Source organism: Anarhichas minor, unplaced genomic scaffold (genome assembly GCF_050575085.1).
Source record: "Anarhichas minor isolate MPS153535 unplaced genomic scaffold, ASM5057508v1 ptg000029l, whole genome shotgun sequence".
In the NCBI taxonomy this organism is placed as follows: domain Eukaryota; kingdom Metazoa; phylum Chordata; class Actinopteri; order Perciformes; family Anarhichadidae; genus Anarhichas; species Anarhichas minor.
The window spans coordinates 1212785-1284873 of record NW_027466475.1 but is presented as its reverse complement, the minus strand read 5'-3'; the positions used below and the strand labels follow the sequence as shown (position 1 = coordinate 1284873).

General features: G+C 40.8%; 3 protein-coding genes across 3 annotated transcripts; all 3 read left to right on the top strand.

The window, feature by feature from the left end:
• Window positions 1-24269: 24269 nt before the first annotated feature.
• Window positions 24270-32233, top strand: mcm8 (minichromosome maintenance 8 homologous recombination repair factor). The gene is made up of 21 exons (XM_076104159.1): window positions 24270-24277; window positions 24330-24481; window positions 24761-24826; window positions 24958-25040; window positions 25212-25361; window positions 25932-26029; window positions 26128-26326; window positions 26480-26565; window positions 26869-27014; window positions 27203-27277; window positions 27392-27527; window positions 27611-27641; window positions 27765-27902; window positions 28075-28135; window positions 28258-28338; window positions 28643-28838; window positions 28954-29167; window positions 29257-29466; window positions 29615-29691; window positions 30388-30577; window positions 30767-32233. Exons 1-21 carry the CDS (start codon window positions 24270-24272, stop codon window positions 30857-30859), a joined length of 2490 nt encoding a protein of 829 aa, XP_075960274.1. The 3' UTR covers window positions 30860-32233.
• Window positions 32234-32491: 258 nt separating this feature from the next.
• crls1 (cardiolipin synthase 1) lies at window positions 32492-36229 on the top strand. The gene is made up of 7 exons (XM_076104184.1): window positions 32492-33068; window positions 33893-34030; window positions 34137-34266; window positions 34376-34461; window positions 34576-34644; window positions 34990-35081; window positions 35702-36229. The coding sequence occupies exons 1-7, from the start codon at window positions 32631-32633 to the stop codon at window positions 35793-35795; spliced, it is 1047 nt and encodes a 348-aa protein (XP_075960299.1). The 5' UTR covers window positions 32492-32630; the 3' UTR covers window positions 35796-36229.
• An 8830-nt stretch (window positions 36230-45059) lies between these two features.
• On the top strand, window positions 45060-68691 carry LOC142964051 (1-phosphatidylinositol 4,5-bisphosphate phosphodiesterase beta-1-like). Its single transcript, XM_076104171.1, has 32 exons — window positions 45060-45158; window positions 47785-47862; window positions 48790-48858; window positions 49894-50034; window positions 50142-50221; window positions 51585-51638; window positions 52290-52365; window positions 52908-53008; window positions 53727-53890; window positions 54958-55104; window positions 55574-55731; window positions 56363-56445; window positions 56555-56639; window positions 57430-57595; window positions 59385-59440; window positions 60642-60738; window positions 61701-61785; window positions 62187-62311; window positions 63058-63212; window positions 63406-63573; window positions 63655-63754; window positions 64225-64329; window positions 64718-64830; window positions 64920-65070; window positions 65376-65429; window positions 65792-65969; window positions 66097-66229; window positions 66549-66625; window positions 67460-67549; window positions 67690-67747; window positions 67929-68015; window positions 68539-68691. Exons 1-32 carry the CDS (start codon window positions 45060-45062, stop codon window positions 68689-68691), a joined length of 3486 nt encoding a protein of 1161 aa, XP_075960286.1.
• Window positions 68692-72089: the final 3398 nt, after the last annotated feature.

Here is a 72089-nt window from a genome sequence, read left to right as displayed (position 1 = left end):
GCCAACAGGCCCTTTTCACAGCAGCCATTTTGACATGGCAGGGTGAACACAGGTGTGATTCAAAAAAGGAATTATGGCCCTGTTCCATTTAGCTGGGCTCGGGTCCTGGTATTGTGCATGCTGGCTCACTGTAATGGCTTTGACACTAAATAGAATGGGACCGTTATCAGTTTTATCAATTACATCTGTGTTTACCCTGCATGTCAAAATAGCTGGTGTGAAGGGCCTATTGCACTGCTCACTGCAGGTTCCTAGTACCGCTTCTACTGCAGGTTGATCGTTTTGGTTTACAGTCCGCATCTCTGTCTGTGTTGGTCCAAGTGTGACTGCACTGCACCAATAACTTCATCTGACTTCCGACCTTTTGATTTGGACTCGTTTTTGTTTTGCATTGGACACAACTTTGTTTGGTTTCTGCAGAGGCGTCAGCTTACTTGCTGTGGTCTCCCACCAATGCTGAATGAATGCAGTTGAAACCGACCCGCGCTACATAGTTCAACAGTTAAAAGGTTCGATGAGGTAGAACAAAGAGCTGGCAGGGTCTCAGGCCTCGGAAGTTGAAAGTTGGAATCCATTTACTGTTTGTCTGCCAACCGATTCTCCAGCCAAGATCTGACCTTTGATGCAAATTGTTTGATTGTGTTTGCTTTGTATTGCATTTTTTGCATTTCACTGGATCGCATGCAATAGATACACAGCCTGCGACATTGGAATGGGCAAAGGCCAAAAAACGACTGAGCTAAAACAGCAAACCATTTAATCGTGTTTCAGGAGCAGTATTTTGAAAGGAAACCAAAAACTATTGTTCATCTGACATCAATTTAAACAACACTACAAAATACCGGTTTTACAGATTGTTTCCCAGACTCCCTTATGTGTGTCGGCACCTCCTCTGCTCACAGTTGTTACACCCACTGACGAGGTTATGTTTGGTCCAATTTGTTTGTTTGTTATTTTGCAGGGTATTTGAAAAAAACACAGATTTCAGGTTTCAGGTCTGGTGGAAACTTGGGCCGCTTTCCAAAGAATAAATGATTAGTATTTTGTGTTGATCCGTGGTTTCTTAACACTGAGAGAGGGAGATTGTTTTGCTATTTTCTTAATGAACATTATGGCGTACCTGTCTGTACTTATGATCATGTATTAATATCTGTATTTTTATCCAGAGTTAAAAAAAAAAAAACGTCATACCTCGGATGATTTGTCTCTAGCGCATACAAATGTATGTGATCATAAATCACAGCACCGAGACAGTCAGGTTTGATGGGAGAGAGTATTATTTTACCATCACACAGAAAATCACAACAGCCTTTATTCATCCTACAATTTGTCCAGGTTTGGGTGTTTCCTCTACTTCTCTGTCAGGCAGCCAGAAAACATCATCACATATTCGTCTTGCCTCGGGGGCTCCTTGCATTGATTACAACAAGGCATTAAACACTCGACAATATATCACCGTTTGACTTCACCAACATAAATCTGCTCAAGCTTGAACTTGTTGTGGGACTACTTTTCATTCACCACACGTCAGGAGAAACAGCAGGAGGCAGGGCCGTCTCCTGCAGCGCCCCTCTTCCATCCTGAACCAGATTTATGCCGATACCAGAGTCCAGACTGAAGGCCGGTTTGTTCAAGTCAATTTCAAAGTCACTTTCTTTCCCTGCTGTTCCCCAGAAATAGACTTTGATTCACACAACTTGTTTTTTTTTGTCCCTGAAGAGGACACCGCAGTCTTACCCTGGAAATTCACCCTAACCAAAGAGTTAGTATTCAAATCAAGTGCTTGTCAGATCACCCAACAGCATCGGATTCAGCACCCCCAACATCAAAATGTGGGTGCTGCGTCTGACAACTTCTACAACTTTCCTAAACCTACAATCTGACGTGCACACACTCTCAATGTCACGCAGGTGTGCAGAGGTAAGAAATAACTTCAAACTCTTTTTCTAAGAGCTCTGTCTTTAAAGTAACTACAAGGAACTTCACTGGTGTTGATTTTGGTCAAAAGCGGTAGTGTTTCCGAGCACCAGCACCTGCGCTCAGTCCTGGTTCTGGTTCTTCCTCCCTTTACCTCAGCAAGCCCAGCAATACGGCCTGGGTCTCCAGCATCTTGGTGTCGGGGTTAGCTCTCAGCGGAGCAGCAAGAAAAAGCTTTGCTCCAGACCGGAGGAGAAGCCACTGCTGCTGGGCACTCAGTTCTCCACCTACCGTTGGAGCTCTGACTGCAGGTCCAAGGTGGCAGCGAAGCTGGATCTGGGTCTGTCCAGGCCATGCTGTAGTCTGAGCTGAAGGAGATTATGTTGAACCTGCACGTCGTAAATTGTTTCATCGAGTTTTGGAGGGAATTGGATCCGATGACATGCACGAAGAAGAACTATAGAAATAGACAATATTCTTGCTGATTGTCTTGTTTGCGTTTGTAGGTCATACAGAGGTGTTACTTTCATAACCAGTCATGTTCCTTGTTGTTTAAGAATATTTCAAAAGAGGTGTTAACGCATGGTCCATTCGGTAGCTGTTCTTGAGCTTTTTGATCATAGTCTTCGTCAGCAGATCTTTAATCTTAACTTGACGACATTGGCCACACGTTCAATTTAAACCTTTGATTCAGTTCACAACCTCTGCAGAGTGTTTTTTATTGTGTTGAGTGAAAGGTAAAAGGTTTCCAAACCATTTCAGTTTAGCATCAGTAGCTTTAAAACTAGGCAACTAAATGAGAAGCCTAACCTTTTTGTCTCCGACACCCAGAGCAATTTAAGGAAAAAATAGTCCCACTCCAGCCATGTAGGGACCATTTATCGGACCACAGCCCATTTTGTTTACTGACACATAGTATAAGAACCCTTTTAGCAGAGAATAGAAAATCCGCAGGACCTTGGACTGTGGGAGCACAACGTTGGCTGCAAACCAGGAGTGAAGGCTTCACTTGATGTCACTTTAATCTACACTTTAAATTCCTTACTCTGCTTTGTTCATCAGAGAAGCCGGCTCTTCAAAGTCTTACAGCTTTTGACCAGGCCTGCACAAACTTTATCCATTTGACTTTTATTTAAGTGCCAACAGATAACATCTGCAAGTATAAATCCACCAGTGAAGAGGGGAACAAAACTCAAGACGCCTTGCAGGGAGGATGCAGACAAAGACAGAACATTGTCTTCCAGTTTTAAGTGCATTAAAGAACCCATAATGATTTCCTCTGAATGCTGACATTTCATTATTCAGAGTAAAGAAAGATGTATAAAAGTTGGGGACACGCTTTTTGTTTTGTTTTTGTGAATCATTCACAAGGGAGGACTTGTTTGCTTACCTCCTTCATTTTTTCCTTACAGTATTGAATGATAATAGTAACGTTCATCATTCGATCAATATTTCATCTACATTTCAGTGTCTTGCGCAACAATTGTGTTTTGAACTGATGAAGAGTAATGATGACTTAAGCAAAAAACTTCAATCAAGACTGTAAAACAGAAATAAAACAAGAATAATGTTGGTAACACTAACAACATAATCTTATTTCAATTAGATATTTTGGAGCTTTAACCACATGTCACTGTCTTCTTCAGCAAAGTAGACTCACATGATCACAGGTTGTGACCACTGGCTTGGTTACAGGAAGGTCTTTGTTAGATCTAAACAGCTACTTTGATCGATGACTAGTCGATGTGGTGACCCACTTAGGTCACATGTTAAATGCTAAATTCACTCATCATTTCGTTGCAGACTAATTAGTCAACAATATTAATTATCAACTCATCTTTTCAGTTATTCATTCAGTAAAAATGTCAAACATTTCCTGGTTGGATTTTCTGCTTTGCTTTGTTTTTCTTGTTTTTTTAACTAAATATATCACCCTGTAACCGTTGCTTCATTCAGATTGACATGTCTGCATGTTAAAAACTGACTGAGCATCCATAGTGTACAACGTGGTGTCTCCAAACTTTGGCTTTTGTTGTGTGTCACCCCATTCTGCCATACACATGGTTCTATGGGATATATTAATATATGGTATAAGAACATACAAGTGTCCCCTTCAATTGAGAAAAGGATGCCAACAGTCTAATGTTACCACAAGGAACATTTAATCGGTATGCCTATGACTTACAGAAGTAAACAAAACCATCAGCGAGAAGATTTCTATGTAGTTATTCTTGAGCCCTGCAAAATCAGACTCTGGTGCTCGGAAACACAACCGTGTTTGTCCACAGGGACCGCCAAAATCAAAATGAAAGTTCCTCGTAGTAACTCTGAATAACAGCCTGGTTTATAGATGCTCAACATGGGGTAACCTTGCAGCGGGTTTCATCAGTGAACTCAGAAACAGTGCCACCGCTTGGTTTACTCTGCCCGACAGAGGATCCAGGTGTGCTTGCAGGGAGAGGCTTGGTTTTCAAATGCCTTTTGTCTGCTGTCACACATCAGTCAGATGTTATCAGGTGAACCAGAGCTCATTGTTCGGCTGCGTGTAAGCCTGCGATTCAGAGAGGTTTACCTTGAAATTCTCTGCACTCACTGCGTTCTTTGAGCTAAAACTAGTTTGAGGGATGTGCTACAGGAAAGATGTATGTAACTGAACAGAAAATGTAGAAAAATGATAGAAGTATCAGTTCTTTTTTTTTCCTAGATCAGGCAGACTGTCTTTGTTGCTATTTGAATATTTGTTTGGTAATTATATGCATATCGAGCAGGTTAAGTGGGGGACATGTACGCTTAATTATCTGATATAAAAACCTGCATCACGTTAGCATAAGACAGCACTTGTTCTGATATTTTGTCATGATATGTGGTGTGTGTGCATTCATTCTCCCTGCTTCTGACAGCTTCCTGTGAACAATAAGACAAGATCATGAATTTGCAGATTCATTTTTCTTCAGTGGAGAGGAAATGATTAACGCGTCAGTAAACAGCAAATTAAATATAATTGAGCACAATAAAATAAAAAAAGGAAGCAGTAGGTTGAGCTTCACAACTGTAAACTGAAGTTTATTCCAATTTCTGGTGCCTGTTGCTTTATTTAGGTATACTAACAGATGCATCTTCTGACCTCGCTTGCAGTGTGTGGTTTTGTTCCTCCATCGGTCTAACTTTAGCTTTCTGGTATGTGTAAAAATATTTAAAAGAAAAGTCTGAACCTACAGAGGTAAAAACCCTTCATGGCCGTACAGAAGAAGGAACGTAAACACTTTGCTGATCTTAACGCAGAGGCTGCCACTTCTGCAAATTGACTGCTGCGTGTCTATTGAAGCAGCACAAGGTCCAAAACATGACTGACTGTCAGCCGAGAGACACTTTCATATATTCTTACAAACTTTCTATTGTCAACTTTGAAATCAAACATTGCATCTTATAATAACGCTATCTTATAATCTTCAGATGTGACCTTTATTGTGCCACTAACCGGTGCTGTGCGGTCTGTGTATGTTTTGATAGTCTGTTTATTGGATTAAAACCAAAGTGAAAGAAAAATTACAAATATTTTTCTTTCGTCCTTGCCGCTGCCATGAGACTACTTCGCCAGGAAGAGTATGGAGCAGCTCTGGGAGACAGACCTCCAGATAGCGGAGCTATAACAATGTAGGGGGTCTGATCTCGGGGGGGATCGCCCCGACTCCCCTCCAGATCAGAAAACTCTCTGTTGCTGCCCTTACACAGGTTCGATCCAGCACTACCGCTGGCCACAACCCGCTGTCTCTCCCGACGCTGTCGTTAATGTTAACCACATCAACTTTATAGGGCCAAAATATGTCTTTGAGGCTGTTTGTCAGTTTGTAGTTCCTCTGCTGCTTATAAAGGCCAAAGAAATCAATGAAGAATAAAATAAAAGAGCGTCAGCCAGAAACATTCCAACTATTTTACAATATAATATGAACCAATGTGATTTGCGATATGTGATCAAATGTCTGACAATCTGGAAATATGTCTTCTTGGGTTTTTAACGTGCCAGCGTACCGGAACCATTGATTTCAAGCTTTGTTCCCTTCTCTGGTTGAAGGTGTGCTAATCAGAGAAATGAGCTGCTGCAATTATGCAGTTATTATTATTAATATGACAACAAGTCACATAGAGGACATAACTGCTTTGGAAAGCACATAACAGAAGAAACCTTTCTGTCAAAAACAGCCATGAAGAAACACTGCTCCTCCTTTCTGCAGGATTTGGCAAACATCCCGTGATTTTAGTCCCCGGTGATAATACAATTGAGGACGAAGCCGGGCTTCATCTCCTCCAGGAACCAAACAGAAGAGAGCGTAAGAGAAAGGCGAAAGAAAAACTCTGGGGCTTCCAGGAAAAAAGCCCATCGCCATCCCTGGTAAAAACCACGCCCGGAGCCCGGAAGTGTAGAAGCCTGCGAAGAGCTGCCCTGCAGCGCTGCTCTCCAAACGCCAGCTAGTAATGTGCCACCTGTTTAACGCTGCAAATTCAACATCCGCGACCGGAGCTCTCCGCTTCTACCGCTCCAGCCAAAGCCTTTCTCCACGGGACACCACTAGCTTAGTGGAAAAGACTGAGCGCCAAGGACGAGCTCTCAGGCCTCACTCACTGCAGAAACAGAATACGTTCCTCCTCTCCTTCTTTTGCGTCTCCTCACTGTTGCTGCATTTGTTTTATTTAGATCCAAGCACGGGCTAGTGCACAGCGGGTTGGTTGGGGTTTAAGGAATTACCCACGTCACTTTGCCAGGTGGAGTCCAGCTTGCTGAATGGCAAGCTGTTACATCTTTATCGCCTTCTTTCGTTTTTCTTTCTAAATCTCGCTGTCATTTTAACTTACGTCCTCTGTCTCTAATATCTCAGCTAATAACTCTGTTTTTTTTGTGTTTTGCTCCTTCACACACACACACACACACACACACACACACACACACACACACACACACACACACAAAGAGAATATAACACTCAAACTGTTGTAGTAGGTTCCCCTCCCCTGCTCTCCTCGCCTTCCCCTCTTCCTCTTTCTCTCCCCTCTGCGTCAAATTCAAATAAGCGTTATTGCGGTATGACTGCAACAAATAAACAAACACCAATCCAGCATAGTGAAATATTGAATGAAAACACTGTCACAGAACTTACTGCAGCATCATTCTCCTCTCGCCCTAATCTCTTTCCCTCGCTCCTCCCTGCCTCCCCTCGTCTCTCCTCCTTTGCCTCCTTCCCTTCCTCCTCTGCTCGCGGCAGGATGGCTATTGGCAAATCGAGTGAGGTAGGATTAATTGTAATTCAATGTTTATTACTGCCAGCGCTGTAGGTGAGGAGATGAGAGATAGAGGGAGGGAAACAAACAGAGGGAGGGAGGGAGAGGAGAGAAAGGGGAATGAGGGAGGTAGAGGTACAGATGATTGTCTCAGCACAATCTCAGGCCTCCTGCTGAACACCCCCTCCTCTTCCTCCTCCTCCTCCTCCTCACACTCAAAAAAAACCACATTCCCACAACAGCATGAGAGTTACACACCAAGGACGAAACATCCAAAACTTTGAGACGAGCATCATCTGCTTCTACCTTAAGTGTGTTGATTGATAGATGGATATACAGTGATATTATCATCATTATGTAAAATACTGCTCAAACCATATCAACACAAGGTTCACTTACTTGTCTGATCCGTAGCTTTTGACCGTGACTCACAGTCTTCATCAGAAGTTAAAATAGACTGTCAAACGGAGAGGTAGGGATGCGTAACGTTGGGATTTTATCAGTACTGGTACTGTAATGGGAAAATATGTCATAGTCTAATGTGAAGGTTTAAGGAATGTAAGTCCTAAAAGAGCAGACACCAAACTGTAGTTTCAGTAGATGACTTTAATTAGTTTAGTATCCAGGTGTCTTGTTATCTGTTATCTTGTGCACTGTTTGTTTACTCTTCGTAAGACAGAGACACAGAGAGGCCTTGATTAACAGAGATCCTCTGTTTTAAATACTTTTGAAGTCATTTGTGACGCGTTATCTGAAGTTGTAAAGGCGTAAACCTTTGCATGCAGATGGGATGGGTGAGGGTAAAGAATGTCTGTTCTGTCTCTGCAAATGGTCATTTTTATGTTGTCACAGTGACTTCAAAAGAAGCATCTGTTGTGAGTTTAAACTGATTAGGGTAAGGCAAACTGTGAACAAAAGGGATTTGTAAACAGGAGATAAAAGCATCTTCCTGACTGTCTTAAATGATATACTAAGGCTCGAAGGATGACCTGCCTTTTGTTGTGTTCTTTGTGTATTCTTGTTAGCTAAAGCAGATAACAGGAAGCTGTCTGAGTATAAATGTCCATGCATTCTGAGTGTAGGTAGAGCATTCTCCCAGATGACGGCGATGTGTCTGTGAGACTGTTCTCTTTGCTTGCAAGCAAATAAATTGACTTTATAAACCTTGATCGTTCATCAAAACTCTGTTTTACTTTATATTGATAGAAAACCTCAACTTTCTTCTCCCGACTAGTCATAAGAAATATTCCACAACAGTACTCTTATCGGTTGTTTTTGATTATATTGTGAGAAAAAAAGCCAATTTAGAAAATAATCGACATTGCTTCATTATGCTTGTAAACAGATAGTCTTTCTTGAGCCGCAACACAAGAAGTTTGGCATCCCAAATGAGAGGTCCTAAAAGTTCTCACAGTAATTAAAAGTTTGACCATGGCGCAAAATATCCTCACACGAAAGGTTTGTGTGATATCCTCCAAAAAGTTATTTTGTTGTTTTTAAATATTACCTAGAAAAATGACCAGGCTGGTCATTCGTAACTATACCTACGAAAAATAATGCGCCGTAGTTCGTAGATATCCCACAAGATCAATTTGTATGTTTTCCACGTAATCGCAAACAAGGAAGTATAGAGAGCGCAAAACAACACAGGATGGGAGGGAGGGGAAGTGGACGGATCCAACAACTAGTGATCTTTCAGCCAGGAGACTGCTGTTCGTTCCAAGTCAATGCTGGTTTGTGTAATGTAGTTATGGCACTTCGGTAGTTATTTTAACCCAAATGTCGATCTTTTCCTAAACCAAACTAAGATGTTTTGTTGCCTAAACCTAATTAAGTTGTTTCTTGTGAAGACAGAAGTTTATTTATTTTTCGTAGAATATCATACGAACCGTTGTATGAGGTTACACGACTAATAAGTAAATATCTTCTTACTAATACCGACGGTTGGTCAGTGCTCCTTTGGCATCTGACACGATTCACCAACTTTCAAAAATGTAAAACCAACCCGCGTCATTATAAAACAGCCAACATAGAGCCTGAGGGACGGGTGGTGGACAGGTCAAACAAACACTGGAGTTTCAACTATGAAACTGTCGTTCGAGCCCCAAAAAGTTGTTGAGTTATTTAGAAATTACACTAGTAATGTTTGTGACGTGTTTTCCTTATTCATGTTACTTTTTTTTACCTTTTACTTTTTAGTTTATCTACAAATTTCAACCCCAACCATGATTTTTGTCCTAAACCTAACTTAGTGGTTTCGTCGCCTAAACCTAACTGTGTCAGTTTAACGTTAACGACGTGGCGGCGACGAGAAGAGCCTAAAAAGCGGTATCATGACACATGGAATGTTCTGAGAATGTTGTGCTATATACATGCCTACCCGTGAGATCAGGTTGAATAAAAAGCCATTAATAAACAATTAACTAGAATTAAATACATTTTGAAAAATAGAAATTCAATTAAAGTCTAAATATCTTGAATATACAGTACGCTGTAAACTTATGTATTTAAGGAGGCTAGTAACCAACAACCTCCTGGTAACAATAATCATAAAGTTACTACATTTTACTGTCCACTATCAGTAATCCTTCTATCCAGCACATAAGTCTGGAGTTAAAAGCTGCTAGAATCTATGTGATAATACGTGTTACCTTTAGCAAGCACCTTCTGGCATCCACAGCTGATCTTGACAGATTCTCACTTCTGCTGCATCGAGGAAGGAGCTCGCAGTTTGTGGTGTCACCTGGCGCTATCAGGAGCGAAATGTTCACACCACAGAGTGCCGCTGAGTAATTACTGCTACCCAGGGAGGGACCCCCCACCACTGAACTCCCCTTAAGATTAATGTGGACATAAACTGCACCCAAAGCAATAAGAAAATAGGAAAACAGTTGGAAACAGAAAAGAAAATTGACTATTTGTGTGAAAGAAGGCAAAAAATAATTTAGAAGTTTCAAAAAGATAAAAAATGTAGATGCAAATAACTGAATGCTTTTTTGTTGGTCTTCGTATTAAGGCATGAATGTAACTAGATAGACAACTACTGCTAACCAGAGTGTCTGGGAGGACTCTAGCTGGCTGCATTACCTTTGGCATTTGAAGACGAGAAAAAAATGGATCAGAAAACAACCAAGGGCACAGCCTGAAGCATGAGGAAATGTTGGCACCTGCAGTAAGAGGGGGTGGAAGCCGAGCTCACACAAAACCACTGTGTCAACAAAAAGATACATCAACAAATATTGTAAAAAGTCAACGGGGTGATGGAGGAAGGAGGACTGGAGACAAGGGGGAAACAGCTTCTTCCTTTCAGGGCGACTGTGGAGCTTCAAGCTGTATAAACTGTGACTTTGTGTTGCTTTGCATCTGAAAACTGAAATAAAAAAGACATCTTCCATCATTAATTATGGAAAACTGTTTCTGCAGTACAACTGTATCAGTGTCAACTGCGAAAGATGCAGAGAAACTTGCTGTACAAAGAAAAGAAAATAGCAAAAGATATGATCGCTTATTTCCAAATTCAAGGATTAAACCTGAGCTGATAAATATATTTCAGAATACCACAGTTTATTTCATGACAACAGTTTGTCATGAAATAAGCTTTGCACTCTTGAGCTAAAGAGAAGATACCATTTCTCATGTCTGTGTAATGCCATGTAGCTAGCCGGAAGCTGATTAGCATAGCTTAGCATAAAGACTACATCGTATAGCACTCTTTTAAACCACTAAATGTTTGTGTTTGTGTATGAATATGACCATGTTAGTAAGTTAGCGTGTGTTGGTCAGTGTATTTCCTATATTTTGTAGAGAGCCAGAGTAGTTGTTTATACCTCTGCGTCCAGTCTTTATGCTAAGCTAGGCTAATTCCCTCCTGGCTGCAGCTCCTTCTTAAATATACAGAGAAAAAAGTCGTATCGATCTTGTCCTCCAACTCTCAGCGAGGAAATAAGCATATTTCACAAAATGTTGAACAATGTTATTTAGTTGGCTCATATGCTGGTTTATTTATAACAAGATGGTTCATCTCAAGAGGACCCTTGAATTCTGAAGTGTTTACTAGTGGGTCTCTACTTTGCACAGCAAGTGTATCACAGCTGGAAATACTGTAAAACATTATCATTTCTGACAGGACATGTCTTTTAAAAAATGCAAAGCACGTTGAGGATCCAGAAACTATTCCCTCGTGGAGCTATATGTGCGATATCATAAAATCTGATTTACATTTGATTACATTAGATGCATGTTTTGGAAACACTTGTAGCGCTGTTCATAAAGCGTGACTAAGCGTGATAAATTATGAGGAAAATAATGATTAGAAAACACAGGTATTGTTCCTCTCGAGGTAACTGTTTCAACTTGACTGACTGGACCGACAGAGAGAAACAAAGAAAACAACAAGAGGGTTGGGACGTCTGAAGAGCCGACAGAGGTGGAGATGGGGGGTCAAGGAAAGGAAGAGATGAAAAACAGAAAGAAACTGAGGATACTGGGGAAAGAAAGAGATAGTGGTGGGAAAGGAAAGGGACGGATCGAAAGACAGTAAGAGAGAAAGAGAGAGATGGAAAAATTAAGGTATAGTGGAGGCATTGCAGGCACGGCTGCCCAGGTCTGCGGTTTGTTAAATAGCTTTTTGATGGAATTGGTAAAGCAGTGAAGCCTGTGACACTGTTAGCTGGCACACCACAGAGAGAGAGAGAGCAATGGAGAGGTCAACAGAAATAAAGAAGGAAAGATGCAGGCCGAAGGTAGGGAGTTAAAAATCAGAGGGAGTGAAGGTGAAGGAGAAAAAGATTCAAATGTTGATTTTGGGATTTTTACTGCAGAGTCATTCTGCCCTCAAGAGGTGGTGAGTGTCATAACAGCTCTGCTGTATGAACCTCAATGTCTGTAACAGCACTGTGCGTGTGCGTGTGTGTGTGTGTGTGTGTTGAGCATTAGTTTCATTTCATTTCATTTATGAGATTTACTGCTTGTCTAAGTCTTGAGTGCAAAGTTCAGTAAAAGATCACTAGAATATTTTTTGATTGTATTATTTTTCCTAGAACAGCTGTCACTGTTTGCAGAGCAATGTAAAGGATGATTTCTGACCATGCACGACAGCAGACCACAGTCAGTGCACCAGTACATGTATATAAAGATGTCCTGTATCAGTCCTACAGCTACATTCATTTAAACGTTTTTGATGTGTCACCGAGCAGATGCTTCCTCATAAAGTAGTGTTTTGTGCAGCTGTAATCTCAAACAAGGGGCAACACTTACTTTCTCCACTAACTCTCAATTTAAGACATTTTAATCCGAATAAACATCCACCATCAATACATTGTACTTTCTGATACGCCTTTTGTAATAACCTTTCCATTTGCGGCTTTACAGAATATATTATACACACGGTAAATTATGTGTTTTACGAGCAGGTTTTGAAATAAACAGAGGAAGAACTGGCCTGTTGTCCTGGGCTGCAATAACCACTGAACCGCTCAACAGATATAGAAAAGAGTGTCATCTACATAGAGTCAAACAAACAAAGAAAACATAGTTGTAGACACGCTGTTAAAATTATATGCGATTTCTGGGAATTCTTAGGGGGGGAAATAAATCACCACGCAGCTGCTCGGAGCCACAGATGTTACAAAGTTCTGGTTTTACAGATGATCACAGATGTAGAGAGACCTTTGCAGCCACCGTGGATTTTTTGAGAACATACCACAGGGACGTGCAGAGGGTGTGTATGCATAATTACTGTGAAATTGAAATGCACAAAGGTTTCACATCTGTTTCATGTCAGCTGTCACTCGTGATGGCAGCTACAGGACTCATATTTCACAAATATAGTGAAACATAAATAAACCGAGAAAATGCTTTGTGTGACTGACAGCTTCTTAGCCTATTTTTTTGTTTTGTTTTGTGTGTAAAGCCCCAAACAAATGCACATCAAAGGGCTGACAGAAGCTTGGTGAACTTTGACTGCTTTACAGGAATTTATCTTGTGCATGAAAAAGCACCATAAGACAAAATGGAAACCGATGTTAATGAAGAAAAGTGGGAGAAAAAGATGATAATGCCCTCTCAGCCTGTTTCTATTATTTAAAATAAACTGAATAGATTTTCCGCTTTGTAAAAGGACCCTGAACGCAACGCTGCTCTTGCAGCTAATAGCTCCCTGCTGCTGCTTACCGATCATGATATACACACCAACATGACTCACACACATTAAAATTCATGAAACACATAAGTCTCTGCTGTTTTCTGCTCCGAAGGGTAAACTTTGATTTTCACCCTAAAAACGTTCCTGACAAAATAACACATCGCAGCATCAAAACGCTATGAAGAAAGTCTATTTTTGTGATTTTTTTGTTTTCCCCATTCCCCCTACTTCTCTGTTCCAGATCGATTTGTTTCTGTGAAGACGGATTGTGAGAAGAAAACAGAACTGCTCAATCCATCATTCTGTCTGCCCGAGGCCCCGCCATAAACAATACATTACTGGTGGTATCTGAAAGCGCCCGTAGGAGCCCGGCACGGTTCAAAGCTATAACCACAAACAAACAGAATGGAACCACACAACTTATTTTGGATAATTCATACTGCTATCCGCCTCCTGTGCGCGCTTCGTCTGCTTCACACCACTTAGGATCACACTGGAGTAGCATTTAGGCCATGCATTTATCTGACACTCTCAACGCGGAACAAGGGGAGACTTAGTCAGCATTCATGATGCACCATGCAGCAGAGACAAGCTGCTGCGCCTCTGCTCCATCACAGCAAGATCGAGGGAGGCCTGCAGAACAAAACCGGGACAGATGAAGGGTGGAGGATTACAGCTTCACAGATTTTAACGCTCTGATGTTTGAAGAGGGGAAACAGGAATCTAAGCGGCGAGATGGTTTTAGGATTTACAGATGCTGCGTGAGAATGAGTGTTCAAAATGTTATCAACATCTTTGAGGTATTAAAGGTTCTCTATGCGATATTCAGAGCGTTAACACAGCATCAAAGAGCTGTTTGCTATGTGAAGATATAGTGGAGTCATGTCTACCTGTGCAGAGAAGGAAGTCACTCTTCCTCTGTGTGAGTTGTATGCCAAGCTTCTCCGTGACATAGCCGGACCGGCCGCGTGCTTTTTGAGTGCATGTTAGTGCATGTGAGCGTGCCCCACTGGCTAGCTAGCTAGCTAGGGTTATGTAACCAAACCAATGAAAAGACTCTAACCTCCTGTGCATTAGTCATCTGTGGCTCTCCTCTGTTTCTAGTGAAGACGTAAATCTCACAAATATAAATGTTTTTTGATGGAAAATAGTTCCTGAAACAGCTGGGCGCTGTAGTCTTTTTAACAAATGCAACTCAAACAGGAGGAAATAGTGTATTAGCGGCGGATTAATCCACATTCGGTGCTCTCGTGAGTATTTTAAGCAGTGTATGTGGGATTGTCATAGTAGACTACAGTGTGTGTGTGTTCAAAGTAACGAAGGCACATGTCACCCAGTGTGGCTTATAGATGTGTTTTAATAGCTTTTAAACAACAACTGACAACAATTAAAGATTATTTTAGTGTTGGTCCCAGTTATTTTATGGGATATGTTGATAAGGAAATTAAATAGGAACTAGAATATCTCCAGATTTATCCTTGTTCATTCAGTGTACTTCAAAGCTTCAGTTTACTACATAAATATACGTATATATACACCCATACTCTCATTATTTAATTGTTTAATATTGTTATAATAATGTGAGTAAATCTGCAGGTTTTATTTAAATCATGTGTTCAGTTTAGCGCCTGCTTCATATTATAGATGTAGATTTCCTGATGTTGATTTTGAATGTAGAGATGCAGTTCCTTATTAGTACAATCTAGATGTTGTAATGGCACTCAGTCGCGTCCTCAAATCCCAGATGTCACGCAAAGTTCACTCTTGATATTTTCAAACTCAACTGCAAACTGAGTTTCAAAATCTCATCAGTGAGCTGGGAAGAATTGGTAGATTTAAAAGCGCCTCTGGGGTAAAATACAAAAGACACATAGTTATGATAAATCATAGCTGCTGTTTAGTCATTATTTTGATGGATTTGAGGATTCAATGTTACTTCAGGTGAAACTCAGGGGAGTTATTCCTTCTGCTAACAAAGTCTGAGGTATACAACATTATCATGAAGGATCAACTGAGAGTGGATGTGCTCTGCAGTTTATGAATATTCAGATTTGTCTTCAACACTACATTTCATTTGTTATTATGGCTGCAGTCGCTATGCAAATTATGTAATATGTTCGCACATTTTATTCTAATTTGTACACAGTTATTGCAATTGAAGTGCAAATTGTATTCCTTTTTTGTGCGAAAACCTCAAATTGTGTGCTTAAATGAGTCACCTGCCTCTCCCCTAATATCATCCTTACTGTACGGATATTTTTGAGTCCCTATTAATTGTTAAAGACCGTAAAAGTAGTGCTACTGGAAGCAAGAGTAACAAACCAAACCAAAGAAACATGGAACAGAGGTACAGAGAAATCAATTCCAAATATTTCTATTGCAACAGAATTCACAAAAACAATGGGTTGGGAAATATCTCTGCTCTTGGCCTTCAGCAATGTTTTTCAGCAAAGGCCACGTCCTGAAACAAATATGTCTCTGACTCACTGAAAAACACAATAAAACCTATTTTGTGTGTCTAAAGATTGCTGCAATGGAACAGCTGTCTGCCTCTTATTGAGGTGCAAGGTGGATGAAATTTTGTTATTCAGATTAGGAACTTCTGCTCGTGACTGCAACGTTAAGTCGTGCCAGGGGTATTTTTCTCTTATGCAAATATCAGGAGGAATCTGAACGAGACCTGTGTCCTCATTTTATATTCAAGGCTTGCTGCAACATCTGAAACTAAATGCATTTCAGTTATTTGCAGCAGCACTATTTTTTTAAAGTGAGTGGGAAAATATTGTTTTCTCAGTGAAACTGAAACTTGCCTTACTTTAAGGAAACTGTGACACCAAAGAAAATACATAATTTCTCTGCTACCTGCCAGAAGCAGCCAACCTCCTCAGCCTCACAAATGAAATAATTCTGAATCACTGCAAAACAGACGCGTTCAACAGTTAAGGTCGATGAAAACAAAAGGACTCCCTGGGTAAAGAATGGGGATCGGTGCCGGTCCACAGGCTCATTAACCACCATCTTTCCTATAAGCTCTAATGGAAAAGAGTGTTTTTAATGGAAACAAGAGTTAGTTGCATCAGATAGTCACGGAGTGTGACACTACTGGTGCTTTCCATTCCCTTAGACTTATCAAAAAATAATTCTGCTTCTCTGTCTTTGACAAAACAACAACAACAAAAAAATACCCAGCTGCTTTCAAGGCCCCGAGCAGAGAAATCTGCTATTTGTTCCTGATACAAAACACTCACGGTGTGTTTACCTTTAACGAACAGGCAGCATGGTTCCAGAGGCAGAAATAGTATGCAGTCGGTGTTTGTTTTAACAAAGGCTTTCATCGGCAAAGTGCAGGAGCTGACAAGTTTAGAGCGTCAAAGGGGAGGTAAGAGAGGGCCTCGAGAAATCACGACACAAACGCACACAAGGTGGATTCAGTCCCTCGTATAGACACACAAATAGCTCCGTGGGAAGGCAAGTACGTCAGGATTTGACAGCTTCCTCTCTCTCTCTCTCTCTCTCTCTCACTTAGACAGTACACAAACACTACATACACACACAGTACACAATGGTATGTCATGCATGCACACTCACATTAAGCCATAAGTTCAGACCCAAGGTGTGTGTGTGAATGTGCTGGATCGCTTTAAGGCACAATACAGGAGGAGGACTTATGGAAGGGTTTGAGAGAATTGATGATTTTTGATGATACTTTAAGAAAGGATACTGGATGCCTCGAGCAGCCACATGAATGATGTGTGTTGTCTGTCAGAAGCAAATGCGAAACTATTTTGACGTTGTTGTACAGCTAAAAACTCAACAACTTTGTATAACTTAAAGGTCCGACTGGCGTCAGCCTCTTCATCTTTTTGAGCGACTCTACTGCATTGACGTCAAAGGGGATGCCAAAGCAGACTCTTCCAGAAAATATATGTGCTAAACTTTTGCCAAACTGTATAACGCAACGTCATCTGATGAGGTGCTTTTATTACTGAACCCGATTACCATTTTTACCATTTCTGATTACAGTTTGTGATTATAATTCATCCAAGACTGCAGATTGTGACCTGAAATATGTCTGGTATTGTATTGTATTTCTAACTTGTGTAAAAGCTGCATTGTCGTCCAAGTCGCCCCTTTTCATAAATTACATTGATATCTATGTACACCGTCAGTGGGAAATCAGCATTCATTCATTCTAGTTTCAGGGGAAAATCATTTTAATCTTGTAAAGCTTGAAAAACAACTCTCATAAATTGAAAATTGCCTGAGCTCAATAATCCATCGCAGCAAACATGAAGCACTAATTTCTATTTGTCAAAGTTTCTGTTTCATCGTTATTTCATTGTGCTCTTGTTGAGCATTTTTATCATCGGTGTGGATAAAGTAACGCTCTGCTCAGTGCCACAGGGAGAAATGAAAGGAAACGATCCCACAGAGAGAGAGAGAGACAGAGACAGAGACAGACAGAGAGAGAGCATGAGCTTTATATTCCTGTATAACTTTGTATTTTAAGCTACAACCCACTACGTTTGGCTACTCAGATAAAAGTAGGTTGAGCTGAAGGATGTTTGCATTGTGACATTGAAACATGTTCTCCATGTTCTTCATCAAGCGGACATATTCTGGAGGACTACGTCCACTTCTTATATACAGACAATGAGGAGAACACACAAAACATGTGGTGTAACTTTTTGTAGGATATCATACGGACCGTTGTGTGAGGATGCGTTGATTGTTGTCACAGTGCGGTTGGGAGGTTTGGTTGCATCGTACCTGAACAGAAACCTAATCAGTCTATACCGGCCACCCATGCTGTAACAGGATTTATTTTTCCATTAATGTAGAATTAACATCTTAGTCAGTGAGCTTGACAGTTGTTGGTATTCTTAAATTGTTGTGAGAGATAGGCTAGCTGTCGTGTGTTCTCCCCTTTTTCCCAGTTTATGCTAAGCTAGGCTAATAGCCTCCATGCATAGCACTTAAACATGAAAGTTTTCTAGCTTTAAAACTGAAAAACTCATCCACATCTTTCCCCTCACCCTTTTATCCAACCTTGTCTAGTGAAGCTGTTTTCCAGACAAAGCATTCAATTAGAAGTGTAATCGTTAAAGAATATCAAACTCATTACCAGGCGTCAATTACCGAACGTAACATGTTTACATTTTCCTCTCCAATCTATACAATGCAATGCTAATTGAACATTTAATTCCAGCTTCTTCAATTGCAATCTGGGTATTGTAAAGTGTCACTCGTTGTTAGCTAATTATTGCCTCTTGGGAAATTATAAAAATCTAATAGAATGAGTTTAGCCTGAGCTCATTTCGCATATATTCAGTTAAAACCAATCTATCCTCACCGCTGGAAACTGGTGATTTGAGAGAAACTCTTTTCCTAAGTTGACACGCACACACACACACACACATTCATCCATCCACACACACACAGACACAAACTACGACAACTTTGTTCGTGTGTCTGTGTTTCATAATAGTCCATTTAGTGTGCAGTAAAATACAAATTAGCTGAGATGAAGAGACAGACCCACTGGGGTTCAGAGCTAAAATGCAGTCATAAAACTCACACACACGCACACACACACACACACACACACACACACACACACACACACAGTGTGTCAATGAAGACGTTTAACTGATATATCACTGAGTCTTTCCACAGCAATATTCAATTTTCTCCTATAAGCGCTTCTCTCTGACTGTGTGCGTGTGCGTGTGTGTGTGTGTGTGTGTGTGTGTGTGTGTGTGTGTGTGTGTGTGTGTGTGTGAAAGATGCTGAAAGTAAAAAAAAAATGCAAAATAAGTGAGGCGGAAACCATTTGACAGATGTTCTATGGTTTTTTGCATTGCCGAGAGACAGACAGGAGGTGGAGAGAGGAGAGAGGTCACAGAGGTAATTAATTGCTCATTTTCACTCCTCGGAGTAAAGAAAAAAAAAAGAAGAAGAGATGATTCCGCATCTCTCCTTTGAACACAGACATTGTGAGAAAAGCAAAGAAGTGTCATCAGAGTAATTCCGGGGTTTAAATTGCAGAGAGCTGGAGGGGAAGACTCCTGACATTCCCATCAGAGTGCCAGCTAAGAAAAGAGCTGCTGCTCGCAGGTTTCAGTTTCTGTGTTTCGAAGTCACTGCTGGTGTCTTCATGCATATGTTGCTCTCAGATAACAGCTGGAATGCCTCCATCTGTAATTGTAGTCTGGTGGCCTGCAGAGAGAAGACAGAAATGTCAGCAGGACTCGACGGCAAATTGCCAGAGCAGCTCTTTTTTCCAGCCTGTTCTTTTTTATTTGTGTGTGTGTGCTCATAGAGAGTGTGTTTGGGTTTATTCGCTGTTTATTTTCACATTTAATGACGTGTTTTTGTGTGTATTTGTTGTGTGAGAAAGCAGCAGGGAGTGGGCTTATTCCGTTGATTTGGGACAGTATCAAGGGGGACAGAATTGTTGCCCTAAATACGCTGGACGTTTTTTATAGGATGCGTCCAGAGCAGAGAGTATAAGTAAGCATTTAGTCTGCAACAGTCAGAGCAAGTGAGCTACTTTGTAATATCAACAAAGACGCCTTCTGGTGGGTGGGAGGGTATGGTGGATGGGTCCATCCAACCGGACTTTCAACCAGTAGACCGGCGTTTGACACCACGTTGTGGTTTTATGGTCGTGGTAAAAGTGTTAGTGGCAGTTTTCTACTAATCAATATCATTTTGTGACAATATCACGAACTGCCGTGGGACTGTGTTGCTTATTTACATGGGTTGTCTTGTTTATTTACATCGACGTAAAAGAAAACTAGAAGCGAGCGGTTAAAATCACTGTGTAGGATAATATTAGTAGCTTTGACTGTAAAGACACTTTGGCAGTCGTCATTGTTTTCAACCCTTTTTACTGAGATTGTAATACTTTCAACCAACAAATTATTTTTCCATCAGAATAATTTAAAAGATGTTTATATTTCTACACATAGCAGCTTTAAAACCTGCAATAAGCAGCAGACACAGAGCAACATCAGCATTTATTTCAGCTTGTGTTGCTGGCTAACTCTCCACCAACCCCTGATTGTCCGTCTGCTGTTTGGTGCTGAGCAGGTAGCGTACAATTGGTCTTTATTTTGTCCAAAACCTGCATCCTGCTGTGACTGGAAACCTCACGGTTGAACTAAAACTGTAAAGTTGCAGGCTGTAAAACCAAAATAATTAGTTAAAAGACGCTAAAGCAATGCTCTCGAATGTGTTGGTTAATAACCTGCTTGCTATAAATATGATTATGGACCCAGGATTAGTGCAGAAGTGTCCATCCAGGCATCATTATCATCTCAGACCTTCTAGCTCAGCAATGAACTTCCTTGTCTTTGACTATTTTTCTTCTCGAACAGATCAATAAAGAGTTGTCTGTGTAATTTCCAGGCCTTTATCCCAGCGATGTTAAAAACAGTGGCGCAATGGAGTTCGACGGCTCAATTTGTTTGCAGCAAACAGGTGACAACCGCCTGCCTGCACATACAGACCTACGCTGGTCTGCTGGAGCCACAATTGATCACTGGGCAATGCAGTGGGGAGCCATCTTGCCCACGCTGCTAATACTCCACATTTATTGCTTTAAGATAAACTGGACTTCTTAAATCGTGTAAAATAAATTATGTACACCACTTAATAATAATGATACATTTTATTTCTGTAGCACTTTAAAAGGTACTCAAAGGCACTTTATATGGTAGAGATAGAAACAATAAAAACAATAAAAATATAAACAAGGCAGAGAGAAGACATTATAAGAAACAAAACAAAAACATGCATAACTAGCATCGCAGGTTAAAAGCAGATTTAAATAGGTGAGCTTTAAGTGTTGATTGATTTTCTGAGGTTTTGAGGCAGCTATGGAGGAGGCCCTGTAAATGTACATGATCAGAAGATGCTAAAGAACAGGCCTACAGTATTTAATGTGTGGGAACAAATCCACGGTTACTTTGTGGGTTCACACTGTGACAAACTCCAGGTGAGAAACCGGTTGAATCATTGAGAGGAGAAAAGAAGCAGAGTGTCCAAAAGATAAAAAGGGTTGCTGCTGTGAAAATAACCCAGTTTGACTTTGCACCAACTCATCCCCTCCCTCCCTCACACACACACACACACACACACACACACACACACACACACACACACACACAAGTGTGTCACCCTGTCACCCAGACTCATTTAAAACATATCGATACTCTTGTCATGTCACAACCCAGCAGCCGTGACTCACCGCCTACTTAACTTTGGCGTCGCAAAACTCTGGCTGAAAAAAAAGCAAAACCGCATTTAAAAAAACCCGATCTCTCTTCTTTCGCCTTGAATTCACATCGATTTTTTTTTTCTTTCTTAGACGTTTGCTGTTTGACTGATCAAGGGGAGATTGAACGCCTCCCTGAGTGGCAAAGCCTCTCCGTTGTCTCCACTCCCATATCTCTCCTGTGGCTCTCCTCCTAGCCCTTCACTTTCTCCATCTCTCTCTCTCTCTCTCTCTCTCTCTCTCTCGCCACAAAACACCCGTTATCATCACAAAGATTAAATCTCTCAGATAGCGGAGGGTGATGAGATGGGACAGGACGCAAACACACACAGAGTGGAAAAGGCCTCATTTTGTGTCCCGGCACTATGAATGCAATGATGAGGGAGAATCAAGAGACATATCTCGCACTCTGTTTTTAGTTCTTGGTATGCTTTACCTCACAGAGCTGTTTTTTGACATTACCAACACACTGTGTGTGTGTGTGTGTGTGTGTGTGTGTGTGTGTGTGTTTGTGTATGTGTGTGCGTGTGCGTGCATCCATCCCTCTCATTCCTCTGCTATTACCACTAACTACTCGAGGCCACAGTAGTTCAGGTATTGATTTTTTCTCCTTGTTCATTCTGTCTCTCTGTCCCACTCCCTTCAAAGGGTGTGTGTGTGTGTGTGTGTGTGTGTGTGAGTGTGTGTGAGTGTGTGTTTGTGTGTGCATGCGCTCTCATACATTTTTTCTTTCACAGAAGTGGTTCTTTCTGAGGACCAATTTCAGTTTCAGAGGTGTTTTCTGTTCTCGTAAGCGGCCCCTACTCTGTGCAATCACAATAAAGTCAATCTTGAGTCCGTTTATGTCAATGAGGGTCCTCACAAGTGTAGGAATACAAAATGAGCGTGTGTGAATTTGTCCTTATCTCTGCATTGTGTTACTGTTGCACTGCCAACAACTGGTCACCAATCTCAATTAATCTCTCCTTAATGCGTGTATGCACTGGAGGAAAAAAAGGCCCCTTCACAAATAAGGAATACAAGGTGTTCCTGCTTGTAATAAGTAAAACTAATCAGTCAATGAAACACTTGGTAAGATTTCTTGAAATATGATGTAATATCAAGGCCTTTCAAGATAAAAACAGATCTTGAAATTAGCATTTTGAGTTATATTTCAATAGTATTGGAAGTGTCATTATAACTGTGATGCACAGCAGTATTTGTTCACTTAGCAAGATATTTAAGGTGCATTGTCTTGAAACAAGTCCCTAAATCTCACTGAAATGTTACTTGTTAAGTGATTGTGTCTTATATTTAGTGTTCAGAGATATATTGACAAGTGATTAGATCGATATACTTGGAAAGATTTAGCATTTTTGCAGTGTGAATGAAGTGGGTAAGATAGTGTAGACGTGATGTCAAGTCACCTTTATTTATAGCGCACATTTAAAAACAACCAAAGTGCTTCATGAAAAGATTAAATAAAAACACCGACATGAATAAGAGAATATAAGTAAATTTATAAAAGGATAGGATAACTGATGAAATCACAACACAAACACAGCATTGCACAAAAACAAATAAGTGTAGTCCGACGTGCCTTATTTTTCCAAATGCAATTACATAAAATGTCCATCGGATGGCGGCAGAGGGCTGCAGATACATTTCTTATTTCAGTGAAGGTCGTTGTCATTATATAAAACACAGCAAACACGCTTAAAATGTCCTTTAATGTTGGATTATATCTTTATTATCTTTAAGGCATATTAAGCTTTTAACAAAGTCCAACAAAGTCCTTCTCATCAAAGTCCTTTTACCTGACAGAATGATATTTTATTTTCCATTATTTATTTTAACTATTACTGCTGGTCCGTGAATTAACTGCCTTTTCCATAAAGCAAAACGCAAACAGCATATAATATGATTTTCAATTCAGGATATTTATTACAGTCTGTTATTAGTATATGTAGTACCGTGTCTGTCCTCAGGGGGGCAGTAAAGGGCGCGAGACCCTACTCTGTTGCACACTAAAACAGAAGAACAAGAAGAAGCTTCAACGGCTGTGGAGGGAAATTAGAACAGCCTGTTTAGTGTAAACATTCCTGAATGCGTAACGTTTTGAGTTAATGTAACACATTGTGGACGTTATTCAACCGTCACATTATTCCTCAAAGACAAACGAAAGGTTTGTATCACACTACTGTCGCTGTCATAGTGTTTTAAAGGAACATTTACGAACTAAGTACCTTTACTAACCGTTGAATTTATAGCGTAAAGCTAAATGCTTTACGCTAAATGCGCTTAGTAGCTAGCGTTAGATTCTTTGTATGCCGAATGTCCCAGTGGTTTGTATTTGTTGTAAGTTTCTCATTTAAGGCTGCAAAGTGAATTCTGTCTGCACGAGGTAGGTACATGTTGACTAGTTTAATGTAGTTTTTTAAATGGAGTTTGGAGCTTTCATTTAACGCTACAAAAGATGGACAAAGAAGACGTAATTTATTTCTTGGTATTCTTTCAATGCACTTGGAAGCTTGTCAAATGTTTGACTCACAGAAAAGAAAAGAAACTACCTTTGCTTTGTACTTTACTGTCACTCTCACTCTCACTTAGTCTTGCTCTTTCCTCCTTGCTTTGTTTTAGGAAAGTAATGAGTGGAGAGGAATCCGGAAGAGGCTCATGGAGGGGTGGGAGAGGAGGAGGCCGCGGTGGCAGGGGTAGTGATGGATGGAGAGGAAGAGGAGGAGGAGGTAGCGGTGGATGGAGAGGAGGAGGAGGAGGATGGAGGAGTCGACCATGGAGAGGTGGATCAGCAGGTGGAGGAGGGTGGAGAGGTGGAGGTGGTGCTGCTGGAGGAGGATCAGGAAACCACACCCTCAGCAGCCAGAGAGGTGAGTGTGATTTTCTTTTCCATTTCACAAATCCAGTAATCAACTTTTAAAGGACTAGTGTATTTTTTATGTAGATCTACGGTATTTATTTTTACTGACAGCTTCTTAAATAAGGAGGCGCTCTTGTTCGCTGCATAACAGGAGAAAATGTGAGAAAAACATAAAATGAGATGAGGACATATGGAATAATATCTTGTTCTTACAACGTTTTATTGAATGAACATGAGAAGCTGCAACAACATGTGTCATAATTTATCCTAACTGCGTGTTCCTCTTCAGTCCTTTGTCAGGCTACTCTAGACGTACTGTGTCCGTACAAAGGATGGACCCTGTACTTCACAGAAGGTAGGTGTCTGTGTACGGCTCTGTTTCACATGATGATAGTGCTTGATGCTGTGGACACATATAATGGTCGTGACCATGTGGCTCTTCTGTGTCTGGGATACGTCTTAATATTTTCTTTTTTTCATGTGCAGGCTTCATAGAGAGCTCACCCAGTGTGGAGAAGATCAAAGTGTTTGAGAAATATTTCTCTTCCAAGATTCAACTGTATGACAAAGTCAGTCTGCTACCGTAACTCTCTATTTAATAAACTGACCATTAAAGTTATTTTTTCTCAATGTAGTCTTTTTATTTTTGTAGTCTTTTTATTTTATTTTCACTTTTTGTCCTGCTTTATAAATGTTTCCCGTGTCAGTTAAAAGCTGAATTATTGTGTGTTTGACCACAGGATGAGATTGAGCGTCAAGGCAGTGTTCTGGTGGATTATGCAGACTTGACTGGAGACCAAAGCGTGCGTGGAGCACTTCCTGATCTGACCACAGAGCTGAAGGAACAGCCAGAGACGATACTCAACTGTTTGGGTTTGGCCATTCACCAGGTACACACACACACACACAGTTACTACACACATACATGTCATCTGCAAGTTACAACGTATACATACAATCTATGTGCATAGTATATTAAGTACTCTTGGCATCTTATCCTTCAAATTATCTGTCACATTAACATTGTTTAAAATGTAAAAGCTAGAGAACTGTGGTCGGTTGCACAGCACACGTTAAGTTACAATTGAGGTTTACTTAAAATAGAATCTGTTGCACACCCTTAGGTCTTCCCCCTAAGGTGTCCTTAAAATGTTCATGTAGGTATTTAAGGTTTTCTCTTATCTTGGTCTTGGACTTAGGAATCCCTTAAGGTTAGTTGAACCGCATCATGGTTTATAGACGGTTTACAGCGATAAACAAAGAATACGAACGCACCCTGAGAGGACTCTGAGAACTGAGGAACCCAACAGATACACGACAGAGAACGTAGTGCACTTCTTTAATGTTGCCGGCTTCCCAAAAGTGTGTGGGGTTAGAGGGCGAAACAACATCAATATGTACAATACCTCCAACACAGAGTGATCAAATACCTGACTGATTGTGTGTGTGTGTGTGTCCAGGTGTTGACTGTAGATTTGGAGAAGCAGGCTGCTGAGCTGCATGGTGAAGAGCTTCCTGTCGCTACACCGATCATCAACATCCCTCACATCAGCGCGAGGTAGTGCACTCACACACTCAGTCGTTTCCCTCGACTTGACACCCGCACAACCGCCGACCACGACTGAGCATGACTTCATTCGTGTAACTCGTCCACAGGCTGTATAACTATGAACCGCTGACTGCGCTGCGGACGTTGCGAGCCAGTGTGTTCGGGCGGCTGGTGTGTGTGAGGGGAACGGTGGTCAGACTGAGCAATATCAGACCTATGTGCACCAGGATGGCCTTCAGGTGTCTGGGCAGCTCGCACATGCAGTCTCTGCCTCTGCAGCAGGGGAAATACGCTACACCCACCAAGGTATGAGCACACACGCATTCAGCTCTCTTTTTCCTGCAACACCTCTTCTTTACTCTCAGGTTTCCATAGCATACACACATAACCGTCTTTGACACCATTACTTACATTCATTTTGTACTTCTAATGTGTGCATACGTGTCTTTTCTCAATAAGTGCCTCCAGCCTGATTGTCGCAGTCGTTCCTTCGCTCCGATCCGGAACTCCCCTCTTACTCACACTGTAGACTTCCAGATCATCAAGTAAGTACATCATGTGCCTTTAACTGATCAGCAGTGAAAAACTGTGGCAAGACTTCGCAGATTTAAATCTTTTATATTAAAATTAAGATCAGAAAGATCTCTGATCAGAAATATTAAGCAGGGCAGACATTGGTTGAAATACATCAGATATAAGTTTGACTCGCACAACGTACGTCATCACCAGTGTCACAAAATCTTTTCGTAGAATATTGCGAGAAACGCATTCTAATATAAAAAAAACAAACCTGAGTCACCATTTACATACTTCATTTTACATTACTTTGCCTTTGTGTGCTCCTCCAGGGTGCAGGAGTTAATGGGCGGAGAGCAGAGGGAGACTGGACGAATCCCGCGCTCCGTGGAGTGTCACCTGACCTCCGACCTCTGTGACAGCTGCGTCCCTGGAGACGCAGTCACTGTGACCGGCATAGTCAGAGTGACCAACGATGGTACAAAACACACTGACACACACACACACGTTCTTAAGTTTGAGGTTAAGTTTGGAGTAAGCTTTTGCCTTTTAGTAGTGGTTAGTTAAATGTAAAAATCTATTTCTGTATATACAGTATAAACTATAAACCTGTCACAGTGGCTACAAACAAGCCTCTCACATAACACTCTGATTTTCTGTATGGAGGAACGTCCCGGGGGAACAAGGATCAGTGTATGTTCCTCCTCTACATTGAAGCCACTTCAGTCAGCAACACCAAAGGTACTGACGCTTTCGTGTTAGCACTTTAGTTATACAGAGTTGTTAAATGTTAAATTTTTTATTTTTTTTTAACAGAGCAATACGGTGTTATTTCTTCTTCTTTTTCTTCTTAAGGTCACAGGTCCAAGTCAGGTCAGGGGTCAGGAGGGTGTCTTGAAGATCGTTCTGGAGGGGAGGAGTTCAGTCTGAAGGAGCTGTATGCCATCCAGGAGATCCAGTCACAGCCGGACCTGCTGAGACTTATAGTACAGTAAGATCTTTATTAACCACAATATGTTTACTGGTTTCCCATTCTTCATCTTAAATATCAACTTGTACTTTTATGTCTCTCAGGTCTTTGTGTCCCGTCATCTACGGCCACCAGGTGAGATGTGCGGTGCGCTGCACTTCTAACAAGATTAAGAACCACAACAGCATTTTCATCAGAGGTTACAAAGGGATATTTGTTGAGTTCAGGCTAACATCGTGTGTTCTTGTGTGTCCCAAGCTGGTGAAAGCTGCTTTGTCCTTGGTGTTGTTTGGAGGCAGACAGAAACACACAGACAAGAACAGCGTCCCAGTCAGAGGAGACCCTCACATCCTGATGGTGGGAGACCCGGGACTGGGGAAGAGTCAGATGTTGCAGGTAACGCAGAAAACCCACTAAACACTTTAAATGGAGCAGTTATACCTGGCAGAGATTAGTAAAAACAGAGGTAACAATGTTATTTTGTTACTCTTTAGGTGAGGTTGTAATGCCCGTTTCAGTGTGTACATGTAATCATAATACTTGTATATTCTTTGTGCCCTGTGTGTAGGCAGTGTGTAATGTGGCTCCCAGAGGAATCTATGTGTGTGGCAACAGCACAAGCACCACAGGTAAATAATCTTAAAGTGCTACTGTAAAGTTATGCAGGAGGTGATTACTCTCTGGACAGTTTTTCAGATCTGTTGCAACATAATCAAGTTTGGAATTACATTTTTAATGTTTGCTTTTATAGGACTAACCGTGAGTTTATCCCGAGAGTCAGGAACCGGGGATTTTGCTCTCGAGGCCGGAGCCTTGGTTCTGGCTGACCAAGGTAGGAAAGAGAGTGGAAGAATTGCTGGCGCACAATTTACTATTTTAATAATCGATAACAATTGGCCCCAGAAATCCAGTATCGGTCAGGCTCCTGTTTGAAGTCATCTCTCCCTAAATATTGTGCCCAACTTAAAAATAACCTTGAAGTGAAATCTGAGAAATCACCAGAATTGGAGATCCATGCTTTCTCTCACTCCAGCTTGTTTCTGTTTTTTTTTTTTTTTTTCTCTCTCTCTATCTCATTGTCTTCTTCTCTTGGCCTCATTCTCTTTTGGTCCTCTTCCTCTGTCTGTTCTCTTTAGGCCTGTGCTGCATTGATGAGTTTGATAAGCTGGGCCACCAACAGCAGGCTCTGCTAGAAGCCATGGAGCAGCAGACTGTGAGTCTGGCTAAGGCCGGAATCGTGTCCTCTCTGCCTGCCAGGACGTCCGTCGTAGCTGCTGCGAACCCCATTGGAGGACATTACAACAGAGGCAAGACAGTTTCTGAAAATCTGAAGTAAGTAAGCTCAACGGCCAGTAAGTTAATTGAGTGCTGGAGGATTTTACCGTATATATCTGTGTAAATATACAATAGTTTACTCGTATTTACAGTTGTGCATTATTGACTTTAGAATGGGCTCAGCGCTTCTCTCTCGATTCGATGTCGTCTTCCTCCTCCTGGACATCCCAGATGAGTCGCATGACCGCCACCTGTCAGAGTACATCATGGCGAACAGGGCAGGAAAAGGCAGAACCAGCAGTGCCGTAGTGACCAGGGCCAACAATGAATTAGAGACCTCCATCCTGCTGGATCACTCGGACATGCCGCTGTCTGAACGTCTGCAGGTGAAAACAAATGGGACATACTCAAAGTGTACAGTGATATCCGTCAAGAATAATTAGCATTCATGTAATGTACGTGTATCTGTGTCAAGGTCCCCGCAGGTGAAACCGTCGACCCCATCCCGGTGTCTTTGTTAAGGAAGTATATCAGCTACGCTCGTCAGTACGTCCACCCCTCGCTCTCTCCCGAAGCAGCAAAGACTCTTCAGACCTTCTACCTGTCACTGCGCTCTCAGGCTCACTCTGCTGATTCCACACCCATCACCACACGACAACTGGAGTCTTTAATCCGACTGACTGAGGTAGGTGTCTTTATGTGTTCACCCAACAACATGTCATGGATTAAGACACTCGACAACCCTTTTTCTGCCTTAGATTCAGGCTTGTTGAACAAAAGGAACCAGTTTCTCTTTTATTGTCACAGTACTACCTTTGTTGGTTTTTGTGCAGGCAAGAGCCAGACTGGAGCTCAGAGAGACGGCTACCAACAGTGATGCTGAAGATGTGGTGGAGATCATGAAACACAGGTGACACTACAGGAGTCTTTGTTTGCAACTAACACATTTACATTGTAGATTAATACTCTCATTATCTTTTTAGAACAAATCTAATATCGTTTGGTCTTCGTTTTAAAGACCTTTTACACACTATGGGGCGTATCATTTTTCTAAATTGTTGTTTTTGTCCCGAGTACTTTGCATTGAATCATGAATAATTGATATCGCTGCATCTCTTCTTCAAATAGCTTGTTTTGTCCGAACAGCCATCCAACACTTAAAGATATTCAGTTTACTATCACATAAGACAAACACGCATCAAGTCCTGTAGTTCCAGAAGCTCGAAGCAGGTAGTATTTGGGATATACGATTAATTAATTATCAAAATATTTCAGCTCTGGTGTGTGTGTGTCACTTACCTTAAATGGTAAATTTAAGAGATTTAGGGAGAGGAAACATGGATTTACAGCGGTAACAGTTGTACATCTAAATATGTCTGTCAAGTTCCATTATGTTCCCTGCAGCATGATAAATGGCTGTTGTTTTCTTAATTCTAGCACACTGCAATATACTCCTACAAAACCATTACAGATCTGATAACTGTGAACAGAACAGAAAATCAAGATCATATTCTGCCATTGAATTATCTGTTTTGGAATGAAAATTTCTCTCTCTCCCTGTGTGTGTGTGTGTGTGTGTGTGTGTGTGTGTGATTTTATTTTTCAGTCTGGCTGATACGTATTCAGATGGTCTGGGCAATCTGGACTTTGAGCGCTCTCAGCTCGGATCAGGCATGAGTCAGCGGAGCGCTGCAAAGCGACTGGTCAACGCACTGCACCTGCACGCTCAGAGGACCAATCAGACGCAGTTTGACCTACAGACGCTTCGATCTGTGGCCAACAAAATGAACATCAAGGTGAAAGCTCTTAGATGCACAGAAATGCTCACGCACTTGATAAAAACGGTCAAGTTAACGTGATTTACAAACATGAGAGCCACAAACGCATTCCATGTCATTTTTCTATACAATCTGTGAGAAATTAGCTAGTTATTGAATCGTATGCATGCTGGATGATCTATTCAGTCATTGGTTGACTCCTTCCAGGTGATGGATTTTGAAGGTCTTGTGAGTTCCCTGAATGAACAAGGTTTCCTGCTGAAGAAAGGAGCCAAGCTGTACCAGCTGCAGACCGTCTGATCGCTGACAACACACCACACACCTGCTCCTTCCTGCTGACAAGGATGAATGAACAGCGTCTCTTTTTATAGAAAAGGGGGAAGTCATAACCAGACCACTGTCACCAAACCACCAACCAGCCGAGTACTGTGTAACCTTTTTGAGGAGACTCTAACGACCACAACAACTCACAATGACGGGACGGATCAGCTGTCGACTCAAACCTCACAGGCGGCATCTCTCTACTGGACGTTTCCTAAATGAACACAAACTTCCTGCTGAAAAGAGGAACTGAGATCAACTGACTCCAGTACTCACACATCTCTGCTGAACTAGTCTGAATCTATTCTCACACAAAAAGCTTCAAATTCAACATGGTGTTATTTATCCTACTTGTGATTTGGTTGTACATGCATCAGTTAAGTGCGACTACAAATGTTACTCAAGCTACTTCAAGCAAATCTAATCTAGTGTCAAAGATACTAGTATCTTAGTAAAGATATATAAACTATCTGGTTTTAAACTAGTGTACTCAGTCAGGTACACCTTGCTTTCAGTGTACATGTATTACACAGTACATGGTTACTGATTGTAGCTGAATTTAGTTTTTCTAATATTTCAAAGTAAGGTCAGTCTTTGACAATGTGCTGAATGTCTGAGAGAAGACGAGATATATTTATATTCGATAAATGATAAATAGATTACTATAATATTAAAGTACATTTATGTTTTCCACACAGGTGACTTTGTTCTAGAAATACTTTTTGACTACAGTTCGAAATTACTGTATTTTAGGAGTAATTGTTTTAATGTACATAAAATGACGTGTTGATATAAGTATACATTCTCTGTGTTTAGTAGCCTGATAGAGGTAGGTGTTTGCACAGTTGCTTCCAGTGTGTCATCACTTTGTAGAGCTGTTTCTGTGTTATGCTGCTCTCAGCAATAGAAGTGGAACCACGCTGCTCGATGCATTCATCCACTGGGATTGTCTCTCAAACACGGAACAATTACAGAGCAAGTATCCAAAATCGTAGCCCATTTAAACATTTTATACCATCAATGCCTGAAGCAGGAAGCTTGTCCGAGATTAAGCTTTTGATGCTGCGTTCATATTACCTTCCCTACCTGTTATGCAGATCTGTTTTGATGCAGTATTAAGCTGTCATTATATTGTTACCACATTTTAAAATGTTCTCAAGAGTCCAGTATTGATCGCACTATAGTATGTTGATCTAAAAACCTGCAAATGTGCACTATTGGCTTCTCATTTTTGTCTTTAAGCTTTCTCAAATGCTCTTTATTGTCCCCAGTTTCTGTTTACTTTTTGTATGGTGTGCACTTTATTAGTAAATATTAAACATTTGGTTAATAAATTATTTTATTGTCCTGTTAAAATCAGCATTTTGTTGTTTTTACATTATTGACAGTGATTCAAATGCTTCTAGTTTTCAATTTAAATACCAGAATACATTAAATATTTACTTTTTTATTATCAGTCTAAGAATTATTAACTATGGTGTCATTTTATCAAAGTATTCTTATATGGTGCTTTTCTTTTGCTGGTATAAAAACTGATCTGTCTGAACTAAAAGATAATTTATTTTCAAAATAAGAGTCTTGGTGAGTTTACGACTTCCTGTGCGGTGTCACTTTACGGCAACATGGCAGCCTGCTGTCTCGAGCTATGATCCCGTCGGCTCTTTGACCGTTACAGGCTGAAACTTCGTCATGAAGACGGTAACGGACCGCACGAGACCAGACTGTCGTTAACGGAGGGCTCGTGAAGATAATGATGATGCGTTTTGGGAAGATTTCCGGGCCGTTGTGCCGCAACGCAGCTAATGTTCGCTGTCTGGTGTCTGCGCGCGGTGCGTCATGGCGGCACAGATACACACCTGTCACCGACTACACACCTATGAAACAGTCCCCGGTTTGCGACTCGTGGCTCTGCAGAGTCAAGGGTACGGACAACCGCGTCGCGTGCTGGAGTGGGATCCTCCTCCAGCAGCTTAACGCGACACCTTGGCACGCGCAAGGAACCGTGCTGCTGCCCCGGGGAGGTCACGAGAGGTCGGTGGCACGGTTCCGGTCTCTGCTGCTGTCCCCGAGTGCCCGTGGGCTTTGCAGCGGTAAGACCAAGGAGACACCGGAGAGCTCTCCAGTGGAGGAGCTCAATGAAGCCGGGGATTCGGTACCGGGAGAAGGGCTCTTCAAGTTCAAAGAGCTGGTGAGTACAGTAACTGTAAACATGTGAAGTGTGTTCAGTAATATAGATCTTCAGATCATTAGCAGTACAACAATGTAATACTACTAGTAAATGTACAAGTACGGCCTGTATTCAGAAATATAAGTATCTAAATGTACTCGGCATAATGTACTCCATGCGCTCATTGTGCAGAAGAATGTATTATCATTATAATATAACTATATTTAAGTACATCATAGGATTGTTACTGATGCATGCTTGTAGAGGCACAGCTTGACAGATTTATAACAATGCACTTGTGTGTAAAATATATACAAGAAGTAACAGGAAGCTGTCAAATAGATGAAGTACATTATTACATTTAGAAATGCGCTTCAGGAGAAGCATAAAGAAGGACAAATGGATCAAGTTCAGCAGTACAAAGGTGTACAGTATACAGAGCTAGTCTGATAGGATGGGCTGAGTAATCAGCTAGTCGCACATAGCAAGTCAGGAGAAATTACAGTACAGAAATGTGAAAGATATAAGAACACAAGAAGTGTATTTTTAGCCCCTAAATTGTAAAAGAAAATCATAAATGTGTTTGTTTTGTTGTTTTAGTAATTAGCTGATATGTCATTATCAGACTTTTGTAACACAAATATCAATATTGGCCTCAAAAACTTTTTTTTTGTTCTCATCTTTCTGCGTTTTGACTCATCGATCTTCATTTTAGTTGAAGATGAGGACGAACAGAAGCACTCTCTTTGTACCAAACTTTAGGTTTAGTCTGATTTACCTGCTGTGTTGATGTTACTAAATGTCTCTCCTAACAGCATCACATCTGTTGTTGTTTTTCTTTGCAGTATGAGAACCCGTGGACAATCCCCAACTTCTTGTGTGTGAGTCGGATTCTGCTGGCTCCATTCTTGGGTCACCTGATCATCCAACAGCACTTTCACCTCAGCCTGGCTCTGTTCACACTGGCCGGAGCGACCGACGTGGTAATGCAGATACACACACACACACACACACACACACAACGGTCTCCAAAATGATGTTGATTTACTAGTTTGTTAAAATGTCTCCATCTCGTTCTGTGTCTCTCAGTTGGACGGTTACATTGCCAGAACGTGGCCGACTCAAAAGTCTGCGCTGGGCAGCGCTCTCGACCCATTGGCTGACAAGATTCTCATCAGTTTTTTATATGTCAGTCTCACCTATGCTGAACTCATACCAGGTATTGTATTCTTAATGTCAGTATGGAAGAAAATGATGGAATAGAAGTGTTTTTCCATTTACTTGCAGTGTGTATTACGTGATTATTTATCGTGTTTCTTCTGTTTTAGCTCTGCTGACCGCTCTAGTGATTTCCAGAGACATCGGTTTGATAGCTGCGGTCTTCTGGGTCAGATACAAGACTGTACCTCCACCGGTGAGACACCTTACATTTCACTCTAAACACACTTTGACTGAAGTAAGGGTAATGTACTCTGGATTATAATGTTCGCTAGCTGAGGAATAATATGAATGTCTCTTTTTCCTCCAGGTGACCCTGAGCAAGTTTTTTAACCCCTGCTACACCACAGCACAGCTGAAGCCCACACTCTTCAGCAAGGTGAAGCACCCCCACCCCTTGAGTCCATAATACTTGGCCTGTTAAACTCTGTTATGCAAAAACTAACACATTAAAATTCACTGTCAAAATGTTCCTTTACGGCTCCACCATGAATTCTGCATGAATTATTGTGATACCTGGAGAGAATGGTGGCTGGCAGGAGCTTCTTAGCTGCCAAAAAGTGTTGTTTTGTTCTTGGAACCAGCCAAGAGACGTGTCACATGCACAACAGGTTTTCCCAAAAAATAATTTGCCAAACTTCATTTGTTAGAGAAGCAGGTAGTCTGTGTATGTGGGAGGGTTTTGTATATAATTATGATCTGACTTTGTGTATGTTCTTGTTAGGTGAACACGGCCATACAGCTCCTTCTGGTTGCATCCTCTCTGGCTGCTCCAGTCTTCCAGTATACAGACAGCGTCCTGCTGCAGTGCTTATGGTAAACCACACACACTACACTGTTTTACATATAGTAATATACTGTATTACTATACTATTATATCATCTATCATATACTATTACATATGCATTCAAATGCAGGTCTCATCCAGTTGACTTTAATATCTATAATGTCCGTTATTTTCAAGTGTCGTGGTTACAACAGAACAATGTTTAATCTCTGTGAAGCACATAAACGCTGTTTGTTCCAGCAGAGTGTTCAGGTTCGGAGCGTTAACTCATTTCTGTCTCCAGCTCAGAGAGATGTGGAGAGGAGCTCCGGCTCAGGACAAACATTTGATTGTGTCACAGTAACCTACATTTTTATACAAATTCAGCAGATTGTTGAAATAAAACAGGCATCAGTATTTTATTTTTTTATTTTTCATGGGAGGTTTACGACAAAACCATAAAGCCTCTGAAACCAACTTGTAGCGTGAGCATCTACTTAAACTATAGTGAGCTTCTACATACAAGTTAATAGGAAACTAAATATTATCATTATAAACTCAAATAATAAAAACTTGGTGAAAATGATGCTGTAGACATTTAAAATAAACTAAATTGACCAATAAGCTGACCAGGTGTCTGAATTACAGTTTGTGTTGTATTATATTGCAGGTATGTAACAGCGGTGACGACAGCAGCCTCAGGCTACAGCTACTGGCACTACGGCCGCAAAACTGTCAAGGTGCTAAACACCAGATCACCATAACAAGCGCACGAGAAAACACCCAGAAAGCATTGCAAAAAGCACCGAACGGTTCCGGTGGAGACACTGAGCGGCCGTGGCAAAAGTCGGACAGATGGACGATTCGCCAGGAGCTGTGAAACCAAGTAGTTGTGACAGTCATGGCAATGACACACGGTAACCAACCATGGCCGCAGATGGTCTACTGCAACACTACAGCAGCGCTGCCACTGGACCGGCTGTGGACTAGAGACACCTGCACACAGATAGAAACTGCAATCACAAATAGACCTTACACACACACACACACACACACTCTCAAACATACATGTCAAGTATATGTTAAGTAATCTGGCAAAAGCTTCTATTTTTTCTTAGTTTTTCAATCAAGAGGTTGCAACATCAACATGATTGTCATTTTTGTAAACCAATGATTTCTGATTAAAACAGAAAATCTGCTTCTGTGTGTGTTTGTGCATGTGACTGCAGACGCATGTTTAATCTCACGAGACACAAATCTGACGGTCTGTCCATCCGATCAGCGACCAGAGGATTAAAATATGGGAATAAAGATGTGATGACGCGCTACCAGCACGCCGTCTTGGTCCGGATCTAAAGCAAATTATCCTTATTTAGTAGAGCGGAATCAATTATACTATTAATATATTAATACATTAATAGAAGATTTACCCTTGTGTAAATTTTAAATAATTCAAAGTATTTTTCTCACAGAAAAAATCCTAAAATTGACTCCTTCAGTGTGAGAATTTGCTTCTTTTATCTGTTTAATATCACTGTAAATATCTAAAATCTTTGTTTTGGATTATTGGGAAACCGAGGATCGTTTTTTCATTATTTTCAGACATGAGACTAAACAGATTATTCAATGGTGAAATACTCTGATTACTCTGGGATTTAGATTGTGTTGCCTCCGTGCCGGTTGAGGCCGGAGGTGTTGTGTTTTCAGGTTGTCTTTACGTTTATGCATTTTGCCAAATCTCGTCAACACAATATCTCAGGTCTGGAGGGAATTTCTTAAACAATGGCAAAAAAATGTCCATTTGGATTTAAGGATGAACTGATGAGGTGGTTAAAGGTCACTGTGAGAGGATCAAGTGATGACATTTTGGACAGATGTGGAAGTAAACGGCATACAAGCGTGAGGCGGTAATTCCAGTTTATACAGTCAAACCTCTAAAGATATTCAATTTAAAATAATACATCACACCTGAGCTAGCTAGCCAGCTACAAATGTTTTAACATTAGTTTTAAATAAAAGACTTAAAACAAGTATGTCCATTTTCTCTCCTTGTTCCAGCACCGCTGCGTTCACTCAGGTGCAGCTCTCGTACCTGAATCCTCTGCTTGTTTCCCTGCTCACTGTTACGATAAGACAAAAGAACCACAAATGCCTCAACGCTCCTTTTCAAGTTCTTCCAGTCTGGAGATCAATGAGCCCGATAAGCCCGAGGTTATTTTAGAGGCACAAGCTACACCTGGAGTTCAGTCGCTGATTGTATCCGACTCCGCCGCTTGTTTTTCCCCCTCCAGAAGAAAAACTAGTGCGACGAGGGAAACCGTCGCTGCGTGACCTTTTTCAACTCTCCCACTTATTTCCTGCACCACTTGGTGTTTTGCGGTTTCATTGCTGACCGCGTGCCGATGACTGCCAGGCGTGTGCGAGTTGTTATGTCGTGGCCTTGTGTGGGATGGCTGCTCATTATCTCCTCGACGAATCATTTAAAAAGTCTCGTTCTAAAATGAGATATCCATCACTGGGAACAAATTGATACCTACGCTCATTAAATGAGTGCATAGAGAAGTTCTGATGCTTTTTATTAGCTTTCGTGAGATGGTTACTTCAGTCCATATTTTGAGAACACAGATTGGAAGTGTGTGTAATTTGGAAGCTCAGGATGATGCCCCACAGGCTTCTCAGGGAGTGTTTGGGGAAAGCGGTTAATTAGCGGTGCCTCGGAGATGAGAGCTTAAAATAAATCCAACCGCTCTTTTGTTTTGGAGCTCTTCGTGGTGAACTTGTGCTTTACCAGGCCGCATGGACGACAGGTATCGACAGCTTTTATTCCTTTTGTGATTTAGATTATATAAGATTGATGCATGAATTGAAGCTGGAACATATCAACTTTAGTCCAGAGCACAAGATGTGGTAATATTCAGTCTCATGGCTTTAGCAGAGACTTTTTAGTCAAAATAAATTGTTGAATTTAACATGCTTAGATTCGTGCAGATTTGATCCGTGACTTCATATTTGTTTTGGTCACTTCTGAAAGTCATGAGTCGTTCTTCAGAACTTCCTTCATATTCTAAAATCACATCAGCTCTTGTAATCATGAGTCCATCAGCCAAACACTGCTCTGTTGATGTACATGTTATTTTCCGGTCATGTTCAAGAAGAACTACTGCCCTCGTCTCAGGAAATGACTCTCACTCTCTCCTCATATTTCAGTAGATTGAATGTAAAATGGAAGGGTTTTGTTCCCTGATCTATTTTGGGGGTCCTGAGTCCTCTCACTTATGCTAAAGCTGCACATTATTATTATTATTATTTGGTAGAGCAGAAACAATTATGCCATTAATATGTGCAGCAATTTTACCAGCATGTCATTTTGAGATTCATACAAAGCATTTTTCTTGCAATAAATGCTTAAAATCGACTTGTTCCGGCTCCTTCAGTGCGATGTTTTTTTGTGATTGATATCACTATAAATATCTAATATCTTTGTGTTTTGACTGTCGGTGGGACATTTGAAGAACTCGCCGTGGGGTCTGAGAAACTGAGGACCGTTTTTTATTATTTTTAACAAGAAAATAAACATCAGCTGCAGCTCTGTTATTGATTAGTCTGGGATTTAGATGATCTTGCCTCCACACCGGTGATAGCTGCAGCTGGAGGCATTATGTCACGAGTCAGCAGAAGACCAAACCTACATTTCAGTGTTGCTCATATGCAGCATTTAACGTACAGTAAAATAACAATCGAACCTGCCGAGTTTCATTAAAACCACTTTAAAGTATCAATTAAATAAATAAATACTTAATACAACCACACACCAGAGGACGGAGATGCAACTAAAATGTATGTAGACATTTGTAGTGGACTTTATTTTGATTTAGCTAAATTATCAAAGCTCACTCGCGCTGAATGTGATTTAAGTCTTGTTCCTCGTCGGTGCCCTTTGACCCTGCTGAGAACAGGAAGCCACTGTGAGGCCTTTCTCAACCACTAGATGGAAGAACCACATAGAAACTCTTTAGATGGTTTCATATCGATTACCTCATCGCCGTTTATGTTGAATTTATTCATAAAACATTACCAGTATTAAGGTTTCTCTGTGGTCACAGCTTCATAATAATAATAACTTTATTTATAAAGTTCTTTCCATACAAGAAATGTAGCTCAAAGTGCGTTATAAAAGTCAAATGCAACACATTTAAACAAGGTAAATATACAAAAAACTAGGCATAAAATGTCAGTAAATTATAAAATATATAAGTGAAGTAATAAAAAAAACAGACCATCAAGGATAAAGCAAATAAGAGTTTGTTAAAAAAACTAATTATATATATATTGAATATAAACCAGATTAAATAAATATGTTTATTTAGCTGTGGTTTGTTCATAAAACAGTAATTAATACTTTACAACAAAATAATTCTTACTGTAGTTATTAATGTCTCTGCTGCTGCAGTGTTTTGTTAAACCAGTGTGACTGCATGAACCTCAAATGTATGTGGTTAAAAAGGAGCAGCTAACTTTTAAATAATCGTAGTTTTCTCATTGAGGTTTTTGTTGTTGTTCCAAACGCCATCAAGAGACTTTTTTCCCCCCCAAGACATCAATACAATTGATTTGCTTGTCATGAAAATGTTCATATTTAAAGGTATTGATTATGTGTGCAAACTATCAGCTTCTGGCGGTTTGAGAGAAACGGTTGTGGTGTCAGTGAATGTCCCGGAACGTGTTTTATTGACTTACTGAAATGCTTCAAAACTGCAATCTAGTGAGAGAAGCTGCAGGCAAGCGTGCCACAAAGAGCCTGCAGAGAGAAAACATGACATATGATCGTGCATTTCTGTCTATAACGTGCTTCGATGGCTTGTCTTGTGTTGTGTTGCTGACTCTTCGTTGGTCCTCTGTTATTGTGTAACTTGATTGTGCTTTAAAAAAAAAGATTTAGACCTCCAGACACCGTCCTCGTTTTGAGACCATGAGGCCAGTTTACAGTAACCCGGTGATACAGATGATTTAGTGATGGAGGCGAGAGCAGCCAAATGTGCCTTCACACTTCACAGCCCGGCTCTCCAGAACCCACAGACAGGCTGAATCACACTAACAAGGACAAACTCTGGATCTGTACGCTCCTGTCAGCACGGCCCTCCGGCTACCGTTCACTGCTGCAGTCCATCGTGCATCATGTGAGAGAATCCCGTCTCCTCCAGAGCTGAAGTAAGCTTGGCTCTGCTCAGCAGCGTCTCAGGGGAATTTCAAATGGAAATGCCAAAGCCGGCATATATACCTTTATTTCCATTTACAACTCAAAAAGCTGTCTCTACGTTTCTCCAATTCACTTGTTATACATTCGGAAACCCATTATCTTGTTGCTGAAACCAAAACAATCTGTACACTGTTGGTCGCTTTATTTTGTTACAACACTCTCCTCAAAAACATCTTACCTGATTAGAGAGCATAACTTTGAAATGGTTAATGGTTTTTGGTCCGACACATATGTGAACTCTGCTATAAAACCTTTCCGAGCGCAGTCAGTCTATTTCAGCCCTATGTTGATACACAGCAACACAGATTGGGGATCATCAAAATCCTTAGAGTCCGTCCTGTGGGGGACCATGAATGTTTTAGGAAAATTTCCTAAGAACCCATCCAGTGTTTGAGGAGATACTTCACTCTGGACCAAAGAGATCAGCAGCAACATGTCTTTTTAAGGTTTTATACGGACTGTAGCTTCAGGAGAAAGTAGGGAGCCCTTAAACTGTTTCCAAAAGACATCAGAACATTCAGGACAAGACTGCAATTAACAGAAGGATGCTGCTGCCACAACATCCGGGTGCACTTGACACGTCTGGTGTGCTACAACCAGTAAACATGTCGGCATTTCTCCAGTTGCTACGCAGCTCTGTGGGATCGCTGCCTTTTTTTAAACGTGTGCGCAGCTCCGGGGTGTGACTGACTCTCTGAGCCATACTTCATCTCAAACTTGACTGGTCACACACACACACACACACACACACAGCTGCACCAATACAAATCCATATGGGTCCTATAGCCATGCACACACACACACATGCACACTTGCGTCTTTTCTGGTCCTGAAATAGCTCTCAGCCTCCCACTCTCCCTTATATAAGCTCCCAGCACGGAGATCTGCTGGTGAAGACTGGGGTGTGTTCAAGTGTGTGTGTGTGTGTGTGTGTGTGTGTGTGTGTGTGTTAGTGCATGTGCCAGTTTATGTGTGTGCCTCTGTCTGTGTGAGTGCCAGTGTGTGGGCAGTAGGAGTGTCTTACATCTTGTGTGTGTGTGTTTCTGTCAGCAGGTTTCTGCTGGTTATGCAGTGTGCGGCAATTTGGAAAAACAAAAATGTTCGTTTTTATGCAACAATCTTATTTTTTGTAGATTTGGCCATCGTCATCCTCACCATGCCGCTGAGATTCTGTGACATCAGTCTGTCAGGGTGAGCAACACATTCAGTCAGACGGAGATTCAGGTTGTGGAACAAACCCGACCCGGACGATGTGGAGATATGATATCGATATATTAGCCAGTTATCTAAACCAAATAGTTAAGAATTGAAAATGAATGTTAGCCGTTAAATTTAAAAACTCAGCTCCAGTTATTCTGCTGGTCAAAATCAGAACTGCAGAGTTGAAGTGTAATTGTGCACATATTTATTTATTTATTTATTCTTTTAGAATAAATTGGACATTGGGATGATTTTTGCTTTTTATTAAAAGCTATTAAATACAAATGTTGAAAGCGTGAGGAAATAAAAAACTTATGAAAATCAGTTTTAAACAATCTGCACTTTTTTAAAATTAACTTTTGAAAAGAGTTATTCTTAATTACATGATTAAACTGGGATTTAATATACTGTTGTGCAACCTGTGTTGTCTAAACACTTGTTGCTTGTCCTAATTGACATAAGACCCACTCGTGATATTCAGTCTGAAGTCATGAATGGAGAAAAGGAATCCACAGGATGAATCTCTGTCCCCAAAAAGTGCCATAAATGGCGGTGTATGTTTTCTCCATTCTTTGGTCTTTCTGAATGCAAATTGAGCAGAAAGATCCTGAACTAATTCCATTTGAGACCAAACCTCCCGCCCCTTCTGTCGGAGCTCCTCATCCCACCGAGGTGCAGCACAGAGCACCTTAACTGCTCTTTTGTGCTGACAGCCGTAGAACTGTTGAATGCTTCCCCGGTGCTCACTGAGGCGAAGCGTCTGCTGGGTGTATGTGAACAAATCCTTACCTGGACCAAACAGCATTTGTACTGTTTTTATTTGGTAAAAGCAAAATCCCACTGTTGTCTAATCATGGTCTGATGACAGGTCATGCATTCATCTTTCGGTGTAGCGCCAGGTTTGTATTCAACAATTCATTTTCAGGATATTTGCCAATAACTTTGGCAGTGGCACTGAGTAACAGTGTCAGGTATGAACAGTATCATGGCAACATGAGTCTCTGCACGTGTCTCTTTATGCATTAAAGTGTGAGTGTGTAGGAGGCTGCAGGCTGGTAAAGTGGGCCTTGCAAGAGTGTACATCAAATACGCGATGTGTTGTGTTTGTATCGAAGGCCGTGTGTAGATTGCAGGGTCACACCGTGGCATCGGCAGAAGTGCTGCACGTTCTTGTGAAAGTGTATATGTGGAAATCAATATTCTCCTGCATAAGAGTGCGTGGGCTCGTGTGTCGAGGAGGACAGCTATGTGTTTGGTAAGTAGGGTTGTGTGTTTAAAGATAATCATTTAAAGCGTGGGTCCATTTTTATAAAATCATGTTTTTATATCACACTATATCTTACCAGTGGTGTTCCTTATGTATCCAAATAAATCCAGTTTCAAACTTGCTCAATCAACATTATGAGATAGCAAGTAAAACATTTTGACTTATTATCTCATAATCGTCATCCGTGTGATATCACTGAGGATGCTTCTGAGCATCTTATTGCATTTGCTGTTCTGCGAACACTTGACAACCTGTTTCACTGAGATTGATTTACAGACTCCACAGCTTCTTGTTAAACACAACACGCAGTGGCAGATATTACAGACGGTCGTGTCCTTAAATGTCCTCATTCCCTCTGAATCACCATACTCTCCTTCTAAACCATGTCCTCTTATTTACTGGACTCTTCGTGCACTAAAACTGCCAATTTCTGAATGAGTATTTAGAGGCAGAGACACATTGTTACTGCTTCCTGCCCGTTTGTCATTGACTGTTTTTAATACAATATTCTTCCAATACTCGGTTATTTAATCTCCACAGTCTCGCCCACTCTCCTCCGTCCTCTGTTATAATTAGTTGTGTAAACATAAAAACAATTCCAACCTGTGCAATACCGCAGAATTTGGTTTCGATCCAACACCAAGTCATACTAGAGCCAGAATCAAGATGATCAATACCAATCCCGATATGTTTTATCATTAGAATTATCTGTTTCATTAGGGAGGAGCCATTTATTATAATCTGGTCAATGCATCATTTATTTCTCTGAATATATTTTCATCACCACCAAATTGTAGCGCATTGCCTGTATGTGGCTGTGGGGCCAGCCGGAGTTTCATCCGACAGTGATAATGTTTGGGATCTTTAAAGGTCAATCCTTTGTTTGGTTACACGTACACTCACATGAACCCACTGAACCACCAGAACAAATACTGAGGCAAGAATCAGGGCAACAAAGCAAGCATTTCAGTGTAATGGAAGTACAACGTAAAGTTTCACAAAACAAAAGAAAATACTCTTTACAGGCAAGTACCAATATTCAAAAGCAAGTATCAATAATATTTGCCAAAAGAAATCACCACTTTTCAGCAGTAAACAATGAAAGAAATTCATTTTTTTTAAGTTCAGTTTCAAACCCTCTTTCCAAACAAATCAATTAAGGATCTCTATTAATATAAAAAATATACATAAACATAAATATTTACTGTTCCTGTAAATCACTTAATCAGATGTTGAAATACCAGGCAGTTTGTAGGAGAAAGAATGTTCTGAACTAACGTGGGCCGGATCTGTTTTAGTGGTTGAGAACCTGTTGACCCTAAAGACATTTTCTTTTTTAAAAGCTTTTCCTGGTGAAGAAGAACTTGGCCTGATCAGAGCTCTGACCTCAGCTCCACCGAACACCACCGCTGACTGTAAGCCCGGCCTTATCGTCCAAATATCGGTGCCAAATCTCACTAATGCTGGCCAAGAGCAAATCCCCGCAGCCAGCTTCCAAAATCTGATGGAAAGTCTGGAACCAGAAGAGCGGAGGCTGTTACAGCAGCACACTGATGCCCGAGGTTTAGGAATAGGAACCACGTATTGGGTGTAATGTTTGGTGTCCACATACTTTTGTTGATTTGGTGTACATTCAAAAGTGGCCTCATTCGACCGTAATGATTTGTATCACCCTCCATTAAACCGCCCACTCTCTTTCATTTTTCTCTCACCAGCTCTTCATCCTCTCTCCTCTTTTTTTTTTTTCCTCTTACTTCTCTTTTCATTTCTCTCCGTCTCTCCCACTATGTTCTTTCTTTCTCTCCCTGTCGCTCCTGCTCTCCCTCTCTTATCCCTCCCCCATCTGTGGGAAGCCGCGGTTATGCGCATGTCGCCGATGAGTCAATTTGTGGAGGCAGTGCACACACACGCGCACACACACACATGTCCTGTCTCCCACGAAGGCATCTGTTTCAGTCTGTCTCTCTGTGAGATGCAGCACCAACAGAGGAGAGAGGGGGAGACAAACGGAGGGAGGGAGGAAGAAGAGAAGAGGGAGGGTTGAGAAAACAGAGGAGAGAGGACAGAGACGCAGAGCAGAGAGGAAGAGGACAGAGAAGGACTGAAATCATTATTTTTTGAAAAAGAGTGAAGAGAAAGGGAAGACAAGTCCAAATAAGACGGGAGGAAATCTGAAGAGGATGCTGCTGCAGCCGAGCGTCTCTGCCTGACTTCTGGGGAGTTTGGGCTCGGACATGACAGAGATGCAGCATCCAAGTGTCTGAGCATCTTCCAGGTTGTGTGTGTGTGTGTGTGCGTGAAGCCATGGCGAGTGCTCAGCCGGGGGTCCATGCATTGAAACTCCAGCCTCCCTCCGTCTCTAACACGCTGAGGAATGGAAGCAACTTCATTAAATGGGACGAGGTAAGGAGACTGATTTTCATTCATTACAACAACAGAAGCGCAAGACAAAGATCTTTGGGTTCATTTGTATTATTCTTTTCTTATACAAACATATTGGTGCAATGTCAGAATGGCATCATCATGCCCACTTGAATCGAATCCAGTGGAATTGAATTGGAGTGAGAGAAGAGGAGGAAATGTGCCATGTTGTCAGATGTGTTTACTATTCATTTGTTGATTGAGCTTTGGCAGTAAGTACCTGTGGATTAGACGCCAGCAAGACAGACAGGAGAGTGACAGTGTGTGTGTGTGTGAGAGAGAGACGCCATTGTGGTTAGCTTCTTTATTGCCACCTGTTGGTGTGGAAGCCATTAGTATGCATTGACTGTGTGTGTGTGTGTGTGTGTGTGTGTGTGTGTGTGTGTGTGTGTGTGTGTGTGTGCACGCACTTAAATATATATAAAACACATACATGCAGAACTCTTCCAATGCTGTCACATGCACAGTCAAACACACAATTGAAGGTATTTGTGTGTGTGTGTGTGTGTGTGTGTGTGTTGGTATGCTGAAGTACGGAGCCCTGACAATGAGAAACATGCTGTCCGGTTGCCATGGTAACTGGGATGGCTACCACCACCTAAACAGATCTGATGTGTGTGAGAAAGAATTGAGTGTGTGTGTGTGTGTGTGTGTGTGTGTGTGTGTGTGTGTGTGTGTGAATCAATGCATTGAGCCATATGATATCATGAATCATACTTACGGAAGAAGTAATCCAATATACTGTTCAATCTAGTCACCGTGTGTGTGTGCGTGGATATTTGAACATGTCGAGCTCGGCTTTATGAAAAATAGAATCGGTTTCTATGCCAACAAGTGACAACCAGGGATCCTGTGAACCGTCTTCTGAGCTTCTTCTTCTAGTTCGTACTCTTTTGAATGCGCGACGCACTATTTATGAGGAAACAGAACTTCACCAGCACCGACATCTTTACGAATATTTCAGCAGGCTGTTCCCCCACAAGAGATCCTGCCTAAAAGCGGCGCTCTCTCATGTGCCTTTTTTTTCACAGTTATTCTTCTAATTTCTATTCAATCTCAGAGTTAATTTGAAAAACTCCTTTTTCTGCACACAGTAAAAACTGTGAGATCTTCCTTAAAGCTCAAATCTGTAATGCTTATGTGTTCCAGCAGCTTAACACATTAAAACATGTTTATATTCACAGCCAAAACAGAAAGTAGAGTTTTATTGCACCATGAAAAACAGAGGTGAGGAGGTCCAAAGAGACTTTGTCAACATTGTTTTCTGTTAATCATGACAACACTATTGCCATAACCTTAACAAAGTAGTAGGATTACCTTCAGTGATATTCATTTGTCATGAGAATAACCTCTCCCTAACCTCAGTCCGTTACTTTAATAATTAATAGGACTCAACCATAAGCTCAGAGGATCAGAAAGATGTTCTAGAAATGACCTATTTAGATATTTATTTTGTTGATATTGTATATGCACTGTAATTGTAAAACAAAAATGCATGCAAGATATGGAACAAGCTACCTTTAGATATTAGAGGAGCCAGCTCACTAAATATTGTTTTGACTCTCATAAGGCCTGGAACTCTTTGTATGCACTTGCTTTGTACTTGTGCATCGCTTGTTTGCTTCGTTCTGTTTTGAGCACAGATCAGCTCCTTCCTGGATGGATCCTCTTCTGTAGCCCTGAATCTAATAAACACAATGTTTGTTTTGATTGATTCTATGCAGCTTAAGTTGATCATTTGGAGGTATAATTGTCACATATTGTCCTATCACACGAAGCCTTGTTAACTTTAATCTTTGAAGTTATTTAACTCTAAAGTTTTGAGTCCAAAGAGTTTCCACCCGTCTCTCTAAAGTTAAGTAACTTCTATCCAACCTCTGGCTTTAAGTAAAGCTGTCTAAACCATCACAACAAAACACTTCAAGCTGAACACAGTGGACTTTTCACTAAACTTCACAAAAAGATGCGTCTTTGCTCCATCGTGTGTTTATTTATTTGTTGTTTAAAGTAACTTAATTCTAAGTCTTAATTCTTGCCTTTTTGTCATTATTTAATTCCAACTTCAATTTGGCTGCAAGCGTAAAGGCAGAATGAGTCGGATTTGTCGGTTGCAGTTTGTGAACACAACATATTTGAAGTTGTCCCCCTTCTCATCGAGGGTTTGGTGCCAACGGGTGAAAGTCAAACCACAGGTTCAGTCTCGTTTAGAAACGAGCTTCTGTGTCCGTGGCTGCACATCGACTGAGCAAAGTATATTGTTTCCCCCTGAAGGCTACGCTTCATATAAAATGCAAAAGCTTTTCTGCACTGACCGATTCCACCTGGAACCAATTACATGTCATGTAACTGTCATGGCGGGTTACTATGGCCACAGGGACAATAGAACTTTAGTTTGGTTAAAAATCCCTCAATGTTCCCCGTTTAATGAGCACATTTAAAAGTTGAGAGAGCCCATCCATTGTGAGAGGACAGAGTAGTACTTTCTATGGGCACTAATGTTTTTTTATATATATTGTGTGAATTTTAAGTGCAGGAAATGTTTTCCATTTGAAAGCTGCTTGCTGTTGTGGTGATGTTTTCATCACTGGTTCCCTGTGTTTCTCTTTAGGATCTGTCCACCGTGACCCCAGTGACTCTACACGTGGATCCACATGGGTTTTACCTCTACTGGACCGACCAAAACAAGGTGCAGCACACAGACACTGAACTGTCTTAAACTGCCTTCACCTGGAGGCCGATATTCTCAACTAGCCAGATGATAAAAAAACGACATTTAGTGAAGTGATTAAGTCCAAATTTGACTCGTGAAAATTCAGGTCTGAGTAGTCAAGTGTTTAAATTTGGTCTTCTGTCTGACACAGTTCTGAGTCAAAGACTAATTACAGTTTAGTTGAAATATACCTTTAATCTTACCCTTTTATTTTATGCACTCCTCCACAAAAATAATTGACACTTGAAGAGTGCAGGTTGCTACTTCAGTCTGACAAATATCCTCTGAATAGTTTTCCATTTTAATATTTAAACTAATTAAATATTAGTTGAAATGGCTTTTAATTTCCTTTGTGGCCAAAGGTACTCATGTCAACACTTGCTTACATTAAGCTAACGCTAACTCTTACCGGTGAAAAAGATTTAATTATTAAACTGACTACAAACCAACTTTAAAAATGGATGTGAACACAGATTCTCTTTTATTCCCGTTATAAGTGTGGAAACAAAATGCGCTGATATAATCAAATGTGAAAACGGGACAATCTCAATATCATTTTGTTTAATTAAACTATAAAACTTACTAGCAGATAAGTTTATAGCTTGTGCATAAATAATGTAATAGAGGTTTGTACTATGAATGTAAATGTGCCATAGATAAACATATACAGGAACTGTTCAGATATACCACAGTGAAAAGCTGCAGCAACAAGTTTATATTGCAAAGAGCAAAACCATATCAACAGCATCTGATCATTGATTGTCACAAACACTCCTACACACACACACACACACACACACACACACACACACACACCTCCAGGTGGGCTTAAATCCTTAACAGGAAACAGGATGAGGCATTTAGCTCCAGCTGACTGTGTGTTTGTTTGTGTGTTTTCATTAGGAGACAGAGTTGTTGGATCTGACCATCGTAAAAGATGTCAGAACGGGGAGAAGCACCAAAACACCCAAGGTACCGTCACCTGATCACCTGCTGTTTGAATCTGTCACTTCTTGTGTACCTCGTAGTATTCATATCATATTATATACTATCATATGTGTTATTGAATGATCTCTTTAGGTGTGTTGTTTGAAAAGGACTCTATAGAAAACAAAGAATAGGATATATATTGTTCAGTGGCAGCCATACTAACACCACTATCCAGCTGACTGCTGTTTTAAAACGATTCTCAATCATGATCACAGTGGCTGCCGCTCAAATTTCCAATTATCGTCTCCCACTGTTCCTTTCACTACCTCCGCATTCATTTTGTCATCCAGAAATTGATGTTCATGTGGTGACGTCGCAGAAGAAAAGCTCCTCAAAAGCTGGAGGATTCCTCCTCACTCAGACTTGTCAGTTTGGGCAGAGGAGGGTATTAAGCGTGCTGTGATCACACCCACATTCTGAAAGAAAGATAAGATAAAACACTGCCGTGGATTATATGGTGTGTATATGTTGTCTTAATTCCAGTACAGAACGAAAACAAGTCAAAGTAGTTGGAATTATTTCCACAAATACAAAGGCAGGCTTACAGTAACACATCATTGACATTGATATTCATGGAATTATATATATTTTATGATATATCGTTGGATAAAAGGTGCCTGAGATTGTTTTGTACATTCATAACTAAATAAATGTTGTGTATTGAGCATAATGGATAGTGCAGGGCCAACACTATGTGTGCACATTGGCAGTTTTCCACATGTAATGGCACATGCCAACTTAAACTGACAGCCTCTTCAGCCAAGAAGCAAAATACCACGTGTAGCATTAGCATCGTAAGACAACATATTCATCACATATGTTTCAGATGCCTTTTCAAGACTGGGTTATCTCCCACATAAACCCTAACAGACAGCAGATTCTAATTATTTTATGTTTAACCACCTGATATTTCACAGATTTTTGTTTGTTGTTGTCGTCATCCGTCTCCTCTGTGCACGTCCAGCGTGGCCTTCTGTTTTTTAGCCGACGGCTTTGTTATTCTGTGTCGTCCAATAGGAGGCCAAGCTGCGGGAGCTGCTGGATGTGGGGAACCTGGTTGGCCGGCTCGAGAACCGCATGGTCACAGTGGTTACGGCCTCAGACCTTGTCAACGTCAACCAGCTGAACTTCATCGCTTCACAGGAGGACGAAGCCAAGGTGTGAAACTCACGACAGTGATGATGTCGGGGTACTGATGATGATGATGATGATGATGATGATGATGATGATGATGATGATGATGATGGAGTGTCTGATTTTGGTAGGTGTGGTGTGAGGAACTGTTTTCTCTGTCTTCCAACCTGCTAAGCCTCAATCTCAACAGAGACCACAGTCTGTTGAAAGCGTGAGTAAACACACACACACACACACACACACACACACACTTTATCTTCAGTCTATTTACTTGTACTGTCTGAGTATCCAAAGCCTCATATGCCATCTTCCTCTGTCCCGCATCCACCGTCGTCCTGCTGCCTGAAATACTCACTAGATGTAGATTAAATGTGTGTTAATCCGCCGCCGAAAATAATGCCCAGTAAATGCACAATTTCCTCCTGTTTTAGTAGCGTTTGCTGAAAACTGCAATGCCCAGCTGGTGAGGAAAGTATTTTCTTCAACAATAAAGCTAAATATTCAGACGGAACAAAACAACCTGGACTAATGCATTGTTGGTAATGATCGTTTTAATCGGAGCATCATTCGTTAATCTTAAAGTCTTTACTCACCTGGGGCGTTTTATCGATACATTTTTCGAAGTGTTGATTTTGTCATGAGTACTTTCACACTGAACGTGAATAGCGGCAAAGAAGCGACATTTCACATTGGGAATAAAGGCATCAACCAATCAAGTTGTTCCGAACGTGTTGAGTTACGTCTTTAAGCGGAGGCTCAGTACTCCCGAACCAATGCTGCAAACTTTATTAGTCCTTTCGTTCTTACCTTTCACAATAAAAGTCCTAGACATATAATATTCAGAGAGGAGTATTTTGCATTTTCGTGTTGTTTATTCATCATGTCCCTGACGTATAAAAGCATTTAATTGGACCTTTTGTTTTTATCTTATATATACTCGTCAAGTTACTTCAGATTTTAAGTAAATTTGGATCATGGTTTAGGATTAAGATGCTGTAGTTTACATCAGATTACAGGTAAAGTGTCCCAGAATACTCCTACTGTGACATTCTGTATGTCGACAAGGTGTCTGAAATGAAAAGAAGTCATATTTAGTTGTTCAAGGCTGATGGTTTCAACATTGGTCATATGTTTAAAAAAAGTATAAAGTCATATAAATATCCCATTTTCTTATGAAAACGTTGCTAAACGACTGTTGCTTTCTACTTTGATGAAATCTGCATGGACCAAATTCTCTCAAACGACTTTTTAGCATCCAGCATTAGCGGCACAGACGATATTCTGCTTGAAGCGTTTTTTCAGATTTGTGATCACAATGATTGAGATCTGTTTGTGACCTCCATCAGAAGATTAAACAACGTTGCTTAGTATCAAATACAAATATCACTTCAGAGTTTTGGTAAGACGAACAATGCTGTACCTATTCTTCAAGGTAAAGGACACCAAAAGGATGTCTTACCCTGCAGACAGCCATTTGATGAAATCAATGAAGTCTACATTCACGATAATTCTGCACTTGGATCAGAAAACGTTGTAACATTCAGCTCTGAACTTGTGTGCTCTCTTTGTTTCAGGTACGTCAGGTTAACTCTCCATCCGAACGCAGAGGGGAGGATTCCTGTCAAGAAGTGAGCTCCCTGATTATCATTACCTTCCTAATCTTTAATCAATGGCTCTGTGTTAATGTTGAGGCACATGTTACAGTAGATGGTCTAGAAGATGTGAGAAAATAGCCCGAGGAAATCTGTAGAGACGCGCACAAACTGAAACTTTGCTCTTTCCTGTCCCTTGCTTCCAAAAATACACCTAATTCCATGTGCACTTGGGAAAGCAAAAACAGGGACAGGATTCGTGAAGGTGCTTAATTCAGCACTGACCTGGTAATCAACCGCTGCCAGAGCATGAGATGGGATAATTTCCTTCAGTTATGGAGGAAAGCTGTACTTTAGAAGCAAAGCGGCTGCAGAATTAAGGTCAGCTGATATATCTTGGAAGTCGAGGGGAAGTTCTTAAGAACGCCAGGATGGTTTCGACAGTTCGGGGAGTTGAAGGAGAGAGTTTTGGGGATGTTGAGAAGACTTCCATGTTGTCATCGTAAAACATTTGTTTAAAAGTGACATTTTGAGAGAGCAGGAGGCTCGTGGGGTAAGTTGAGTACAAGTGGGGGAGTTAGAGGAGTACATTTTGGGGTGGTTAATTAGAGGGAGGAGATATTTTAGGAAGTCAAAATGTACGTTTCGTATGAGTTGATAATGTTGTGATGTCACTGTCTGTTACAGCATTGTTCGACTGTTTTCGTCAGACAGAAAGAGAGTAGAGACTGCGCTGGAGAACTGCAGACTGCCCTACGGACGGGTAAACACTTCAAATAAGTTTGTGTTATTATTAGTGGCAGTAAACAGTAAATACACAAAGGAGTTCATAGTTTAACTATAAACTATGGATACATGCTTTCAAAAAGCCTTCCCTTTGGACACTCTTCAAACTCTGTCCTTCATTTTTCTCCATTTTCTATTTGGTGTCGAAGCTTCTATCTGATGCTTTTTGTCCAGAATGAGTTAGTGCATGGAGGGCCGGAACGAGCTCAAATATCTGGGTCATCAAATTTTCGAAGCGACCAGTGAAAAGCAGAAAAGTCTGATTCCCTGCTCACGCTGAGTCTCACATTTAATATTCCTGTGAGCACAGAACGCTTCATTTAAACGGAGGAGAGTTGGGGAAATAAATCAAAGATGGAGGAGGAACGTTTGATTATTTTCATGGTATAAAAATATTTTACAGAAAGTAGGAAGAGGAGACGTTGGAAGCTGACACACTGTCTTTGACACCGGCAGTTTCCGTTCTTGCTAATTAAAAAATGTGCTTGTGCTAATGTCCGTGTCCTACATATCTGACAGGGTGACAGTATCAAACTGGAGGACTTAACGCTGGAAGTTTACAGGAGCTTTTTGGACAGTCTATGTCCTCGTCCTGAGCTTAGCAACATCTTCAAACTGCAGTAAGTATTTAGAAAATCTCCATGTCTACAGCTACAGTCACTGACCTCTGATCAGCTCAAAGACTTAATGTTAAACAAGCTGCTCTGCTTTTTTTATTTTTTATAAAGTGCGTTGTTATTTGCTTCGGGCCAATTTCTTTGATATGAGAAGGATGATGAATAATGATTCATCTTCTGTCCCACTTGTACACAGAGAGGGATTAAAGAGAGGAGCTGTGTCTTTATCTTTGGAGCGGTAATCACAGTATTAGCTCTTATTATGCTCAGCGAATTATTGATTAATCAATCGATTATTTTCAATTAATTAGTCTATTAAATGTCAAAACATACGTCCTTAGAGCTCAGTACTCATCTTTTGCTTCATCGGTTTGACTAAAACCAGTTTAAACACACAAAGGGATTCAGTTTATGCTGATTAGAGATTAAAAAAACCTGCAAATCCTTCCAACGACGACATGTTTCAGCTCTAATTCAAACAACAACATCTTTATTCCCTCTAATGAACGAGGTCCATTTATTTATCAAAACATGTGTATCAGCTTCACTGCCCTTAGCTTGCACTAATCTCTATACATGTAGTTTAATTAACGAAGAAAGAAATAACACGTGGACATATTGCAACTGTACTGGATCTCTATATGTTCCAGTAGCTTTGAAAGGATCGTGTCAGATGTTTCGTAGACTTCCTGCTGTACCCTGTGACCCCTCTGTTCTGTAGAGGATGGGGCGACGGAACGCTGTCACTCGATCAGATGACAGAGTTCATCAACAACAAGCAGAGAGACCCGAGGCTGAATGAAATCCTCTACCCGCCTCTTCGTCCTGCACAGACACTCGCTCTGATGGAGAGGTACCAAGACGACCAGGCACAGCTGAAGCAAGGTGCACACACACACACACACACACACACACACACACACACACACACTGTCTGGAGGATATTTGCTATTTTTCCACTGTATTCTTAAATAACTTGATGCCATTAGCTAGTCAGCTGCGTTTGCCAGCAACTTGTACTGTTCTACATGCGTTGGTACCAAAATACTCTTCCAACCCGCCCACACACCCACAGAGGGTAACCTGCTCAAATAAGCTTGAGGTGCTCACATTTGTGTCGGATCCTGCCAGAAGAAAAATTGGCAACAACTTGAAATCCTTCACCACGTCTTTCATGATTTTTATTTTTGTACTATCTGTGAAATAGAATAGATATATTTTTGCACATTAATAATGAAGTCGAAATGAAGCTGGCAAAGATTGTTAGAAACTACTTTGGAACAAATCTGGTTTAGGAAATGCCTCGTAGTGGTAATTTAGGAGATAGAATAGTATCTCCACAAAATGATTTCACTGTTGAACCATAAGTGTTGATGGAAATGTTTGTACTAGGCATGAAGACAGTCAAGAAGAACCACTCCGTTGCTCATCTGTTGCAAGGATCTTAGTGTATTATAGGTCCTGTAGTTGTAAGAAATTATAATATTTTGTATTATGCATTGTAATTACTGTTATAATGCATTGTTTTCTTTGAGTAAAGTGAAATTAAAACACACAAAACACGTTTTAAATCTAATTTTTACTTTACGTAAAGCAAGAAACGACCACTTACAGTAACTTATACTCTCATTATACAACATTATAAATGATTATTATAATGCATAATAAAACGTATGTAGGAATTATAACACACTATAAAGATGTAAGTGAGTGACCAGCAATTACAAAGTAATATGATACCTGACCTTATAAGTCATCATAAAAAGCTTTATAATGTGTTGTGATTATTGTTGTAAAGCATTATGGATGTTTATGAATGCTTGTAACTAATTATACAGTGCTTAATTATAATTATAACAAGTTATGAGTATGTGTATAATGCATTATAGACCTGAGCATTATAGAAAGTCTTTCTCCCCTTTATGTCCTGATAATGTGTGTTTGTTACGTAGGCGTCATCACTCTCCAGGCGTTGTCCAGTTATCTGTCCAGTGACGAGAACGGAGTCATCCCACCAGAAAAACTGGATCAGTCTGAAGACATGAGCTACCCGCTGTCTCACTACATCATCAACTCATCACATAACACCTACCTGACAGGTACACACTCACACACACACACACACAAAGCCCGTTCCACTTGTCCAAGGATTTGTGAACGGACGGTTGAAGACATACATCCAAGAAAATGAAATGTGGGCAGACAGCAGTCTGAACCGCTTTTTATGAATTTAGTTAATTTCATTTATTATTATTTATTATTTGTTGAGACGAGATGACAGTTTGAATTCTGTAAATACTGTAAAAGCTGTCAGGGGAACATAAAGCTCCACTCTGTGAGCCATTATAGTCCTTCAGAGTGTCATTTAACTCAACAACATCGTAATAAAGGGACTTTATTAGTATCTGACTGGAGATCAGCTTAGAAAGAGAGGTTGGGGTTGTGCCCTTTTCGGATGGTGAAAACACACTTCTTCTGTCCAGCATAAAAGTGTTTATACTCCCTGACAATGTGGACCAGAGGCAGCCCTGCAGTTACATCCGTCATAATGTCTTACTTGTGTTTCAGCGGGCCAGCTGGCGGGGAGCTCCTCGGTGGAGATGTACAGGCAGGTTCTTCTGGCCGGGTGCCGCTGTGTGGAGTTAGACGTGTGGAAAGGACGAACTGCTGAGGAGGAACCCGTCATCACACACGGGTTCACCATGACGTCGGAAATCCCATTCAAGGTTTGTGTGTGTGTGCACGTTGTAGTGTCAAAAGTCCTTCATGCTTCCTGTTAATGTGTAGTCAATTTAGCAGCTTGTTGCCCATTGAACATGTTTTAGACCATTTTAGGTTAGTTGCTCACATGGACAACTTATCCATTGATTTCCAAAACAAAGCACACATTTCATCCAAATAACTATCAGAAACCTTTGTAGTATGCATTTGTTTTTTCTTCTTCCTACTCACACTCATCATCTCACAACCCTCCAGATTTATCTAGTGACCCCTTGAAGGGAGCTCGACCCCTAGGTTGGGAATCACTGCAATAAAGTTGCTAAGAGTTTCAGGCTCCAGGGATCTTGATTGCACATCTTCCCCATCTTTTTCTCCCCTCATTTAATCTCGCTTCTGTCAATTCTAACAAAGGCATAAAACTCCTAAAACAAAGAATCACCGGCCATCTGGCACAGATCGTCTGTTGTTCAAGAGCTCGAAATGAAGTACTGTCGAAAGGCAGACTGAAAACGTACACTTACTTAGTTCTGAGATTTGTTTGCGTGAAATGTTTTTTATAAATGCTCTGCTGTGCTCTTTCCTGTCTGCTGCTTTTCTTGGTACAGATGTCATTTTTATTTTTTTTGTATTTTCCAGGAAGTGATCGAAGCTATTGCAGAATGTGCCTTCAAGACGTCACCTTTCCCCGTCATACTCTCCTTTGAAAACCACGTGGACTCGTAAGAATCTCTGTCCTTATTGATTGATTTATGTGATCCATATAGATGGATTACAATGTAACATGTTTATCTATCTATCTATCTATCTATCTATCTATCTATCTATCAGTTTGAAGCAGCAGGCAAAAATGGCTGAATATTGTCAATCTATTTTCGGAGATGCTCTGTTGATTGACCCTCTGGACAAATACCCTGTAAGTAACACACACACACACACACACACACACACACACACACACACACACACACACACAGGACAAATGTTATATTAAACATTTAATAACTGCTGAACAATTGCTAATTGTGTGTCCTTAGCTTGGGTTGCACATTTCTTATTCATTCTGTCTCTCTTAGCCAAAGGTTTACATGCTTTCATGTATGTTTGGAGTATATTACTGGAGTGAACATATTTTATTTACTTTTGATATTTCAGTTAACCAGCAGATAGTAGCTTGAAGCAAAGTGCACAGTTTGTAAGTCGTTAGCAGCTGCTGCTAGTTTGTGCTAGCCAGCTGTCACCATGTGGGATGTAACGTGAGCTCGATTGAGCTGATTGAGTTTTAATTTATCTATTTATAGTCATTCTTTATTGTAAAACATGTCCTTTGTATATTACTTGCTCACTTTAAATCCTAAATTTGCACACAGCCCACACTGTCGGCTCAAATTTTTCAAGTACCTTTCCCCGCCAGATAACTAACTCACTATGGCACGTTTCACACTGTATGTAGTCGACAAATCTGGATTTATTTGGCAAATTAATGTGTTATGTCTGCTTATGATATGGTAAAAGGTTTGTTTCTATCTGCATATCACATGGAAAATACAACCTGAGCAGATTACCCCGATATGTCATTTTAATCCCCTATTAATTCCCGTTAATTCCCATTGAAATTATCCACCTTTGAATATTCCTGGAATATTGCAACCCTGTTCTAAGCAACAGCGATCGATTGTGCTCTCATCTCCGTCGTGTGTTTGTAGCTGGAGTCTGGCGTCCCCCTGCCCAGTCCTCAGGAGCTGATGGGCAAAATTCTCATCAAGAACAAGAAATCCCACAAACCCTCCAATAGCACGGACACCAAAAGACTGACGGACCAACCTGCCAATCAGAGCAACGAACCAGTGTCTCCTAGCAACATCACGGGAGGTAAGACACAAAGACAAAAGGACTTTTTTTTTTCAGCCTAGAAATCATGTGAAATGTTTTCAGCTGTGACACACTGACAGTCTTTGCATGAAAACACATAACAGGCCGTAATGACTGGTGGTTTCTCAGGCTACAGGAACTGATGGCTGGACAATATTGTTACCAAAGAGCATTCAGGCTTTCATGTAGAAGCACTCATTGTTTTTTTGTGTGGATCTTTAGAGCTATGTCTACACGCAGCGGACACGTATGTCCTCGCAAATATGAGTCACCACCAAATTAGCTCCAGTTTGAAAAGGTACAACGATGGCGCTGAAGCTCCAGCTCTGCCACCGAGGATTTGCATACAGAGATTCAGACAGCCGAGTTTATTTTTGCATATTTATTGAACAAATCAAAGGAGAGAGAGACAAGAATAATTTCGAGAAAGAGGTCGAAATGTCACACGCTTATTCAAAAGAACGGCAGTTACCGAGTTTTCTGACTGCATCTTATAAAAACATGTTTTCAATTGAAGTTAAACCATGAAAATCACCAAAAATCGAATGCTATAATTATTGTACAAAATAAGTTCCTGGATTCAGAGGTCTCCTCAGAAGTGCCTTTGTCAGAGGACACGCATACTGCCCGTCATGACTTAGGCCAAAGTGACAACCCCGCTCCTTCTGCTCACACTGGTGTCTTTGGTTTTCTTCTGCAGTTCATTGCACCTCATCAGGGATGTCTCAGTAATGAGCAGGACATCCCAGAAGAGGTCGGAAGCTCAGAACAGCAATTAGACAGCAGTGTAGGAGGAAATTAGGTAGCCTTATTGACACGTCTGGTGGTGTGTGACATCGTGAAAACAGGTCTGGGGCCGAGAGCCCAGTCGTACACAAAGAGCAGACTAGTCGCCGCGCTGAAGTACGTACTCATACGCCGGCCATGACCCAGTCGGTGAACGCTTGAGTGGGCTGAATAATCACCCGTAGAGCAGTTAAAGCAGTGGGTTGTTTACAGAACCACAGGCATCTGTTTGGTTTGTATTCTGATGTTTGGTGTATTTTCTACTTGCAATCGTAGCACAGATTTTGAGTTTGTCTGTATTACTCAGATATCCTACATACATCTCTCCTGTTGGTTCATTGTTGGTTTGATTTTAATGTCTGCCTGAAGAAGAAATCATGCATACTGACAGAAGGTTTCACATGTTTCTACAGAGGAAATATTTAACCAGTTTCAGGGCTCGACAGTAAGGGTTGCCATTGTCATTGCCGGGATGACGTTTAGTCGTCTCGTTTAGACACTTGTTAGCAACCGTCCTTTTTAAAACACGTGAAAGTTTCAAAATCCACATGATTGGTATTTACTGATGTATTTTATATTGTACATTAACATTAAAATCTCAAAAAACACATTGACTTCGAGACGAGGGAACGTACATTTAAAAATACAAACACATGTACAGGTTTTAGGACTCATTCCTGCAGCATTCTGTTGCTGTTTAGAGTCTGGATGATAATCTAAAACACATTTGATCAGCTGTTTACTTGCTCCTACATTTTCTCATAGTTTTTATTTCTGATTCCCCAGCTTTAGGCTTCCTCTCAAGTGTTTATCTGATTGGTGTTTTATGTACAGTGAGTGAGTTCAAACCTTGTATTCCGACTTGTAATCAGTTATCTTGTGTACACAGCGTCAGCTGAACACGCAGGGTCAGATTTCTTTTACTGCTCTTTGATGCTTGGAAAGCAGAAGAAGGGTGAAGAGACGATGGGGATGAAGAATTGTTTAACTTTAATTTTAACAGAGATCGAGGCTGAGAGTGAGGAAGAGGATGATGACGAAGATGATGATGGTAAAAAGGTCAGTGGTGACGTCACACAAAGCGGAGGGGCGGTCGCCCACGCTGCTGTCGCCATTTGTTTATGTTTACAAGTGCTTCATTGTTTTGTTTATTCTTTATGCCATTGTCATTGTTAATCTTTTATGTCCCTTGATGTTATTGTCGGAAACAGTAGCTGTCATCTGTGCTTTGTTTCTGCTGTTGTCTCTGCAGTGCGTTGCTGTCATTGCTTATTCTTACTGTGTATTGTTGTTGCTATCTTGTTTTCTTGTGCTGAGTGTTCGCAGTGGGCCTGAGTTTCAGTCACACAAGCGATGATGGCTCACTGTTTACTGGTTTAATCTGAGGCCAATTATTGTGTCATGATGTTTAAAAAATGATGACAATTGTTGCAGCCATCGTCCTTTTTTACTCCACATATTCTTTCCTTGTCAAAACGTGGAGCCTACTTTACCCACAATGCAACTCGACCACAGACAGTTAGGTCAGAGGTTTAGCTGCATTATGCCAGTGGCGCATGAGGAGCGGGCTACAGAGGTCTGGTTAGCTCACTTCTGTCTAACTCCAGGTTGTAGTTTTTTCTTGTCTTCAGCCCCAACTGATGCTGACTCAAGTGACATCACACAAGGCAATTTATCAGATTACTACAGTATGCAGTAGTGCTCCACAAGACCGACGCAAACACAGATTTTGATGTGTTAAATTGGCAGAGTTCCCCTTTAAGTTAAAAAAAAAAACGAAGACACAATCTGGTTAAACACAGAAGCAAACTGCTTGTAAAGAATGTCTCTTGTGTTTACACACAATCCACCGTAGAGAAGAAAAGGACGAAAACAAATGCAAACAATAACAAGAAAACTAGGCCTGCCGTGAGGTCTTGTTATGAGAGGTCACATTGTGTGTCTGTGTGTCTGCGCGTGTGTGTGTGTGTATTTGTTTCTGAAAGTGTGTGTGAATGTCATGTTGTTTCGTTGGTATTACTTCTCACTGATGCTGCTGCTTTTTGTCACTAAGTGCTGGAAACTCCTGACTGCAGTTTGTTGGAGTACAAAACCAAAACAATGAAAAATGTGTTTCTGTTAAACCTGTTCCTCTGTTCCTTCCCAACATTTGTCCAGTACATGTTTTGTGGAAATAATGCAGCCATCAGACCATTAAACCGCTGCTTTTAACATGTGAAACTTTACCCTTAACCTGTATTCCTGTTGTTATTTGTTTCAGGGCTCAGCGGAGCGGGAGGCTGTGGCTACAGAGGAAATGTCGACTCTGGTAAACTACGTCCAGCCAACCAAGTTCAACTCCTTCGAAGCATCCAAGAGTAAGAAAAGCGGATCAGAACACGACACTTTGATACACACTCTCATTGGGCCTCGTGCAGCAACATTTTCCTAAATTTCATTTTATACTTTCTCTTAATATTCTGTGAAAAGAAAAAAAATAGGTCAACTCCAAAAGTGAGTCATTCCCCAGAGCCCCCCCCCCCCCCCCCACATGTTAAAATGTCCAACTTTACAGTAGAAATCAACACGTCTACAGCCTGGTAAACAAAAACAGTTTTGGTGTCTGTAGTTAATATCGAGAATTTTGAATAACTCATCCATTTAAATTATATTGAGGCTTAAACTTAGGCATAACTGAGGGCCTTGCCGCTTTGAGTGACAGGTGGGTTCTGTAGCAGGTCGCTAGCTGCTAGCCGTCTCCTCAGCGTCACTGAGCTCCACCGACGGTCCACCTCTTTAGCTTTTTTCGGATCAGCCGGAGTCAGGCACACTCTCACAACTCTTCAGAAAACCTACGCGTGACATCACAGAAACTACGCTCATATTTCAAACAGTCTGTTTGTTTTTTATCAAATTATGGACACAAACTAAAATTTGTTTTGATATTACTTTCTGCATGAGGCCCAAAGTTAGATATTTCTCTCTCTGCAAGACAATTCTTGGAACAGTACTCCCACAAAAGCTGCTAAATCCTTCAATTTCATTTCATGCCTCACTTCTCTTTATACACGGATCAACATTTCACGTCTTAGAGGATATTCTTTGATTAAAATGTACAATGATTGAGCAGCTGTTCCTCTATCGCTGGTCTTACTGTTTCTTGAAAATGTAATTTTGACCTTTATCGTGTTTTAACACGAGGCGTGCAAAGTTTGGCTCATTGCTTTAAAAAAAGCATAAAAATGACAGAAATGCAGAAAATGTTGCTGAAAATGTCTCTGTGTGTGTGTGTGTGTGTGTGTGTGTGTGTGTGTGTGTGTGTGTTTCTGTGTGTGTGTAGAGGCAGCCCGCTGTTACCACATGTCCTCTTTCGTGGAGACCAAAGCTCTGGAGCACCTCACAAAGTCACCAGTGGAGTTTGTGGAGTATCCTTGGCAACGGTTACCGCAGCTACACCACACCATGGCAACCATGGCTTCTCTACTTTCTGTTCCTTTTCCTCTTCTGATGCTTTTTCTTTTTGTACAAACCTCCAAAAATGTGTCTCCGGCACTCAGTTTTAATACGAATTTTAGTTACAGCAGTTCTCTCTGTGAAAGTCTCTCTACCAGTGTGTTCCAGGCATAAACATTTAAATTCAATATGTATGATGTAATAATGAAACACATGTATGAGCAGTAGTAATATCTATACTAAGACATATTAGAAATGTACATTTTTTTTAATGATTCTTTGAAATACAACAGTGTCTTTGGCAGATGTTGCAGAACAGGTTAGAAAATGATTTAACCGACTCTATAATTGTTCTTAACCTCACATTAACCAGATACAATAAGTCACAGTTGAGTCGTATTTATCCAAAAGGAACCAGAGTCGACTCGTCCAACTTCATGCCGCAACTCTTCTGGAACGCTGGCTGTCAACTGGTGGCTCTCAACTACCAAACTATAGGTGAGTAGGAGTATATGAGCGTCGACATTTTCTGCAGCAGAGCAGTGATTCTAAACCTTTTCTTAAAGGCTGTAAGCAGTTCAACCACAGTGTGATTGTAGAGGGTTCAAGAGCTGATATTATCCACTGATTCACAAGAAAAGAAGACAGCTTCTAATATTATAACGGAAATGTGTTTTCCTTTCTTGTTAGTCATCTCGTGACCCTCAGATTTATTTGTCAATGCCTAGAAGGGGGCCTGACCTCTGGTTGGGATCTAATAAGTAATGCCTAATGTTACCTCTGTCACATAGGACTCTTCTGGATAATTCAGTGCAAAAAGTGTTATGTTCGGGCCGGTGGTTATAAATATTGAAACACTTGCCATGATCACGACCGGTTCTTTGCAATCACTGCACCATAGTGGCTGAATTGACCCTGAAAGAATAATGAATATTCATATTTCATATTTAATGAATTCAAAGTGTCAAAGCTCTGATTTCGAGCAGCCATTAGTGGCATGGTAATATTATTCCAGTGACTGGATGTTCTTTGCTCATTTGGACCCATAATTGATGCGTCTCTTATTTATTCTTGTAATTGCATCAATCAAAGGTCTTTCATTCAGTGTCAGGACATTCAGTGCTCTGTAGCTCACAAAAACGTTTACGTACCTTTCCTTTTCTTTAACCAATGAACCAGAATTGGTTTATCTCAGTTGTGAATTGCTTGTACCCGAAACTTAAAATGTAACTTTTTTGTTCCAGATTTGTCCATGCAGCTGAACCTCTTCATGTTCGAGTACAACGGTCGGTGTGGCTACAGACTGAAGCCGGAGTTCATGAGACGACCGGACAAACACTTTGACCCGTTCACAGAAAACACGGTGGACGGCATCGTAGCCAACACCCTCTCTGTGAAGGTACAACGGCACAACCTTCCTTTAGTTACAGCCCTGACAATGTTTATGTGATTGCAGCATCTTACAACCTATGCTTGTGTACAATTCTTTATATTCATTGCGTTATATATTATGTAAACTGTCCTTCCTGTAGTATATTTATTCGCTGACACACGTTTGTATCTGTCTGTTTCCACGTCTCTGTGTATTTCAGGTGATTTCAGGCCAGTTTCTGACTGAGCGGCGGGTGGGTGTGTATGTGGAGGTGGACATGTTTGGACTTCCTGCGGACACCAGGAGGAAAGCGCTGAAGACCAAAACCTCTCACAACAACAACTCCGTCAACCCAGTGTGGGACGAAGAGCCGATCGTCTTCAAGAAGGTGAGAAGAATGTGTGTTGAGTGATTCATCTAATCTCATGCCACCGCTGTCTAATCAAACGGTGTGACGACTTTCTGACAGGTGATTCTTCCAACTCTGGCCTCTCTGAGAATCGCTGCTTTTGAGGAAGGAGGGAAGTTTATTGGTCATCGGATTATTCCAGTTTCTGCCATAAGACCAGGTAGTTATTTTAGTCACATTCTTTTCTGTCTTGTGTGAATGCAGCTCTATGCTAGAAAACTAAACAGACATTAATGGTTTAAAACTGTCAAGACTTTCCTGAACTGGAGTTGTGATAAATTGTATTATCTCAACTTCATTGTCTTTTGCCTTTAATGCCGGTGTACACTCAAAATACACTGATGTATAAGTCACATTATTCAGAAAGTACCAGTCTTTCTGACTTACCTTACCTCCAAGCTTTCAATAACCCTTTCAAATGGTTTGCACAGACATACTGCTCATTTGGAAAATGTCATTCAACGCTTTAAATGAAATTATTTTAATATGTCTTTCTATTTTTGTCGTTGCACGTCTGATGACTGCGTCTCTCTCTGTCTGTCTGTCTCCTAACTGCCAGATTCGTACATTATTGCTGTTCACCCCAAATGATGTAACATCAGACTCTGTGTTGGTGACTGTTTCCTGTAGGTTATCGTTACATCAGCTTGAGGAATGAGAAGAACCAGCCTCTGATTCTACCAGCTGTGTTTGTCCACATCGAGGTCAAAGATTACGTCCCAGACACCTTTGCAGGTTCGACATATTTACGTGTTTACAAACACATGTTTACCTGCTGAAGAAGCGACAGAATAATCTTCACAACAGCTTTCCTGAGCACATTCATGATCCCAATAGAAGATACCTTTCCTGGTTTTAATGACTCCATCCTAGATATTTAAAACATGACACAATGCAAATACTTAATAATAATAATAATATGGGGTGTAATGTTGCAGCATCAAGGGAGATTTTAGAGCAGTGTTGGAAGTGGTACTCAAATCTTTAAATTAAGCAAAACCAAGTAAAAGTCCTGCATTCAAAACTCTACTTGAGTAAAAGTACACAGTATTAGTATTAAAGTACACTTGAAGCTATGATAATTAATCATGCATTAATGTCACTTTAATTGTTGTACCCCCAGATGTGATCGAGGCTTTGTCCAACCCTATTCGATACGTCAACCTCCTGGAGCAGAGGTCCAAACAGCTGGCGGCTCTGACTCTGGAGGACGTAGAGGAGGACACGCAGACCGAGGTCAGCCCTGTCTCTGCTGTTTTCCTCCCTCTTTGTCCCGAAAGCAGAACATCTGGTTGTAATTCTGATTGTGTGTTGTTGTTGTTCAGGATGAGGCAGACAGCGGTGCAGAGCGTAAGAACGACCTGAAATCAGCTCCACTGGAGAACGGGCTCAGCCCCGCCTCCGGCCCTGCGGGCCACGCGCCCATCGCCACAACGCCCAAAGCTTCAGCAGCCAATCACCAAGCGGCTGCGACAGGTAACATCCACCTGCAAACAAAGGAGCGTGTAAAGTACATGTTAAAGTTACTACGAGGAATTATTTTGTGTTCATTTTGGCGGCCCCTGTGGACAAAAGCGGAAGTGTTTCCATGAGCACCGATGACAGGCTTATGTAGGTCATATATAGGCATCAGTATTACATTGAGTCTGTTTCATAACCAGTTAAAAGTTCCTCGTAGTAACTTAAAATATGCTCATATTGATCATTTTAGCTATAGTGCTAAAAGTCCTGTTCATCTTATCGTTGTTATTGATGTTGGTTGTGTCTTCTCTGCATTCTAGAGGCAGCCAAACCAGCTGCAAAGAGTGAAGACCTGGTTTTAAGTGTTTTGATAGGTCAGTACTTTCATGCCGACTTGTAATGAGTTTTTAAAAATCCCAGGTATGCGTTCAATCAATTATTATTACTTAAATAAAACTAAATATATGTCAAAATATAGTAAAGACAACTAAACTAAACGACTAAACAGCAAAAATAACATCTAAATTGCTGACGTATATAATGTAGTGTAGTATATGGCATACAAGCCTTTAAGATATGGTCTGTACTTGTGTTTGAGGAACGTGGGGTTAATATGTACTGGTGTTACAGTCATGTATATATTATCAAAAATCCTACTAAAGTACTGTATTCTTCTTGTAGCAGAACATCTTGCAAAGACTGACTAAATATGCTGTCTGATCATTGGTGTTAACAGACGTCCCAGTGTGCGCCATCGAGAGTCTGCAGCAGTCAAAGGTTTACCAGAAGGAGCAGAGACGTCAGTTTAAAGAGCTGAAGGAGTTGGTGAGGAGGCACCAGAAGAAAACCTCCGAGCTCCTCCGAGAGTTCAACAACAAGTACAAGAAGGTGGCCAGGCAGTGCAGCAAGAGCAGGTATACACACAAAATGTCCTCTCCTCATCTCATTACTTTAATATCGAGCCGGCGTGTTGTTTTTAGTACAAGTTACTGTGTTTTTTTGTACAATGCACTCATTTATTTATGTGCATACGTTCATCAGGGCTTCGCGTTCGGACAGCGAGAAAGACGAGCGCCTCCAGCAGCTGAAAGACGAGCAGCAGCAGCAGCTTCTGGCTCTGAGGCAGGAACAGTACTACAGTCAGAAGTATCTACAGAGAGAGCACATTAAAATGGTAAAGTCTCACAAGACCAACTGCTACTGCTGACTCCAACCCTTTCTCTAAAGTTTTGGGTTATCTATATTTGGATTAACTAAATTAAAGCTCCCTTTCTGTTGCAGGAGGTTTCTTAAACACAGTTTAAAATACAACCCCTCCAAAAAATACAATACATAAGTGTCTTTGAATGATGGAAATAACAGAACATAAAAAAAAATTCTTAAGAAAAAAGATATCAATGCAGTAATTATGTTCCAGAGAGCCTGTGTTAGATTGGCTCATTATGCTTCGAACATGAATGTAAAATATAAACGGTTGTTTGTGCTTCCTCCAGCTGACAGAGCGACTGAGCAGTCTGGCTGAGGAGAGTCACAACACCCAGATGAAGAAACTCAAAGACATCTGTGACAAGTGAGTTACAAATGTGGGACTTAAATGACACTTATTGGAGTGTTTAGTTAAACGAAGAATGACATTGTTAAGAGCTGCTTTCATTTGAGACGTATAGCTTGAAGAACGTTCCCCTCTGAGCTGTTCCAGGCAACTTAAATATCTGCAGAGTATCTCGTCATGCTCACAGATAATATCAGATACCATCAAAGAAAAGTAGGCCGTTAATTTAGCAGTAGAAACACATCCAATACATTATCACGTTTCACGTATTTATAGTTATAGCTGCTACTCAAACAGCTCTTCAGAGAGGATTTAAAGTTTCCATTAATCGACTTTAGACCTGCAGGTAAACCGTTCCACATAACTGCTGCTCAATATAAAAACAAACTCTTCTACATGCAGTTTTTGATTCAGCGTGGCACAGAATCAGTGGAGCTCCCTCTAGTGGGATAACTGTGGACATCACTAACCCGAGAAGAATACAGAAATGAATATTTGGGTTCAAATGTTTGTGTATCTGAGGCTCGAGGGAGAGAAGATGAGCAGGGAGAAGATGTGTTTGGGCACAGATTTTGAGAATCAACCTAACTAGTTTGTTTTGAGGGGTCTGTAAGTGGATATTCTAGCAAGAAATGTGTTTTTTTGATTGAACTTTGAGAGAATGTTTAATGCATCACACTCTCCAGGCTGGTTTTTTTGGTCTAATTTACCCCTTAAGTAAGTAAGAACATCTTTTAAAGTCAGGCAGTGAGCATCGTTTGTCTAATTTGCATTTTTTAACAACTTCATCAGTTAATTTTTCTCATCGAACCCCTCCCACTATGAGCTCTCATGTTTTTCCTGCTGCCGTAGGGAGAAAAAAGAGTTGAAGAGGCAGATGGATCGAAGGAGAACAGAGAAGATCAACCAAGCGAAGACCAAAGAGAAACATCTGGCTGAAGAGTACGATCCATAAACACACATATCCACCCTAGATTCCCGCTGTAGCTCTTTTATCTACTTCATGCTCTGATCCGTGCAGATGGTCTTGTCAGAAGAGAAGGAAAAAAAAAGTAACTCAAACTGTGACTGTGTGTTCCCAGGGAGAAGATGGAGATCAATAAGTCCTACGTCAATGAAGTTGTCCATAACATAAAACGGGTGAGAGGAGGAAGAAGAATCTGGGTTACAGGGTTTATTTTCATTGGTTGTTCTATAGTCTGGAGAAACTGCCGAGACAATGATGAAAGTTTTATGTTAGCAGCACTAACTCTCTGCCTATAGCTGTATCCCCGTCTCTCTGCTATCATGAAACGCTGTCTGTCTGTCTGTCTGTCTCCAGCTTGAGGAGACTCAGACAAAGCGCCATGATCAGCTGGTGGAGCAGCACAACGAGATGCTGCAGGAGATACAAGACCAGAAACCAAAGGTAAAAATACAAATAGTCTCTCTCCCATAATCGCCTGTTTTTGTTCATTATGAAACGTATTTCTTGTCTTGTCCCAGTAAAAAAGCACCTCCTACCACTTCACGCTTGAATGCTCCACACAGCAAGAAAAAAAAAGGTCTCGTTCACGAGGCTCCAGGCTGCTGCTGCTGTCTGTGGCTCCACACCCACACAGTTTAGGATCGGTACTGACGTCAGCACGGGGCGTTTGAGTGATGCAACGTGCCCTCTGGCAGCCATCTTGGTGCTGCTCAGCTGTTGGCAGTAATGGCTGACAACAGCTGGTTGCATTTCTTAATGTGCAACCCGTCTGTCTCAACAGCAGGCAAATAAATAATGTGCATTTCTGCATTGTTTTTGACTTGAGTCATTACCAAGGTATTTCACTGATTCTGTGTATTTGTAATAATTTTGCAGCAGTAGCTCATCGTGGTATCTGCTGAAGGAATCAGTCCAAAAGCCATCTGTCAATCTATGTCCATTTAATTCTCATGTGTTCCTCCAGCTGCAAGGAGCCGTGGAGGCCGAGTTTCAGGAGAAGTTCCAGTGTTTGCCCGGAGAGATTCAAGACTTCCTGCAGGACAGTAAGACGGAGGTCAGAGGTCACAGCAGGTCCCGACCATCGACCCCACACGAACCTCTGTCAGAGGAGGACTGAGGAGGAGGAAGAAGAAGAAGAATATGTGTCTAGGAGTGACGAAGAAGAGGCAGAGCGGAGTGAATCAAGAAAAGGATCAAAACACAAGGAAGTAAGAGAGGGAACGTTGATGGAAGGGTAGAAGAGCGGAGATCTCCAGATCATGAAGACTGTTAGGTTTCTTTTTATTTGGAAGAATGCTTTAATGATTTATTTTTAAATTCCATTCAAGCATGCACTTTGCTGTACTTCGGCATTTAATCAGAACCCATTTAGTCTTATTTACCGCCATGTGTTAATTTACCAGACGACTGAAACCCAACAGTTTGTACTGCATGACAAGCCTATCTATCTATCTATCTATCTATCTATCTATCTATCTATCTATCTATCTATCTATCTACCTACCTATCTATCTATCTATCTATCTATCTACCTACCTACCTACCTACCTACCTATCTATCTATCTATCTATCTATCTATCTATCTATCTATCTATCTACCTATCTATCTATCTATCTATCTATCTATCTATCTATCTACCTACCTATCTATCTATCTATCTATCTATCTATCTATCTATCTATCTATCTATCTATCTATCTATCTATCTATCTATCTATCTATCTATCTATCTACCTATCTATCTATCTATCTATCTATCTATCTATCTATCTACCTATCTATCTCTCTCTCTATCTATCTATCTATCTATCTACCTATCTATCTATCTATCTATCTATCTATCTGTCTATCTATCTACCTATCTATCTATCTATCTACCTATCTATCTATCTATCTATCTATCTACCTGTCTATCTATCTCACTATAAATATATCTATCCATCTATCATTATAGTCAACAATTGCAATAATATCTATGCTTAGAAAGAGCAGCTGGTTGTTTTACTTTGCTCAAGGGCACTTCGGTGGTGTTAATGAGTCACATCTTGCTCGTCTAAAATTGAGAAAATACGATAAGAAATGATGTTGCATACTATAACAACACAGGATGATGTGCACAGCAGCACAACATAACACACACACACACACACACAGACCACAGCATAATGTGAATACAGTCATGGTTTTATGTTTCATCAATGCATCTAATGTCATGTAATATTTCAAGAGCATATTATCGGACCATTTTGGATTTTATTAATTGTTTTCCTACGGGTGATCATCCCTAGACCTTAACAGGTTTGAAACTCATATTCAGAATATGAATGAGTATGTTGACACACTCTGAATTAGTTAAATAATTTAACGATCACATTTAACTGAATGTGATTGCAGAGGACAAAGACACCGGCACAGTCAATATCTGTCATTTGTATTTTACACTGTTTATGCTAAACTGCCACTGGATCATTTATTGAGTCCTCAAATTGTTTGATTATGCAATTATTTATTTATTTCATGAGATTCTGGGAGAAAAAATGTATTTCAAGGTTAAGTTGTTAAAATATATATAATAGCATGACTGGACTTTTTTATGGACTTTCACTTCAATAATGTTTAAGGGAAGGAAGAGGATTTGCACAGAAGGATTAAGGGATAAGTACAACGTTCTCGCGGATTCACCTGTTTTCGACAGATGATCAGTTGTCAGTCGCAGCGACGTCCGGTCGGTACACGAGTCGACCGGCAGTTGGACGTCCTGCTAGATGTGGAAGAGCCTCAAAGTCTGCTGCCACTGCATGATTTATCTGTTTAGATGTGAAAGTTGTTTTAACACAGTTATCTAACTGATGATCCATTTAGTTGTTTATTTATTGTTATTTTCATGATAATTAAGGATCAAGAACAGGAATCATCAAAGTCTACCTTTTTTTGTAAAAATGAACGGAGCCCGTCACTCTTTTGTGCAGTGATCTTCCAGAAAATATTAGTTGGAGAAATGTTTTCATGTTTTGCATTTTCCTCTGGACTAAAGCTTCAGCTGTGTTCAACAACCCTTTTTGCCGGGAACCGCTTCTTCACATTTAAGCCGCTGTTTATTCAGATTGAACAGCTTTGACCTCGGCCTGTATCTGACCTCATAAAGGTAGGTACACCGCAGGTTTAACGACAATATTTTAGACTCAGCTGCTTTCATTAACGTGCCACGTAAAACTGATCTGTTAAAAACATGTTCAAGTCTGCAAAGTGGTTCTCCAACAAAACGCCTTGTTGAACGCACCCCTGCTTTACTGATTAAACTGGGCATGCTTTATTGTCTTGGATTTCTCCACCAGTTGAATTGTTTCTTGGTTTCACTGAATGTTATTTTAAAACCAATTGAAAATTAAAAAATGTTTGATCTAAAAAAAATTAGGTGTTTTTCCTGAGGTTACATTGCGTGTGTTATTGTCCAACATTGTTAGAGAAGATGCAGCGATGAGGAGTATGAGAGGAGGTAATTACTGTTGTCAACCACATCAAGACAAACCCACTGCATTGCACAACACTTTGCTCTGACTTTGTGCCTGAGCACGATGACGTGGGCTTTCACAGAGAGGCAGTGTACTGCTGTCATGGGGGCGGAAGGTGGAGGCGGGCTTTCAAGCTGAGAGACGGTCTGTCATTATTTTGTTGGACAACGATGAATAGTTATTATATATGTTGAACATGTTTTTAATTGTTTTTGTGGATGACTTATTTGTTTATCAATTTATTTACCTTGGCAGTACAATTTTTACCTCTCTATATGTTACCTCTGTTTGTCTTGTTATTATTGTGGAGACGCGAGGAACAAGGCCGAAACATGAAGCACCCTGGGGAAAGAACAAATGACAATCTGACAACCGGAACAGGGCAAGCAGGGGAGTATAAATACAGTATGTGTGGGCTGATGAGAAGATTGCAGGCAGGTGAGTTGAGATGAGTGGGGTTGGCAGAGGGAAAAGCCAGGTGATTGGGCACAGGTGAAGAGAATGAGCATGATCAGGAGACACACACACACACACACACAAGGCAAAACCCAACCGTGACAGTGATGCTATTCAAGCTACATGTGTAAACTTTTTAGAAACCTTTCCAGCGTTGCTACTTTTACTTAAAGCTCTAATGTAGGATATGGCGGCATCTAGGTGAGGTTGCAGATTGATTACAACTAACTACTCCTGTGCCAACTCCTTACTTAAGAGAACTACGGTGGCCTTATATAGATATATTGGTTTGTCCCTTTTGGGCTCCTGTAGATACATGATGGTCCTCAACGGCTCAATCTAAGGTAACGGAAACACAACGGTTGATGTTTCCAGGTGATTATACATTGAACTCCACACTGTACCTTTAAGTAAAATATTGGAATATATATATATATATATAATCACTGATAAATCGCACTAGAGGTAAGTGAAACAAGTATAAAGGTAACTTATTTCCTTTTAAAATCAATTAGAACCAGATAGTTGCCTTTCCAATTGTTTCC

Excerpts from the sequence above, each read along its gene's own strand:
- mcm8 (XM_076104159.1), top strand. Across the intron at positions 26,566-26,868 it reads GTAGACTTCCAGATCATCAA|GGTGCAGGAGTTAATGGGCG; the intron begins GTAAGTACATCA and ends GTGCTCCTCCAG. Across the intron at positions 27,528-27,610 it reads CTGCTGAGACTTATAGTACA|GTCTTTGTGTCCCGTCATCT; the intron begins GTAAGATCTTTA and ends TATGTCTCTCAG.
- crls1 (XM_076104184.1), top strand. The coding sequence starts at position 32,631 with ATGATGATGCGTTTTGGGAAGATTTCCGGGCCGTTGTGCCGCAACGCA. Across the intron at positions 33,069-33,892 it reads TCTTCAAGTTCAAAGAGCTG|TATGAGAACCCGTGGACAAT; the intron begins GTGAGTACAGTA and ends TTTTCTTTGCAG. Across the intron at positions 35,082-35,701 it reads GTCCTGCTGCAGTGCTTATG|GTATGTAACAGCGGTGACGA; the intron begins GTAAACCACACA and ends ATTATATTGCAG.
- LOC142964051 (XM_076104171.1), top strand. The coding sequence starts at position 45,060 with ATGGCGAGTGCTCAGCCGGGGGTCCATGCATTGAAACTCCAGCCTCCC. Across the intron at positions 48,859-49,893 it reads GAAGCACCAAAACACCCAAG|GAGGCCAAGCTGCGGGAGCT; the intron begins GTACCGTCACCT and ends GTCGTCCAATAG. Across the intron at positions 50,035-50,141 it reads CACAGGAGGACGAAGCCAAG|GTGTGGTGTGAGGAACTGTT; the intron begins GTGTGAAACTCA and ends TGATTTTGGTAG.